The 70,652-nt window shown below is 47.1% G+C and overlaps 5 protein-coding genes across 5 annotated transcripts; 2 read left to right on the top strand and 3 right to left on the bottom strand.

The window, feature by feature from the left end:
• Positions 1–31,940: 31,940 nt before the first annotated feature.
• LOC127296635 (endo-1,4-beta-xylanase 5) lies at positions 31,941–35,905 on the top strand. The gene is made up of 6 exons (XM_051326804.2): positions 31,941–32,639; positions 32,789–32,884; positions 33,043–33,089; positions 33,934–34,159; positions 34,242–34,408; positions 34,487–35,905. Exons 2-6 carry the CDS (start codon positions 32,833–32,835, stop codon positions 35,708–35,710), a joined length of 1,716 nt encoding a protein of 571 aa, XP_051182764.1. The 5' UTR covers positions 31,941–32,639; positions 32,789–32,832; the 3' UTR covers positions 35,711–35,905.
• Positions 35,906–36,344: 439 nt separating this feature from the next.
• On the bottom strand, positions 36,345–38,807 carry LOC127296637 (uncharacterized). The gene is made up of 5 exons (XM_051326806.2): positions 38,571–38,807; positions 37,712–37,933; positions 37,171–37,346; positions 36,787–37,078; positions 36,345–36,654 (listed from the first exon to the last, which is right to left on the bottom strand). The coding sequence occupies exons 1-5, from the start codon at positions 38,645–38,647 to the stop codon at positions 36,597–36,599; spliced, it is 825 nt and encodes a 274-aa protein (XP_051182766.1). The 5' UTR covers positions 38,648–38,807; the 3' UTR covers positions 36,345–36,596.
• Positions 38,808–38,855: 48 nt separating this feature from the next.
• LOC127296636 (elongator complex protein 5) lies at positions 38,856–46,090 on the top strand. Its single transcript, XM_051326805.2, has 10 exons — positions 38,856–39,111; positions 39,215–39,307; positions 39,560–39,735; positions 39,829–39,875; positions 40,366–40,435; positions 40,828–41,054; positions 41,150–41,233; positions 41,337–41,412; positions 41,555–41,805; positions 45,719–46,090. Exons 1-9 carry the CDS (start codon positions 38,942–38,944, stop codon positions 41,758–41,760), a joined length of 1,149 nt encoding a protein of 382 aa, XP_051182765.1. The 5' UTR covers positions 38,856–38,941; the 3' UTR covers positions 41,761–41,805; positions 45,719–46,090.
• LOC127296634 (endo-1,4-beta-xylanase 4) lies at positions 42,095–45,579 on the bottom strand. The gene is made up of 6 exons (XM_051326803.2): positions 45,283–45,579; positions 44,791–44,882; positions 44,307–44,484; positions 44,024–44,190; positions 43,820–43,915; positions 42,095–43,710 (listed from the first exon to the last, which is right to left on the bottom strand). The coding sequence occupies exons 1-6, from the start codon at positions 45,338–45,340 to the stop codon at positions 42,586–42,588; spliced, it is 1,716 nt and encodes a 571-aa protein (XP_051182763.1). The 5' UTR covers positions 45,341–45,579; the 3' UTR covers positions 42,095–42,585.
• A 226-nt stretch (positions 46,091–46,316) lies between the features above and the next one.
• LOC127296633 (endo-1,4-beta-xylanase 5-like) lies at positions 46,317–50,466 on the bottom strand. The gene is made up of 5 exons (XM_051326802.2): positions 50,279–50,466; positions 50,099–50,148; positions 48,101–48,326; positions 47,861–48,024; positions 46,317–47,764 (listed from the first exon to the last, which is right to left on the bottom strand). The coding sequence occupies exons 1-5, from the start codon at positions 50,340–50,342 to the stop codon at positions 46,529–46,531; spliced, it is 1,740 nt and encodes a 579-aa protein (XP_051182762.1). The 5' UTR covers positions 50,343–50,466; the 3' UTR covers positions 46,317–46,528.
• Positions 50,467–70,652: the final 20,186 nt, after the last annotated feature.

Here is a 70,652-nt window from a genome sequence, read left to right as displayed (position 1 = left end):
CTTTAGTGACTACCGCTTTTACACTGAATAGAGCATCATCATGATCCATAGAAATGACACCATACGAGTTATGGCTTGGGTATAAACCCTAATAGTCCTTTCTTTAAATTTTGGTCTAAAAGTTAAACAACCAAAATCGATGAATGTCTTTGTTGGTTATCCCAGAGAATTGATTGGGAATTCTTCCCACTATGGAGACAAAGACAAAAGTGTTTGTCAATGTTTCTTATTTCCAAGAAATTGTTTCTAGTGAAGTATTTGAGTGGGAGGACAATATAATTTGATAAGGTTTATGAACCTGGGCATAATGATCAGAGTAGCGCAGCATCGGAATTGGTTTCGGAAGCGGCCACGACGATCATGGCTCCCATGACTACAAAGTGTTTTAGCCATGGAGATCGAAGTACATATTGAACCTTGTAGGTATGGTTTACTTTGTGATCAAATAAATGATTTGTGGACAAAGGATTGATTTTGAACGATGATAAACCAACTACAAACAAAGAAGTTATGATGGGCCCTGACTCCGTTAAAATGGCCATACACCATGAAATCCATAATAGATGAATATTTTTTGAAAGTAAATGGATCTATAGACTTGTATGAAATATCCTTAAAGAAGCTCGACTTGTCGAAAAATTGTTTACGACAAAGTTCAAAAAGTTGACTACGATAAGATTAGATCTTCCGTAGCAATGCTTATAGTCTATGTGGATTATTCTAGTAATCACTACATATTTCTTTTATGAGATATGCTAGTAGGATGGCAAAATACACTACTTAACAGAAGTATGTATACAAGATACAATGAATTGTTTTGCTAGTCCGTAGAATACTAGATAGGTATACGAACTTCAATTGGATGAAGTGAGTATTACGGAGTTGGAATCTTCACCAGATGAAATAGTCAAAGAGTTTTTGATTTCATCAGGAATGATGAAGAGGCTTGCATTTGCAAGAAATTAAGTGGGAGCGCTGAGACATATTTATAATACTTTATGTAGATGACATATAGTTGGTTATAAATAATGTAATTATATACTTGATTAAAATGTTTCATTGAAAATTAACTTCAATGAAAGGATATGGACTAAAACATATTTAGTGTCAAGATCTATGAAGATAGATTGAAACACATAATAAGTTTAAAGTCAAAGTACATAGAATGGATATTGAAATAGTTCAATATAGAAATATTAAGAAAATGTTCTTGACATGTGAAGGTTTAACAAGACTTGAGTGTATCTGACAGTCGATGAGTAAAAACACATGAGTGATTTTAGATCACGAATAATATGTACAAAATCATATATCTTGTGCTCTAAAATGTTATGACCATATACCGGAATGATTCATGAGATGATCATTGGACGACAGTAAGAATATCCTTGAGTACTTTAGAAGAACCAAGGATATATATATAGTTTTGTATGGAGAAATGACAAACAAATCGCTGTAAGGTGATTACACCGATATTTGTTTTGTCACATATAAAAATAAAATTTCAATCTCAAATTAGACTAAGTGTTGTTTTAAAAAGTAGCACAATGAGCTAGAAGTTGTCTATGCTAGATTTAGAAGAGTTCTAAATATTGTGACGGATTCTACAAAAGAAGGCAGAATATGTCATTGTTTTGACAAATGACAAAGGATGTTAAAATCAAGAGGTTCTTTGAGAACTTGGTGTAGTTCCGACAGAGTCAGAATTTTGAAGCTATATTGTGTATGACAATATTGGTGACATATTTCAGACAGCGGAATTAAGGTTCCACCAGAAGATCAAAAATATTTAATGCCGACTCATTTGGAAATGAGTGATGCGTTGAGACGCAAATGAATTACAAAATACATACGTTTCTGAGCGTGTCAGATCCGTTGACTAAAAACCTCTCCCGTGAGCAATACATGATAAAGCACCGGAAGGCCAAGGTGTTATATCTTTACAAATGTAAACTAGATTATTGACTCTAGTGCAAGTGGGAGACTGAAGGAGATATGCTCTAGAGGCAATAATAAAGTGGTTATTATTTATATCTTTATGTTTATGATAAATATTTATATATCATGCTATAATTGTATTAACCGAAACATTAGTACATGTGTGATATGTAGACAACAAGAAGTCCCTAGTATTCCTCTTAAACTAGCTTGTTGATTAATGGATGATTAGTTTCATAATCATGAACATTGGATGTTATTAATAACAAGGTTATATCATTGGGATTTCTATTTTCGTGCCCTCGGGTCCTTAGTTGTGCTCAGTTTTCCCCAGCTCCTTAGTTTTTTCTCAGTTTTACCCAAGCGTTTGTCTGAAACCATCACACGTGATGTAACGGCCGGTTGCCCGACGGTTGACCGTTATCTTCTGACTAGTGGGGCCACGTAGAGCCTGCAAAGACACGTCAGACCATCCATGTTTGTTTGACCGTAAGCATCGCTGTATCCCTGACCAAAACGCGAACGAGTGGGGCTTCGCTATATCAAATGACAAGTGGGGCCATGACGCTGATACAAGGGGCAATACACGGGTAGGATTAGATTTTTAAACGGAGCTCTACAGCGATGGCACGGAGGAGGTGGCATGCGGGGTGCCGAGATGAGATCGACCTCCACAAAGAACTGCATGAGGCGAGACCAGACGCATTAGATAGATATGAACTAGACGCGTTTAACCATGCAAAGAAGAGAAGAAATGGTCGACGACATCGATGACCACCTCAAAACTTTGACTGACCGTGTCGGACACGAAAGCGAGCAATGTAGAGAAAACTAGTGTCTCTCCTTTCTGGCGTGTATAGGTGGGTGCTAGGAGAGTGTGGTGGCGAAGGGAAAGACCTCGCGGCGGTCTGTGGCGTCCAGCATAGCGGGTCGGCGTGGCCGTGCCCACAGCGGCGTGGCCGTGCCCACAGCGGCGTGCATGCATGTTCGGCATTGGCATCAGCATGTACGTTCGGCATTGGCCTCGGCGGTATCTCTGGTGTGTCAGTGATCGAATGAGGGGACGAGATTGAGGGTGCATCCCGACGTTGACCTAGCAGTGGTGGCGAGCATAGCCATTCTGACCATGCCGATATCGGCATCGGCATCGTTTGGAGGTTGTGGTGCTCGAATCAAGTTGGGATTTGTTTCTTGTAGGCCAAAATGAATTTGAAACAAGTTTCATGTTGAAGGCTAGGTAACGAAAGTTTGTAACTATCCCAAAATTATACTAGCGCCATGGTGAGGTTCTTTTTGATAGAGCTATACGGTTGGGCAAACTTTTTTGACACTTTTTAGATAGGGTTCCTTGTTGTTACACGTATGGCATCATGTATGGAAAATTTGGGGTAATTTGGAGATGTTCGAAAAAATCACTTTGCTTAAGCGCATGCCGTTTCGTCTCGCTGAAACCAGCTTTTCTAACAAGGTGATTATTTCTACCTTCTCTAAATAACCTCAAATTTCATACAACTGATCTTCTATACATAGATAGATAGATTGTTTCGTTTTTACATTTTTCGAACTTTTTATTTCCCTTTATAATACCCAATTGATTTTCAGGTCAAAACCTCGAAAAACAGCATCATGTATGGCATCATTTTCACCCTAAATTTCAAATTTTTTGAAACTTTCCCTTTTAGATATTCCTTGTTGTTATAGGTATGCCATCATGTATGCCAAACTTTTGTAACAAATTAGGTTTTTTCTGCCTTCTCTAAATGACCTCAAAAATCGTACGTGATAGGTTTATCATTCTATACAAAGATAGATGGTTTATGATTTTTTGCGTGAAAAGTAATGGCTACAACAAATTGTTGATGGTTTATCATTTTTTGCGTGAAAAGTAATGGCAACAACAAATCGATGATGGTTTATCATTTTTTGTGTGAAAAGTAATGGCAACAACAAATCGCTGATGGTTTATCATTTTTTTGCGTGAAAAGTAATGGCAACAACAAATCGGTGATGGTTTATCATTTTTTTTGAGTGAAAAGTAATGGCTACAACAAATTGTTGATGGTTTATGATTTTTTGCGTGAAAAGTAATGGCAACAACAAATCGGTGATGGTTTATTATTTTTTTGCGTGAAAAGTAATGGCAACAACAAATCGGTGATGGTTTATCATTTTTTTTGCGTGAAAAGTAATGGCTACAACAAATTGTTGATGGTTTATGATTTTTTGCGTGAAAAGTAATGGCTACAACAAATCGGTGATGGTTTATCATTTTTTTTGCGTGAAAAGTAATGGCAACAACAAATCGGTGATGGTTTATCATTTTTTGCGTGAAAAATAACGCCTAAAAGAGTTTATAATTTTTAGCGCGTGAAAAATAATACAGAAAACCGCCCTTCAGCATACTTAGAGGGTGGAAGCTAATTAACCGCCAACAGAGAGAGAGAGGGGTTATCCTGCCCGTTCCCTATATCATACGATCAACGGTCGGCGGGCACGATCCGCGTGATATGGGATAGACCAATCAGGGCGATGTTGCACGTCTGCGAGAATTTGTGAAGAGAGAGGGCAAAACTGAGTACTATCAAGAAACCAAGGGCACCTGAGTAGTAAATAGACTAAGGGATTCAAATATGAGATTTAAAAAATGGAAAATGCGTGTTTTGTACAATGAAACCCATCTTGGCCTACCTCAAACTATTTGCAATACCAATATACATCAGTGTGAGAATTGTGGCCTCATTTAGACAAAATATGATTTGGGGGAAGCTGTTTTGGGAAGGGCTTATTGTGGAAAACCATGCACCTTCATAGCTACTAGGTGATTTGAGAAGTGGCAATTTGTGGTAAAACTTGATTTATCTACGATTTATCTATGATTTGAGAAGTGGCAATTTGTGGTAAAGACTCCATGAGTAAGTGCCACTCTTTTTCGGATTTTTTTGCACATTAAATGACTCATTTAACTAGTTAATCCCATTTGTTGACTCTCTGTTGACCAGCCACTTGAGGGTAAAACTGAGTATATTGCACTAGCCAGTATTAGCACTCGAGGGGAAAATTGAGCACACAAAAAATGCTAGTATAAGACTCGAGGGTATACCTGAGTATATCTAAATTTCTAGGGTTAGACTCGAGGACACGTGCAATTGTTGACGCGTAGACGCGGGTCGCGGTGGAGAAGTCTAGACGTGCAATCGTGGACGCGTGTCGCATTGCAGAAGTCTAAGACGTGCAGACGTGCACCTGTGCACGCGTAGGACGCGGGTCGCATTAACCACCCCTCGCCTTTATAGACGCCTCCTCGCACTCTCTCTGTCACTCTCACTCGCTCACGCATCGCCAACTCTCTCACGTCCCATCATCTTCTCCAAAGCAAAAAACCCTCTCCCTCTTCCTCTTCCTCCGCCGGAGAGATGGACAAGGAGAATGCCAATCCCATCGTCGAGGTAGGCTCGAAGCGCGACGCCTCCATCTTCGGCGCCATCCCCTCTACGGACGTCGCCGCCGCCGGTGCATCGGAGGCTGCTGCCGCCGGTGGCAGTCAGATCCCGGCGGGATGGGACCCCTACGACCCCGTGCCGTACGTCCCGCCCCCGAACCCCTACGACACCTCCCTGGAGGACCCATGGAACGAGGTAACTACGGTTTGCTTCCTTTTTTGTTCCCCATTCCTTTTTGAACCCTATTTTTGCTGGTGTAGATGGATCTGTAGATGGATGAGTATTGGGCTAATATTTGCGCCGATTTTATTCCATTTTGTTTTGATCACTTCTTGATTTCGTTTAAGATTTGGGGTTCGGCTGTTCGGTTAATTTATGCAAGTAATATTGGATCTCAATCAGTTAATTTATGCAAGTAATCATGGGATCTCAATCAGTTATTTTATGCATTAATCAAAAGATATCAACCGTTTAATTTTGCAAATAATCTCGAATGTGTTCAAGTTCAGATCTAGTTCAGATCTAGAATCTGTTTCTTTGCCTATGATGAATGGTTGGGCACAAATTTTTACAGGGAGGGTTCAGCGAACCATTGCTGTGTACAAATCTATTGTGCATGAGCTTTAGTTCGCTTACACCTTCCCTGTAGATATATAATCATGTCCACTCTAACTGAGGCTGACTCTGTTTTTCTTAACTTTGTTATCATGTACGTTAGTCATCGTTGCAACTCATTCACTAGTTTCTGTTTGATATGGATCAGATGTTCGCAGCAGCGACGTCGGCAGCGACGAGGAGGAGGAGGACGTCAAGACTCGCCAGTCTTGCGGAGGCTGCAGGTCGGCCAAGACATCTCCTACTTCGCCAAGGAGGTCTACAGTGCCCCTTCGCACCACGAGACTCGGCGCCACGGACTTCAACTGCCTCGTCACGCATGCTGAGAACATCAGCACCACCTTCCCCAAGGTCGGCATGACGGTGAACGTCCACTCCTTCCGCGCCAAGCACAGGGCGCTCGGCATGCACCTCCGCAGCTTGCAGCGGGTGGAGATCTCCGCCGGGCGCATGCCTCCGCTCAAGCCCAAGGCTCCCAAGGGGAGCAAGAGCAACAAGTGGAGGCAGAGCCAGATGGGGTAGGCGGAGTCCTGGACGTGTGCTACTGCTGCTGCCTCCTAGTTTGTTGTTGGGATCCCTTTGTTGTTAGCTAGGGATCCCTTGTTGTTATGTTAGTATGATGGTGCTGTGAAGAACCTGTTACTATGTTGGCTGATGTGTATGCAGCTTATTATCTATCCATATTATCTAGGGATTATCTATCCCTAGTCTACTATATTTTGTTGGCCGTACTTAGTTTTCTTGATTTACTTTGACTGTGAATTTATCGTACATTATCCTGGAGATTTGCTTCTAGATTTAACTACATACATATGGACCAGAGGGAGTACTAGATTTGCTGCCATATTGGGCAAACAACGAGGGCCAAAAGGCACAAATAATTGAAGAAAGTCAGAAATGCAAGCTTCTCTAGATTTTATACTAATTTGGTGAAAAGGACAGAGAGAAAGTGGGGGAAAAGGTGCACTTAATAATGCCAATTTGGGGCCGAGAGAGACAGAACCCAGCTCCTGCTCACGTGCAACCAAACGCTTCTCGTCCTGTCCCACGCGGTCCCTTTCTACCAGCCCCACGCGACGCGGGCCCACACGACGCGGCCCCACACGACGCGGCCCCACACATGACAGAACGGTCAACTAAACGGGAATCCTGCCGTCTGAGCTGCTTCTGCGGGTTTCAAACAAGGGCTTGGGGAAAACTGAGGAAAAACTAAGGAGCTGGGGAAAACTGAGTACAACTAAGGACCTGAGGGCACGAAAATAGAAAGCCCTATATCATTATATGAATGATGTAATGGACACACCCAATTAAGCGTAGCATAAGATCTCGTCATTAAGTTATTTGCTATAAGCTTTCGATACATAGTTACCTAGTCCTTATGACCATGAGATCATATAAATCAATTATACCGGAAAGGTACTTTGATTACACCAAACGCCACTACGTAAATGGGTGGTTATAAAGGTGGGATTAAGTATCCGGAAAGTATGAGTTGAGGCATATGGATCAACAGTGGGATTTGTCCATCCCGATGACGGATAGATATACTCTGGGCCCTCTCGGTGGAATGTCGTCTAATGTCTTGCAAGCATATGAATAAGTTCATAAGAGACCACATACCACGGTACAAGTAAAGAGTACTTGTCAGGAGACGAGGTTGAACAAGGTATAGAGTGATACCGAAGATCAAACCTCGGACAAGTAAAATATCGCGTGACAAAGGGAATTGGTATCGTATGTGAATGGTTCATTCGATCACTGAAGTCATCGTTGAATATGTGGGAGTCATTATGGATCTCCAGATCCCGCTATTGGTTATTGGTCGGAGTGAGTACTCAACCATGTCCGCATAGTTCGCGAACCGTAGGGTGACACACTTAAGGTTTGATGTTGAAATGGTAGAACTTGAATATGGAATGAAGTTCGAATATTTGTTCGGAGTCCCGGATGAGATCCCGGACATCACGAGGAGTTCCGGAATGGTCCGGAGAATAAAATTCATATATAGGAAGTCATATTCCAAGTTTGGAAATGATCCGGTGCATTTATGGCAGGTTCTAGAAGGTTCTAGAAAAGTCCGGAAGAAACGCACTATGGAAGGTGGAGTCCCGGAAGGACTCCACAAGCTTGGCTAGCCAAACCCTAAAGGAGGAGTCCTAGGTGGGCTCCACCTAGAGGTGGCCGGCCACCAAGGAAATGTGGGAGTCCCACCTTGAGTGGGACTCCCTCCTTGAGTAGGTTTCCCACATATGGGAGGTTTTAGTGTTGGGGTCTTATTCGAAGACTTGGACTACAACTCTTGGGGCTTACACCTATATAATGAGGGGCATAGGAGAGGGGGCTGACCACTTCAAGCCTCAGCCTTGGCCGCACCCCTTAGAGGGCCGGCGCCCAACCCCCCTCTCTCCCCAAACCCTAGCGGTCTCTCTCCTCCACCACATCCCGCACGCTTAAGCGAAGCTCCGCCGGATTTCTCCACCACCACCGACACCACGCCGTCGTGCTATCAGATTCAAGAGGAGCTACTACTTCCGCTGCCCACTGGAACGGGGAGGTGGACGTCGTCTTCATCAACAACCGAACGTGTGACCGAGTACGGAGGTGCTGCCCATTCGTGGCGCCGGAAGCGATCGTGATCAAGATCTTCTACGCGCTTTTGCAAGCGGCAAGTGAACGTCTACCACAGCAACAAGAGCCTCATCTTGTAGGCTTTGGAATCTCTTCAAGGGTGAGACTCGATACCCCCTCGTTGCTACCGTCTTCTAGATTGCATCTTGGCTTGGATTGCGTGTTCGCGGTAGGAAATTTTTTGTTTTCTATGTAACGTTATCCTACATGCGGCCATGGTGGTGTTGTGGTGGCCGGCCAGCCCCTCTCCTCCCCTCTTTATATAGGTGGAAGCCCCAAGGTTTAGGTCAAAGTGTCCGAATAAGACCCCAACAAAAACCTTCCATGTGACCAAACCTAGGGGGAGTGGGACTCCCCCCTTTCCTTGGTGGGGTGGCCGGCCACCATGGTGGGGAGTCCACTTGGGACTCCTCCTCCCTTAGGCTGGCCGGCCGGCCAAGGTGGGTGGAGTCCCTTCCATCCTTATTTCTTCCGGACTCTTCTAGAACCTTCTAGAACCTTCCAGAGAAAATACCGGATCATTTTACAACCTAGAAAATGACTTTCTATATATGAATCTTATTCTCCGGACCATTCCGGAACTCCTCGTGATGTCCTGGATCCCATCCGAGACTCCGAACAAAACTTCGAACTCCATTCCATATTCCATATCTACTTAAACGACATCAAACCTTAAGTGTGTCACCCTACGGTTCGTGAACTATGTAGACATGGTTGAGACTTCTCTCCGACCAATAACCAATAGCGGGATCTGGAGATCCATAATGGCTCCCACATATTCAACGATGACTTAGTGATCGAATGAACCATTCACATACGATACCGATTCCCTTTGTCACGCGATATTTTACTTGTCCGAGGTTTGATCATCGGTATCACTCTATACCTTGTTCAACCTCGTCTCCTGACAAGTACTCTTTACTCGTACCGTGGTATGTGGTCTCTTATGAACTTATTCATATGCTTGCAAGACATTAGACGACATTCCACCGAGAGGGCCCAGAGTATATCTATCCGTCATCGGGATGGACAAATCCCACTGTTGATCCATATGCCTCAACTCATACTTTCCGGATACTTAATCCCACCTTTATAACCACCCATTTACGCAGTGGCGTTTGATGTAATCAAAGTACCTTTCCGGTATGAGTGATTTACATGATCTCATGGTCATAAGGACTAGGTAACTATGTATCGAAAGCTTATAGCAAATAACTTAATGACGTGATCTTATGCTACGCTTAATTGGGTGTGTCCATTACATCATTCATATAATGACTTAACCTTGTTATTAATAACATCCAATGTTCATGATCATGAAACCATGATCATCTATTAATCAACAAGCAAGTTATACAAGAGGCTTACTAGGGACTCCTTGTTGTTCACATAACACACATGTATCAATGTTTCGGTTAATACAATTATAGCATGGTATGTAAATATTATCATAAACACAAAGATATATAATAACCATTTATTATTGCCTCTTGGGCATATCTCCAACAGTCTCCCACTTGCACTAGAGTCAATAATCTAGATTACATTTGTAAAGATATACCACCTTGGCCTTCCGGTGTTTTATCATGTTTTGCTCACGGGAGATGTTTTAGTCAACGGATCTGACACGCTCAGAAACATATGTATTTTGTAATTCATTTGCGTCTTAACGCATCACTCATTTCCAAATGAGTCGGCATTAAATATGTTTGGTCTTCTGGTGGAACCTTAATTCCGCGGTCTGAAATATGTCACTAATATTGTCACACACAATATAGCTTCAAAGTTCTGACTCTGTCGGAACTACACCAAGTTCTTAAAGAATCTCTTGACTTAACATCCTTTGTTATTGTCAAAACAATGACATACTCTGCCTTCTTTTGTAGAATCCGTCACAATATTTAGAACTCTTCTAAATCTAGCATAGACAACTTCTAGCTCATTGTGCTACCTTTTAAACAACACTTAGTTTAATTTGAGACTGAAATTTTATTTTCATATGTGACAAAGCATATATCGGTGCAACACTTTACAGCGATTTGTTTGTCATTTCTCCATACAAAACTATATATATATCCTTGGTTCTTCTTAAGTACTTAAGAATATTCTTACTGTTTTTCAATGATCATCACATGAATCATTCTGGTACATGCTCATAACATTTTTAAGAGCACATGACATCTGATTGTGTACATATTATTTGTGATCTATAATCACTCATGTGTTTTTACTCATTGAGTGTCAGATACACTCAAGTCTTGTTAAAACTTCACATGACAAGAACATTTTCTTAATATTTCTATATTGAACTACTTCAATATCTATTCTATGTACTTTGACTTAAACTTATTATGTGTTTAAATCTATCTTCATAGATCTTGTCACTAAATTTGTTTCAGTCCATATCCTTTCATTGAAGTTAATTTCTCAATGAAACCTTTTTAATCAAGTATATAATTACATCATTTATAACCAACTATATGTCATCTACATAAAGTATTATAAATATGTCTCAGCGCTCCCACTTAATTTCTTGCAAATGCAAGCCTCTTCATCGTCTCTGATGAAATCAAAAACTCTTTGACTATTTCATCTGGTGAAGATTCCAATTCCGTGATACTTACTTCATCCAATTGAAGTTCGTATACCTATCTAGTATTCTATGGACTAGCAAAACTCTTGGTTGTATCTTGTATACACCTTTTAATACACACTTCTGATAAGTTATGTATTTTGCCATCCTACTAACATATCTCATAAAAGAAATATGTAATGAATACTAGAATAATCCACATAGACTATATGCATTGCTACGGAAGATCTAATCTTATCGTAGTCAACTCTTTGTGTCGTGGATGTAACCACGGCAGATGCTACAGGGGGTAGCACTTCATTGATGCGAGGGGAAGGGAACATTGCCATCTACGGGTCGAGGTGCAAGAGACGCAAGGGTTTTACCCAGGTTCAGCCCCTCCGGAGAGTAAAAGGCCTACGTCCTGCTAGATCTCTATTGCTCAGTGGAGAATTACAATGGGGGGGGTTTCGATGGGCTACGCCGAGAGCTTACAGGGGAGATTGGATCTCGAGTAAGGTGTCCTCTAGGGCCTAAGCTCGGGGTTTATATAAGCACCCCCGGCCTAGGGTTACATGGAGATAACTCCGAATCATATCGCTTGCTACTAACCCGGGATCCGCTATCCCTCTCGCAAGTAATCTTCTTGTCCAGCCGTGTGGACCTCCTCCTTGGGATCACGGCCTGGCCGCCTTAGGGCCTGGGCCGCTTAGGCGACTGGCGATCCACCCAAGCCTCTATCTTCATGGCGACTGGGACTGGCGACCCACCCCCTATGGGCATATCCCCATCAGTAGTCCCCAAGCGCGGTGGTGATGAAGCGCGGATCTGGAACAAGTCTTGGAGAGGCGCGGTGATGGATCAAGATGAGTCGCCGCCGGGCTTCCAAAGATAAAGTCGCGGGTGCGGTGGCAGTCTCAGTCGCCATAACTTGATCGCCGGGCGTGTGACAAGCCGGCTCTAGCCGCCGCCGTTTGCTGGCCGACGCGTAGTCACCATAGAGACACGTGGAGAGGCCAACGGCTAGATTTCACGTTGACCGAGGCGCACACCGTCTGCATGTTGTTGACCGTTGGGCTCGACGTGACCGCTAACGGCTAGTTTAACGGCTATTCAGCCGGTGACGGCGCAGATCTCGACCGTTGATTGCGGGGCGGCGATTCCGGGACAATTCAACGAACAGATCTCATCCTCAATCTGAGCGAGTGCGGGCGGTATAAAGGGTCGCCCCTAGGATTAGGGTTCAACACTCCTCCGCATTCATCCCCCATCTTCTCTTCATCTCATCTTCATTCCACACTCCACACGCATACATGGCGGCGAAGGGGTGGGGCAAGTCGAAGGTCACGCGGGAGTCTCTCCTCCCGTACGTCGCCTCCGGAGTCATCCCGGAGTTCAACCAGGAGCGATGGCGGGTTCCGCCGGCGAACGAGACGGAGCCCCTCCCACGGCCTGGGGAGTTCGTGATCTTCATGAGCTTCCTCGATCGCGGGTTCGCTCTCCCCACCTCCGATTTCCTCCGGCAGCTTGCTGGCCTTCTACAAGCATCAAGGTTTCCGACCTCGGGCCGCACAGCGTCCAGCAGATTTCTCTCGTTCGTGGCGCCGTGCGAATGCTACTTGGGCTGTCCGCCCTACTTCCCGCTGTGGGTGTCCATCTTCCACGGGCGGGCGACTCGGGCCAGCAAGAACAGCGAAGCACTCATCCCGAACGGGGGATCACCTTCCGTGTGAAGTCCGGGGAAAGCTTCATCGACATGGCGCTCCCCAAGAAGGCGCGATCGCTGTGGCGTCGTTTCTGGTTCTACGCCAAGGAGTACACTCCCCGGCGAGGTATGCATTCCCCAATACAGTCCCGAGCCGAGCGTCCCGCGGCGCCTCAATGTCCGGTTGCCGCCGCGCGAGCAGGAGAAGGTGGTGAAGGATATGCGCCAAGCGATCCAGGCGCTAAAAGATGACGGCCTGACGGCGGTCGACATGTACAACTGTTGGCTTGGCCGGCGGCTGATCCCCCTGCGGTGCCGAGCTCACCCCATGTGGGAGTACCGGGGACAGAACGACCGCACCCGGTCGACGGCGACCGAGTGGGCCGCGGGCGAGTACCGGAAGGCGCTCGCTAAGATCACCACTGCCACCTTTACTTCCTTCGAGGACGGCTTGCAGCCCTACACCGAAGACACCCCAGCGCCTCAGGTAATGCTTCGCATGGCGACTTCGCACGGCTTAGCCGCGCTTCTTCCTTTCTCGACTTGTTCCTTTGATTCGATTGCAGCGTTGGCGGAAGATCGCGGACCACCTCCCTCCTCTCGCCGGAAAGGAACCACCGGAGATGACCGAAGGCGAGGAGGAAGAGGTCGACGAGGAGGAGGAGCGCACCGAGTCGGACTCGGAGGCGCGGGACTTCATCAGACTCCCGCGCGGGTCGAAGAGGGGTGCCGAGTCCTCGTCCTGTGGCGCGGCCGAAGAGGAGGCGACCTCCCGTCCGGAGGACAAGGCGGAGCCCTCCAAGGAAGGGGCCGAGCCGCTATCGAAGCGATCGCGCCCACTCTCCGGAAGGGTCCATGAGGCTTCAGCGTCCCTTGAAGGACGCGATCGATGCGGGAGCTCGGGCCGGTCCGGCGTAAAAGCGATTCCCACGGTGAAGTAAGTATTTCTTGTCGAATTTATCCTTCCCGCGACCGGACCGAGTGTCGACTCACCTCGCCTCTCTGTAGGTCCAAGAAGAAGACCTTGGCGAAGCCGCCCGCGGCCGGGTGGCGGCCACGAGGGCGGCCGAGGCAAAGAAGAAAGCCGCGGAGAGGAAGGCGGCGCCGTCCGACCTTGGGGGTGCGGGGTCGGCTCCAGAAGAGCCCGCCGCCGGGAGTCAAGCGGAGAAGGAGAGCACTAGCCACGTCGAGCCCACCGCCAATGTTTTTCCTCTACCCAGCATGGCTCGCGGGGGCATGGCGAGTGCGGCGACGGGTCCGGACGTTGCTCCGCCTGTGGTGGAGGAGGAGTCGACCGACATTGGATCGACCGAGGGGCGTAAGGCACCCGGTTGAAGAGGACATCGTCGAGGAGGGCGGTCTGTCGGAGCCACCGAAAGAGCGCCGGTCCAAGGCCGCTGTGGACCGCGCCCCGCCCAAAGGACACCGACACGCGGACGGGCGAGGTTCCGTCGATCGAGGCGGTGATGCGAGCGGACGGGGCGACCGAGTCGCGTCATCCGCCGCCGTCTTCATTGACCTTCACCGAGCTCCACACGGCGCTTGGCGAGGCGCATGTGGTAAGTGTCGCTGAACACGTGGCCTAGTCACCCCCGGGCCCCCGAGGGTCGACTTGGTCCGAAAGGGCGAGTCGAGTCTCTATTTGCTTTTTGTTTGTTGACCTTGGCATTTTTGTTTGGTTTCCGTAGGCGGAGATTAAGCGGCTGACCGCGCTTGTGGAGGAGGCGGCGCAGAAGAACCGGAAGCTGATTGCCCCGGGGCGCAAGTCATGCCCACTCGCCGTCCTCATTCAAAGGTCACCGGCCCGGGCGTTCGTTCTCACCGTTTCCTTTTCTTGTAGCAGAGGCGCAGCAAAGGCTCTTGCCGAGGCTCGGGAAGGGTTCGTCAAGGAGTCCTTCTACCGTGAAGCCGAGTTCCGGCGCAGCAGCCGAAGAGGCCCGGAAAAGGGCGAAAGCGGAGGTGGCGGAATTGACGAAGGTCCTGGAGCGAAGGGCCGGGAGCTGGAGGACGTCATCACCGAATACAAGGTGAAGCCGGAGGCCGCGATCGATGCGCGGGACTCTGCACGTGGGGCTGCCGCGTCTCTGCGGGAGGAGGTGGCGGCCTTGAAGCAGCAGCACGCCAAAGAACTTGCCGCGGAGAAGGAGGCGTCCGAGGGCATCGTCCTGGCGGTGCACCGAGAAGACCAACTTCGAGGCTTTCGTCGTGGAGATGTCGCGGCAGATTCTTGGTAAGTTCTTGTTGTCGCACTTCTTGTTTTATTTGCCGGGGTTTGAGTATCCGAACACGGCGAGTCGGCCTCGGGGTCAGTCCCGAGCGTGGCGAGTTGGCCTCGGGGCCGGTCCTCGAGCGTGGCGAGTCGGTCTCGGGGGCCGCCCCCGAGCGTGGCGAGTCGGCCCTGGGGCCAGCCCGAGCGTGGCGAGTCGGCGTTGAAGGGGAAGTTCTCATTTTTCCCTTTTCCTTGTGTTGTTGACCGCAGGTACGTGCGACTTCGTGGAGACGGCGACTCCACGGGAATGCTCGTCGACCGCGACCGCGCGTATCATCGCCGCGCGGGGGAGATACTTGCCGCGCTCCAGCACTCGAGCCCGCGGGAGGTGATTCCGCGGGACACGCCATCCGTCTTCAAGGCCGTGTCCAACATTCCGGCTGTTGTTGACCGGCTTCGTCGCTCTTCCCGCCGCGTTGGCATTACCATGGCTCGAGCATGGTGCCGGCGCATTATTCGAAGGGTTCGACGTGGAGGAGGTCACCGCTGGCTTCCCCTGAGACCGGGAGTTCGATGTTGCCGAAGTGCTGCGGCTGATGGATGCGGTGCGCCCCTTCGCCGACCGAGTACTGGCGACCGCGGACTTGGAGACTCATATCCCCAGCCAAGCGGCCCCTGGTGACGCGGAGAAGGTGCCGGGCCCGGTGGTCTACCCCGCGGAGCGCCGCTGCCGGGCCGCTGCCGCCGGCTCGCTGTCTACATATCCGGTCGTGGTGTACACGCCGAAATTTCGTCACGGCGATGACGGCGTCGAGCCTGTCGTAGAGGGGGCTCCGGGTCGTCCTCGTAGTTTCCCGAGTACCCGTGTAAGAAGTAGCTAGATTTCGCGAGCGGGTGTTAGTTGTAAATAGAATGATGACTTTTGCTTAAATGTGATTCGGTGGTTGCTTTTGCATTATTTGAGACGGCGATGCATTGGAGTTGGTTCCGACTATCCATGGCCTTCGTGTCAGTCGCTTTGCGACTCCCAATGAAGGCTATCGACTTGATTGTTTTCCTTTTCGAGCTGGGCGTCCCTGGCCGCAGACGTAGTCATTATAGTACGCATCGCAGCCTCATGGGGGGCGGAGTGCTGAGGGGTATTGTGCGCTGTTCGGCTGTAGCGCGCCACTCGTCGTGGCTCGGTGAGCCAGCCGCTAGGCGACTCCAAAGGGGATCATTGCGGGCGTATTTTCCTTGGCGAGCCGCGGGTCCGTTTTGCGGGGTCCCTAGTCGAAGTACTTAGCCGCGCAATTCGCCAACCTAAGGTAGAGGAGGGCATTGGTGTGCTTTATAACGTAGCACAAGGCGGTCGCCGAGGCCCGTGGGGCTGGCCGAGCGTGCGGCCCTGCTGTGGGTTCCAGCCGTTTTCACCCGATGGCGTGAGAGATGGTGGGTGACCGGGCCTGGTGTTGCGCCTCGGTCACGCCGCCATCCCGTGTTAGCCCGGCTACTTGGCCGATCGTGGACTTCTCTCTTCCAGCAGCGGCGACCGGAGGTCTCTCGGTTCCTAGTCGCTTGTCGCGGCGACTAAGCCGGTATGTCCCGGGATGAGAGATGACGATATTTGGCGGGTGAAGGGGAGGTAGTCGGAGCTTGAGATCAAAAAATGGTCGGCGATTTTTATTACCCTCTGAATTTTCGGATTACATTTTTCCCTTAGGTATAGAACCGCCGGAGGAGGTTGATGTTCCAGGGGCGCTCCACCTCTTTAGTGAGCGGCTCGCCTTTGTCGTCCTTGCGGACGTCGATGAGGTAGTAGGAGTCGTTGCCGAGTACGCGGCCGACGGCGAATGGTCCTTCCTGTGGCGGGGACAGCTTGTGCATCCCTTTCTTGTCCTGGATTAGCCGGAGTACCAGATCGCCGACTTGGAAGGAGCGACTCGAACGCGGCGATCGTGGTAGCGACGGAGGTCCCGCTGGTAAATGGCGGTTCGGGAGAGTGCGAGGTCTCTCGGCCTCGTCGAGGAGATCGATGTCATCTTGGCGAGCTCGCTCGTTGTCTTCTTCGGCGTAATTGGCGACCCGAGGTGAGTCGTAGGCGATGTCCGTGGGCATGACGGCTTCGGCGCCATATACCAGGAAGAAAGGCGTGAAGCCGGTTGACCCGTTAGGCGTTGTGCGGATGCCCCATAGTACCGAAGAGAGCTCCTCTGCCCAGCAGCCGGCTGCGCGCTCTAGGGGCACGACCAGCGTGGTTTGAGTCCGTGCAGATGCTCTGGTTTGCCCTTTCTCGCTGGCCGTTCGACTCGGGGTGGGCGACTGAGGCGAGATCGAGTCGGATGCCCTTTTCTTCGCAAAAGTCAGCCATCTCCCCTTTGGCGAAGTTGGTGCCGTTGTCGGTTATGATACTGTGAGGGTAGCCGTACCGATAGATGAGCTCGCGTAGGAACTTTGTGGCCGTCTTCCCGTCGCACTTCTTTATGGGCTTTGCTTCTACCCATTTGGTGAACTTGTCCACCGCTACCAGGAGGTGAGTATATCCGCCGGGGCCGTTTTGAATTTTCCCACCATGTCCATGCCCCATACGGCGAAGGGCCAGGTGAGGTGGATGTTCTTCCATGCAGATCCGGGGCTGTGCGACGGGCTTGCATGCTTTTGGCACCCGGCGCATGAACGGACAAGGGCGATTGCGTCTTCGTGGGCTGTTGGCCAGTAGAAGCCGTGACGAAAGGCCTTGGCGACGATTGACCGCGCGCCTGCGTGGTGGCCGCAGTCCCCTGCGTGGATGTCGCGCAGAATGTTGCGCCCTTCCGCCGTGGTGACGCATCGTTGGAACACTCCCGAGACACTGCGCTTGTATAGCTCATTGTTGATGATGGTGAAGGACTTGCATCTGCGCACGATGGCGCGTGCTTTGGTTTCATCCATCGGCGTGCCTGGCTCTCGAGGTAGCTTATGTATGGCTCGGTCCAATCGGTGCTGTCGACGGCGAGTGCGACTAAGGCGGAGTCGGGAGCAGGTGGCTCGGCAATGTCCAGCTCGCGCGGTGCGCGCACCGAGGGGTGGCTGAGGATGTCCAGGACGACGCCCGGAGGAGGTTGAAGTCGCTTGGACCCGATTCTGGCTAGCGCGTCGGCTTCTTCGTTCTTGCGCCGTCAACCCACTCGACGACGTGACCGGCGAAGCTAGCGCCGGCTTGGTCGACGGCGCGTTTGTATGCGATCATGTTGGCGTCGTGGCGTCGCAGTGCCGGAAGTTTGGCTGGCGACTAGGTCGGAATCGCCGAGGCAGCGCAGCCGTGTTGCGCCCATCTCGTTAGCGACTCGCATGCCGTGCAGGAGCGCCTCGTACTCGGCCATGTTGTTGGTGCATGGCTCGAATCTGAGTTGCAGGACGTACTTCACTGTGTCGCCCTTTGGTGATGTGAGGACGACTCCCGCGCCTGCTCCTTCGAGGTTTTTAGAACCGTCGAAGTGCAACGTCCAATGTTTGAGGTCCGCGGGGGAGCTTGGCTGCTGGGCCTCTTCCCAGTCGGCGAGGAAGTCGGCGAGTGCTTGAGATTTGATGGCGTGGCGTGACTCGTAGGTGATGTTGTGGACGCCGAGCTCGACTGCCCACTTGGCGATCCGGCGCCAAGCGTCGCGGTTGCGGATGATGTCGGCGAGTGGTGTTGAGGCGACTACCTTGATGGGGTGCTCGTGGAAGTAAGGGGCCGCCGCCGCTGGGCCCCCGAGGACGGCGTACACCAGCTTCTGGTAGTGTGGATACCGTTGCTTGGATTCGATTAAGGCTTCGCCGATGTAGTAGACCGGGCGTTGTACCGCTTGCTCCCTTCCTTCCTCCTTCCGTTCGACGACCATGACTGCACTTATAGCGCGGTTCGACGCGGCGACGTATAGGAGCATGGTTTCTTTGGCAGCGGGGCCGCGAGGATAGGGGCATTCGAGAGGGCGTGCCGGAGTTCCTCTAGGGCCCGCTGCGCCTCGTCTGTCCACCGGAATGATTCCGACTTCTTGAGCAAGCGGTATAGTGGCATGGCCTTGTCTCCGAGCCGGGGTATGAAGCGGCGAGGGCGGCGACTCGACCGGCGAGTTTTTGCGCGTCGACTAGGCATGCTGGCTGCTTGGTGCGCATGACCGCCGATGTCTTCTCCGGTTAGGTTCGATGCCTCGCTTGGAGACGACGTAGCCTAGCAATGTCCCGATGGAACCCCGAAGGTGCACTTCAAAGGGTTGAGCTTGATCTTGTACCGCCGTAAGTTGGCGAATGTTTCGGCGAGGTCGCCGACGAGGTCGGTCTGTCGAGTCGATTTGACCACCACATCGTCGATGTAGACATGCACGTTGCGGCCGATCCGGCTTTCTAAGCAGCTGTTCATGCACCGCTGGTACGTTGCTCCGGCGTTCTTGAGGCCGAAGGTCATGGACGTGTAGCAAGAGGCGCCTAGGGGTGTGATGAATGCAGTCTTCTCTTGGTCTTCCTTGGCCATCTTTATTTGATTGTACCCGGAGTATGCATCAAGGAAGCATAGCGACTCGGACCCGGCGACCGCGTCGATAATCTGGTCGATTCGCGGTAGGACGAATGGGTCCTTGGGGCACGCGCTGTTGAGGCTTGTGTAATCGATACACATTCGCCACGTCTTGTTCTTCTTTAGCACTAGGACTGGGTTTGCCAGCCATTTCGGGTGCTTGATTTCTATGATGAAGCCGGCAGCGAGCAGCCGGTTTACTTCTTCGGCGATTGCGCGTCGCCGTTCTTCTCCCACAGGGCGCATTGCCTGCCTAACGGGTCGCGCGGTGGGATCGACATGTAATTTGTGCTCAGCAAGTTCTCTCGGGACACCCGGCATGTCGATGGTTTCCATGCAAAGATATCTCGATTCTCACGGAGGAACTTGATGAGCGCGCTTTCCTATTGGGCGGACAGGCCCGTCCCAATGGTAACTTGCCTACTTGGATCGTTTTCTACAAGATCTACTTGGCGGGTGCCTGCTGCGGCCTTGAAGGTTGCTGCGGACGAGTCGAGCTCGGTTGGCTTCTCCAGATGGCGGGGTCGTTGCGGTCGACCGGGTACTTGGCGAGCTCGGCGGAGTTGTCTTGTTCGTCGGCGATGACGGCGTCGGCGAGCTTGGCGCTGTCGTCCTCACATTCCAATGCCATCTCCGGGTCGCCATGGACGGTGATGACGCCTCGAGGCCCCGGCATCTTCATCATGTTGTACGCGTAGTGTGGGGTCGCCATGAAGCGGGCGAGCGCTTGTCCGCCGCGGACGCAAGGGTCAGCGCATTTGACGTTCCCCACCTCGAACGTTATCCGCTCGGTACGGTAGTTCCCGGGCGTGCCGAAGGTGAGGGGCCGCGTCAGCTTGCCGATCGTGAAGGCCTTCCGCCCGGGGACGATGCCGTGGAACGTGACCTTGGTGTTCTCAAGGCGTGAGTCCGGCAGGCCAAGCCGCCGGAAGGTGTCGTAGTACATGATGTTGATGGAGCTTCCCCGTCCATCGTGGTTTTGGTAGCCGCAGTCGGCGACCTTGGGCCCGACGACTAGCGCCACTCGCCCGGGGTACTCGATGCGGGGGCGTGATCTTCGCGGCTCCAGGTAATGCTTTGCTCGGACCAGTTGAGCCACCGGGGTACGTCGAAAAGTATGACTGCGTGTACCGCCACCGCCCTTGCGAGGACCTTCCCGTCCCGCCTGTCGCCGACCCCGGTGAAGGTGTGGAGCGAGCCGGCGCTGCGACCGAAGCCCTCTCCCTTGTGCTGGTCTTGGTCCTTGGCGCGCTCCTTGTGCTGGTTGCCGCCGTCGTTTTCCTTGGCGCGGCGAGCTCTTTCTATCTCGCTTCAGGGAGTAGCAATTTCCCGTCGTGTGGTTGGCGGGCTTGCCCTCCTTGCTGTGATAGATGCATGGTGCGTCTAGGAGGCTGCGGGCGTCGAAGCGCTTGGGCTGAGGCCGATCCTCCCGAGGTGGACGAGTGTCGCGCCGAAACGATTTTGGCTCGCGCTGCTCGTAATCGGTGGTAGCAACTAGCTCGTTGTGTCCTCCCTCTCGCGGCGCTTGCCGTTGTTGGACCGGCCGGCGAAACGGTAGTCGCCACGCCGAGGCTCCGTGTGCGCAGGGCGGCGATTGCGTCGTTGACCGTACTCGTCGTCCGAGTCGACGGTAGGGTCTTCATCGGCGTAGCGGGTGGCGATGTCGAAGAGCTCGGAGATTGAGATATTGTCCCTGCCGACGCGACGGAGCTTGGCGCTTAGTGGTTCGCACCGGCAGCAGCGTCGGAAGCGATGATTGCCGTGTCCGTGCCGATGCCGCCGGAGGTCGTCCACATGTCCCGCCAGCGCTGCACCCACCGGCGGTTCGACTCGCGCGGGCCTTGGACGCAGCGATCTAGGTCTTCTAGGGTTGTGGCACGGGTGTATGCGCTGGCGAAGTGCTGGATGAACGCGGCGCGGGCTTCTTCCCATGAGTCGATGCTGTTGACGGTGAGGGTGTTGAACCAATGGCGATTGACGCCGTCCATCATGAGGGGCAGGTATCGCGCTGCGAGTAACTCGGAGTGGCCCTGGATCCCCATTGCCATGGCGTACGAGTCGATCCGGCAGTGGGGTCAATGCTTGTATCGTACTTCGATGTCGCGGGGTCCTTTGAACCCCACAGGGTACGGCTCGCCTCTAATCATCGGCCCGAAGCAAGCGGGGCCGATTCGGGTGAACGCGCTCTGGCGCGGGGCTTCATCGGCGTGGCGGTCGTTCAATCGATTGCGCGCCCGCCATTCTTGGTCGTTGACGATGTGGGTTCGGGCGTCGACTGGCTGCCCGTTAGCGGCGACCATCACCCGCGCGGGGCGCGGCTCGACTCGGTTGTTAGACGAGTGGGCCGCGCGCGGTGCTGGCGGCGGGCCGTTGTTGGCGTTGACGATTGCGCGGTTTGCCGCGTCTGACGACGCCGCGCGACTGGCGGATGTGCGCGAATAGAGTCGCCCTGCGAGTCGGCTGCGGCGTGCTGCTGCTCCAATGCCTTGGCTACCAAAGCCTTGGCGTGCTGGACGAGGATCGCGCCGTCTCCCGTTTCGGGGATTCTTGCGAGGACGGCCTGCGCAGCTGCCACGTTGTCGGCTGGAGACGAGTGCAGTGGTAGGCCGTTGGCGTCGACCTCTGCCCGAGGAACTTCGGGTGGTGGTGGTGGGGGTGGCGGTGGTGCTCGCGCGCTGTTCTATCTGCAGCAGCCCGACTTCCTTCCGGGATGTCGTGGTTTTGGACTCGGGCGACCCGGATTTCTCCGTCCGGGTCGTCGGTTAAGGCGTGCGCTGGGAAAGTCGCTCGCGCGGGCGCGCTCCATGCGCCGGCGGTTTCGCTGCTGACGATAGTGGGACACGGCCCTTACTTCATCTTGCTCGAGGCGGAATTTCTGCCTTTCGGCGAGCTCCTTTTTCCTCTGCTCCTCGAGGGCCGCCCGGTGCGCCTCGATCTCGGTCGCGGTGGCGGTTGCGGGGAGGGGAGTGGTGAAGGCGTCGATCTCTCCTTCACCCCCTGCCATGAAGACTGCGGTCGGGTAGCGGTAACGCGGGGCCTCGACAGAGTCCGAGTCGTAATCGCTGCCGAAGAGGGAGAGGATGGAGTCGTCCTCGAAGCCACCTTCGAAGTCGCTCGGGTGGGAGACCAGGGAGATAGAGTCCTTGGTCGATGCTGTGGCGATGGAGCGGGCAGTCGGGGACGCAGCGGTGGATCCCGCAACCGACGTTGTAGCGATGATGTCGGTGAAGTCGGCGTCGATCGCAGCGATGATGGATTTGATGGCCGGGATGGTGTCGGCGGAATCGGCGACTGGAGCGGTGTCGGCGGAGTCGGTGGCTGCCGAGGCAACGGTGGAGTTAGCGGTCGGTGCCACGACCGCCGACTCGGCATCGTCTCCCAGGGCCGCCTCAGCCTCCGCGTATACCTCGCCGGTGACCGGGCGAGTAGCGGTGAGGAGCTGCCCGGGCGCGAAGGGATCGTGTGAGCGACGGGGCGAGGCTCGGAGGGATCGCTGACGCCGGCGAGCCCAACGAAGAGGTTGATGGAGCCGATCGGCACCATCCAGGCGTGTGTGAGAGGTGACGAGGCGGGCCGGTAGGTGCTTGGCTGGATGTGGAAGAAATTGCCGGTGGCGATCATCCTGCCGGAAGCAACCGGCCGCCGAACTGGCGAGTAGGGCCTCGCCGTAGCTCGAAGGCTTGATGTCCCATGCCCCACGGTGGGCGCCACTGTCGTGGATGTAACCACGGCAGATGCTACAGGGGGTAGCACTTCATTGATGCGAGGGGAAGGGAACATTGCCATCTACGGGTCGAGGTGCAAGAGACGCAAGGGTTTTACCCAGGTTCAGCCCCTCCGGAGAGTAAAAGGCCTACGTCCTGCTAGATCTCTATTGCTCAGTGGAGAATTACAATGGGGGGGCTCAGTCGGCGGCTACGCCGAGAGCTTACAGGGGGAGATTGGATCTCGAGTAAGGTGTCCTCTAGGGCCTAAGCTCGGGGGTTTATATAAGCACCCCCGGCCTAGGGTTACATGGAGATAACTCCGAATCATATCAGTTGCTACTAACCCGGGATCCGCTATCCCTCTCGCAAGTAATCTTCTTGTCCAGCCGTGTGGACCTCCTCCTTGGGATCACGGCCCGGCCGCTTAGGGCCTGGGCCGCTTAGGCGACTGGCGATCCACCCAAGCCTCTATCTTCATGGCGACTGGGACTGGCGACCCACCCCCTATGGGCATATCCCCATCACTTTGAACTTTGTCGTAAACAACTTTTCGATAAGTCGAGCTTCTTCAAGGATATTTCATCCAAGTCCATCAAATTTATAGATCCATTACTTTCAAAAAGTATTCATCTATCTTGGATTTCATGACGTATAGCCATTTTAACGGAGTTAGGGCCCATCATAACTTCTTTGTTTGTAGTTGGTTTATCATTGTTCAAAATCAATCATTTGTCCACAAATCATTTATTTGATCACAAAGTAAACCATACCTACAAGGTTCAATATGTACTTTGATCTCCATGACTAAAACACTTTGTAGTCATGGGAGCCATGATCGTCGTGGCCGCTTCCGGAACCAATTCCGATGCTGCGCTACTCTGATCATTATGCTCAGGTTCATAAACTTTATCAAGTTCTATTGTCCTCCCACTCAAAAACTTCGCTAGAAACAATTTCTTGGAAATAAGAAACATTGACAAACACTTTTGTCTTTGTCTCCATAGTGGGAAGAATTCCCAATCAATTCTCTGGGATAACCAACAAAGACATTCATCCGATTTTGGTTGTAAACTTATTTACTTATGCTATGCATACCAAAATTTAAGAAAGGACTATTAGGGTTCATACCCATGCCATAACTCGTATGGTGTCATTTCTACGGATCATGATGATGCTTTATTCAGTGTAAAAGCGGTAGTCTCTAAAGCATAATCCACAAAATTATGATGGCTTTATTTTATTTTATCTCATCATTAATCCAACAAAGTTTGGATACATCTCTTGGATACTTCATCATCACTATGATACTCCAAGTAACGTGAGTTGTAGAACAATTTCATAACTCTCTTAGATGTTTGCTAAAACTCGTAATTCAAATATTTCCACCATGATCCAATCATAGATATTTGACTTTTCTATTACGATGATTTCCACTTCATGCTAAAAATTATTTGAATCCATTCAAATGTTTCAAACTTCTTCCTTATCGAATATATCCACATATATATACTCAATTCATTGTTGGAAGTTTTCATGAAGTAGAAGAATCTCCCGCACACAACTATGCCCAGTGAACCACATACATCATCATGTATTTTTTTCACTAAGTTTGTTGCCCGTTCAACTCCTGGCCTATGAACGGTATTTTAATCATTCTCTTTAGAAAAGATTTGCAAGCGCCAAATGATTCAAAAATCAAATGACTCCAAAAATCCATTTGCATGGAGTTCTTTCATGCGTTCCTTTTTAACATGACCTAAATGGCGGTTCCACAAATAAGTGGAATTCAAATCATTTGCCTTATGGCATTTTAGCGTCAGTGTTATGTATGTGTGTTTCACCATTAAGATTTATAATAACTTATCCATCGTACATGGAGAAATGTCATAATTTGAACAACTCATTGTTTTTATTTGACCAGAGCAAAATAACAATTATTAAGTTCTTTATTATAAATTATAAGGGCTAGATAGAATGCCAACGACGAACATAATAACACTTTATTTTGTTCCAGACGTGCATTCCTATCATATTCCTTGTCAGTCACTTAGGCCATTGTATTCTTGTATTGCGTTGTTTTGTATGACACTTCATACCAACCAATATGGTACAAATACCCAAGAATTTCATTGTGTGACTAAACGAGGAATATATCCATAACATGTATATCATTTATATACACCTGAGCTAGACTTTCTAGTCTTTTCTTTCTTTCTGCTAATAATCTTTTGTAGTTTCTCTTTTAGCTTTCCTCATTATTCAGAAAAACACTTCAACATCAATAACTTCTAGGTTTGTTGGTCAAATACCAATAACCTTGAGGTTCTTACTTTGAAGTTGATCATCATATGACAAGTGTTCCGGAATTCACTATTAGTAACCTTGTAATATGATGAACAATTTCATTCATAATTTTATCCATTGTATCATGATGACTTTCTGAGACCATGTCTATACATGCTAGGCTCATAAAGTTTAACCTTAGTATTCGCATGTGCAAATCTGTCTTGCACCCGTTGTATGCACACGTAGATTCTATAACACCCGATCATCACGTGATGCTTCGAAACGACGAGTCTTAGCAACGGTGCATACTAAGGACGATTACTTCATGGATATGCGAATATCGTTAGTGCCCCAATAGTTGGAGGATTGGGACGCCTTGCATCTTCAACCTTCGTACATTCCCATAAAACTTATGAGTTTATGTAGTCTCACCAAATTATATTCTATCATCTTGCAATAAGGTCTTAGATATCACATATATCTCGTACCTTGATTATTTCCGAAAACTAAATTTTCAGCTCCTTACTTTTCAAACAGATTTGAACTTCAAGTTTCACGAAGACAAGATAACTTTAGGTACTAATTGAAACCATAGCTCTCTGAATCAACAAAGTGAGGTTTACTAAAAGTTTGCAATAGGACTTAATCATTTCTTGATTCATTAACAATACGGTACCAGTCCGTAAAGTTACTTGTCAGATTTAACAGTATTTCTATCTCAATTACAAGACTAGCGCATGGTAGAAAACGGATGCCAATTCTACAAATTAATTCAAATACTACTCAGACTATGTTTATGATAATTAGTTCATGTTTTAATCTAATTACTAATGAACTCCCACTTAATACAACATCCCTCATAGTTGTTAAGTGGTACACAATCCAAATCCACTACACCAAAACCGATCATCACGTGAGATGATGTAGCTTCAATGGTGAACATCAACATGTTGATCATATCATCCATATGACTCGTGTTCAACCTTTCGGTTTCCGTTGTCCCGAGGCCATGTCTGTACATGCTAGGCTCGTCAAGCAAACCCAAGTATTCCGCGTGTGCAACATGGCTTACACCCGTTGTATATGAACGTTGAATCTATCACATCCGATCATCACGAGATGCTTTGAAACGACGAACTTTGGCAACGGTGCATACGAGGGGAGAACACTTTATTATCTTGATATTAATGTGAGGGATCATCTTATAATGCTACCGTCGCGTTCTAAGCAAAATAAGATGCATAAAGGATTAACATCACATGCAATTCATATGTGATATGATATGGCCCTTTTGTCTTTGCGCCTTTGATCTTCATCTCCAAAGCACGGACATGATCTCCATCATTAACGAGCATGATCTCCATCATCGTCGGCGTAGCGTCAAGGTTCATGGCGCCGTCTTCATGGTTGTTCACCTCATGTAGCAACTATTACAACTACTTTGAAATACTACTCAACATGAAAATTAAAGACAACCATAAGGCTCCTGCCGGTTGCCACAATACAATAATGATCATCTCATACATATTCATCATCACATTATGGCCATATCATATCACCAAACCCTGCAAAAACAAGTTAGACGTCTCTAATTTGGTTTGCATATTTTACGTGGTTTAGGGATTTCGAGAGAGATCTAATCTACCTACGAACATGAACCACAACGGTGATACTAGTGTTGTCAATAGAAGAGTAAATTGAATCTTCACTATAGTAGGAGAGACAGACACCCGCAAAGCCTCTTATGCAATACAAGTTGCATGTCGAACGAGGAACAAGTCTCATGAACGCGGTCATGTAAAGTTAGTCCGGGCCGCTTCATCCCACTATGCCACAAAGATGCAAAGTACTCAAACTAAAGACAACAAGAGCATCAACGCCCACAAAACCATTGTGTTCTACTCGTGCAACCATCTATGCATAGACACGGCTCTGATACCACTGTAGGGATTCGTTGCATAGAAAACAAAAATTTTCCTACCGCGAGAACGCAATCCAAGCCAAGATGCCATCTAGAAGATGGGAGCAATGAGGGGATGAACGAGACTAACCCTTGAAGATTTCCAAAGCCTATAAGAGTAGGCTCTTATTGCTGCGGTAGACGATCACTTGCCGCTTGCAAAAGCGCGTAGAAGATCTTGATCACGGTGCCACGATCGGGCAGCACCTCCGTACTCGGTCACACGTTCGGTGTTGATGAAGACGACGTCCTTCTCCCCGTTCCAGCGGGCAGCGGAAGTAGTAGATCCTCCTCGGAATCCCGACAGCACGACGGCGTGGTGGCGGTGGTGGTGGAGATCTCCGACAGAGCTTCGCCTAAGCTATGTGGGAGAGAGAGGTAGGAGGGAACCGCTAGGGTTTGGGAGAGGGGGCGCCGGCTAGGGCAGCCTTGAGGGGTGCGGCCATGGTGGTGTTGTGGTGGCCGGCCAGCCCCTCTCCTCCCCTCTTTATATAGGTGGAAGCCCCAAGGTTTAGGTCAAAGTGTCCGAATAAGACCCCAACAAAAACCTTCCATGTGACCAAACCTAGGGGGAGTGGGACTCCCCCCTTTCCTTGGTGGGGTGGCCGGCCACCATGGTGGGGAGTCCACTTGGGACTCCTCCTCCCTTAGGCTGGCCGGCCAAGGTGGGTGGAGTCCCTCTGGGACTCCATCTTCCATCCTTATTTCTTCCGGACTCTTCTAGAACCTTCTAGAACCTTCCAGAGAAAATACCGGATCATTTTCAAACCTAGAAAATGACTTTCTATATATGAATCTTATTCTCCGGACCATTCCGGAACTCCTCGTGATGTCCTGGATCCCATCCGAGACTCCGAACAAAACTTCGAACTCCATTCCATATTCCATATCTACTTAAACGACATCAAACCTTAAGTGTGTTACCCTACGGTTCGTGAACTATGTAGACATGGTTGAGACTTCTCTCCGACCAATAACCAATAGCGGGATCTGGAGATCCATAATGGCTCCGACATATTCAACGATGACTTAGTGATCGAATGAACCATTCACATACGATACCAATTCCCTTTGTCACGCGATATTTTACTTGTCCGAGGTTTGATCATCGGTATCACTCTATACCTTGTTCAACCTCGTCTCCTGACAAGTACTCTTTACTCGTACCGTGGTATGTGGTCTCTTATGAACTTATTCATATGCTTGCAAGACATTAGACGACATTCCACCGAGAGGGCCCAGAGTATATCTATCCGTCATCGGGATGGACAAATCCCACTGTTGATCCATATGCCTCAACTCATATTTTCCGGATACTTAATCCCACCTTTATAACCACCCATTTACGCAATGGCGTTTGATGTAATCAAAGTACCTTTCCGGTATAAGTGATTTACATGATCTCATGGTCATAAGGACTAGGTAACTATGTATCGAAAGCTTATAGCAAATAACTTAATGACGTGATCTTATGCTACGCTTAATTGGGTGTGTCCATTACATCATTCATATAATGACATAACCTTGTTATTAATAACATCCAATGTTCATGATCATGAAACCATGATCATCTATTAATCAACAAGCTAGTTATACAAGAGGCTTACTAGGGACTCCTTGTTGTTCACATAACACACATGTATCAATGTTTCGGTTAATACAATTATAGCATGGTATGTAAACATTATCATAAACACAAAGATATATAATAACCATTTATTATTGCCTCTTGGGCATATCTCCAACACCATTTTCCCCCGCGCGCCGCCGCCGGAATCCGTCAGATCCGCGCCCCTCCGCCGTCCGCCGAGCCGCGCCGAGCTGCGTCGACGCCCGCCGCACCTCCGCCGCACCCCCGCCGAAGTTCCGCGTCCCTCCGCGCGCGCCGCCGCCCTCCCGCCGTGGTCTTCTCCGCCGTTTTTCGCCGGTGAGTATTCCGCCGCGTTCTTCTTCGTTGCCGCCGGTAAAATGGTCGGATTTGGGGCTGATGTATGGTATACCATGGTTGATGGCTTCGGAGGATGTGCACATGGCAGATTTGGACGCGACGTCGACCGATTGGTCCTCGTCGGATTCTGACGATTCGGAAATCGACGAGTTGCTCAACGACGACGAGACGGAGATGATGCTGCTCCTGTTCGGCTTGAAGCAAACGGAGGACCGCATGAAGCTGCTGGATCAGCGGAAAGGATCCGTGATGGGGCGTATGTGCATTCCGCGGAACCGCGCGCTCGGCCACGAACAGCTGATGCAAGATTATTCCGCCGAGGTACCGACCTATCCTCCCCGCTTCTTCCGTAGACGGTACCGAATGCGTAGGTCTTTGTTCGAGAGAATCGTCAAAGATTGCGAGGCAAATTGCGATTATTTCAAGCAAAGAAGAAATGCTGCCCAAGTCATGGGATTTAGCCCATATCAAAAAATTTCTGCCACCATGAGGTTTATTGCATACGGTATACCAGCAGATTATACCGATGAGTACCTTCGCATTGGTGTGCAAACAACCACGGATTGCGTGCGTATGTTTGCCAAGATGGTGATCAAGTTGTATGGAGAGAAGTATCTCCGAGCTCCAAATGAGGATGATACAAAAAGGCTCATGGAGATCAATGAAAAGAGGGGGTGGCCGGGGATGCTTGGTAGTTTGGATTGCATGCATTGGACATGGAAAAATTGTCCAAAAGCATGGCATGGAATGTATTGTGGCAAAATCCGTGATGCTACCATTGTTCTTGAAGCTGTGGCCTCTCAAGACTTATGGATTTGGCATGCTTTTTTTGGATTGCCGGGGACACTCAACGGCATCAACATCTTGAATAGATCCCCTTTGTTTGCAAGACTAGTTAAGGGTGAAGCTCCACCTTGTAACTACAAAGTTATGAACAATGAGTACACCATAGGGTACTATCTCACAGATGGTATTTACCCTAACTATGCAACCCTTGTCAAGTCCATAAAAGAGAAAAAGGACAGGGCTTTGACAAGAAAGAAAGCTTGCTTCACCAAAAATCAAGAGGCATGCCGCAAGGATATTGAGAGAGCTTTTGGTGTCTTGCAAGCAAGGTTTGCAATTGTCCGAGTCCTGCTAGGTTTTGGGACAACGAAACTTTTGTTGATGTCATGACATGTTGTGTGATTCTTCACAACATGATCATTGAAGATGAAAGAGGTTTGAACTTGCCATGTTTCTATGACAATGTTGGCACCCGAGTGCAGACCGAGAGGAACCCTGATCGGATTGAAGCTTTTCTTGCAGCTCATCGAGGCATTGAAAATGCCGAGACTCATCACCAGCTCACCCAAGATCTGATTGATCACCATTGGCAGTTGGATGGCCAATGATTTATTACATTCATTTCCCATTGTACTATGTGTGAAACATTCATTTCCTATTGTTGTATGTGTGAAATATTTGTTATTTGTTTAATTCTTCCATTAGAACATTTGTTGACATTTCCGAAAAACATTATTGTAATAATTATGACGATTATTGCGTGATGTAAACCATTTATTTTATGTGAATGTTGTGTTGGTTCTAATATGCAATTTGTCAAAAAAACCCTGTTTTGAGGGGTTGAAAACCCGGATATTCTGTTTTACGGGTTGGGGATACGGGGTCTGCTAGCTCGTTCGAGTTTTCGGCCGACGAAAAGTGAATACAGGGCCCTCTACTCGCGTTTTAAGGGGCGAAAAAATACGGGACCTATTAGACATGCTCTAATACAATACGAAGGGAAGAGATTCGAGGTGACGAATGTACATTGTTGAAAACAAAAAAGGGTTTCTGATAATAAGATACGAAGTCTATGCAAATAAAAACATAAGGTAGTGACTTTTGCATCCGTTCTATTTAGAATATCACGCCAGGTATATATGTTTATCCGAGCAAGGAAGGGCGAGGAGAGGAGAAAGTCACTGATCTGAGTTACAACTCCTTTGCCCTCGAAGGAAACGGTAAAACGATGTTGCGGCGGCGGGGCAGCTACCAATACCAAAGCACATTCATTTCTTCATCGGCGGTGTCTTGTGTATTCACATGGAGCCTGCCCTCTTGTGTGCCATGTTTCCCCTTTTGCGATGGTGTGCCCAGCCAACATTTCGATACTGAATCACGAGCAAGGGACTAGGCCGGGACGTGGTAAGCTGAAACCGACACGAGACGCTCACATGAGTCTGAAATTCCGAATGTGGGGGTCAACCTCGACTTGTGCATCTGCCGTCGTATACGCTGCCACAGTGTGCTTGTATAGGAACCAGAACTGCCTACTCAGATTTCCGTCTTGCCACCTGGAGCACGGGCGCTGAAAAGTTGTTTTTGTTTCGCCTCCACGTGAACCCCTCGGCTCCATAGCCGGCCGCAGACGCCAGTTCACATGCAGCGATCGACGACGACACGCCGGACGGACGCAGGACACGTCAGAGACTCACAAGCGTCCGTCCTCTCCAGCAAGAGCAAGTGCGCACACTCTGAGGTCTGAGCTCGATCCTTCTCCAGTTCACATCAATCTCTTCGTGAATCGCCCAATCAGTTCATCAATAGCAGCAGCAGATGCATCCAAGTACCCGTGCAGAAATGGCTTTGAATGCGACTGCCCGCAGGCCGCAGGTCACACTCTTCGCTAAGTTCGTCGTAGGCACTGGCGAAGCTAAAGAAAATACTACGTGGAAAAGGCAGGCCAAGTGTCTTGTGCGGGCGGGCGACGGATCGCCAGGCGGCGGAGACAAAACCATCCCCCAGCGAGCACGCTTGGTTGGCAAGCTCTCCTCTTCCTCCTCCCGTGCGGCGTAGGTGAGCGCGGCCAGCAAGCAAAGCGGCGCCGACGGATATCATATCATAATCTTTTCGCCCCCGTACGTCGCCGTCGCGGGAGGTGTTCCGTTGCCAGGTCCTCCGTCGCCTATAAATCCGGGGCAGGCTCACACAAAGATCGTTGCCTTGGACTGCATGCTGCGGATCGATGTGCAGCTCTCGAGTTCATAACAGAGCAGCAGCTAGCGTGGACTGCCCCCTCTTCTTCTTCTTCTACCTACAGACCCACTGCCCAAGTGCATTGGCCTCTCCACGGGTGGGTAATCTAACTATCTGCTGCCGCTGCTGCCTGAGCTCTGTTTCTCTCTACATTGCCATTGCCCTGAACATCTCTTTCTTCGTGCTCTGTTTCTTGATTGCCATTTCCCTGAATATTTCCTCCCTGTTTTCTTGGGGTTCATGCAGAGCACACAGTGCTGACGGACGGTGAAGGCTGATAGCCAGATTCGATGGAGAAATTACTGGTGTTCTTGCTCCTATGCGCAGCTGCTCTAATGGAAGGTAAGCAATGTGCATGAGCTAGTCAAGTTGCCGTACGTAGAAATGCACATCTAGCGCCTCTAAGAACAGCTCACTGATCATTAATTGAGCAGATCGCATTTCATGAGAATTTCGCAGCACTGATTGATGGCTTAACCATTTGCTTTACATTCATGCAGGTTTCATGGCCAAGTCTCTTCCTTACGATTATTCGGCAAGCGTCGAGGCAAGTCCACCCAATCTCAAACCACACATTACTCTCTTTTGCTCAACTCTTACGTTTTCATAGGTAGCCCATGCTCAAGGCCAGATATTTTCTTAGCACATCAATGGGACTGGATTTTTTTTTTGACAGAGAATAAATGGGATTGGATTAGTAGAGAGATTACCAGTGGAATGGGTTTAGCAGATCATTATTAGTTCCTCACGCAACGGGTTAATTTCCCGCGCAAGTTAGAACGGAATGGGGTTTTCCCGCGCAAGTTAAAATGGCATTTCCTGCTTGACTTTCTCTCCAACGTACTGTATGTGCTTTTCAGCACCATGCACGAAAGCGGCCGGTCTAGTGTGTGTGTCTAGTGTACAGACTTGTCACATAAGCTTAGCTCAGAACAAAAACTCCAACACCATATATCTATATATAATTTGGATTCATCTTGTACTAATATAGGCTTTGTTTTGTCCTGTCTTATGTTGTTCCAGCCGTAGTGGTTACAAACTTATAATACGGGGTACTATAGTGGAGACATACAAAACAAGCCAGAAAGTTTCTGAAATTAGTCCCTAGCATTTGATTATCTGCTGATCCATGTCATTAGGCAAACAAAGCATCTGTATATTGCCAAGATGAAAGCAACATATATCCATGGAATGGGATGCCTTCATTAAAGATGCCTAATAGATGAAACTTGTGTGCGGTGGTCATGTTGTAACTTCAGAATAACCACCTACTCAGCTAGGTGATTACGTTGGGCAGTGGGCTTGAACTGCCAACTTTTATTGACATATTCTTTGTCGTTAGGGCAATTATATTTTTTAATACGTACTGACTTGTGTGGGGGTGGATGCAGTGCTTGGCTGAGCCGCTGGAGCCTCACTACGGCGGCGGCGTCATCGTCAACCCGGACTTCAACTCCGGCCTTCAGGGCTGGTCGTCCTTCGGGTACGGCAGAGTCGCCGAGGGCGCGTCGGTGGCGACGGGGAACCGGTACGCCGCGGCGGTGAACCGGACGCGGCCGTACCATAGCGTCAGCCAGAAGGTGTACCTGCAGAACGACACGCACTACACTTTGTCAGGTTTGGCTAGTCACTCATGCTCTGTTTTTTTTTTTTTTTTTTGGCTTGCGATCTCGCTGAAAACATCTTCGTTTGCGTGCAGCCTGGTTTCAGGTGAGCAATGGCAGCGCCGCCGCCGTGCGGGCGGTCGTCAAGACCGCCGATGACTTCGTCCACGTCGGCGGGGTCGTGGCCAAGCCCGGGTGCTGGTCCATGCTCAAGGGCGGGCTCACCTCCGCCAAGGCCGGACGCGCCGAGCTCTACTTCGAGGTCTGAATTCACTGCAACTAATTAGTTCGTGAAAACGATCGAGTTGATTAACATGGATATAATGGTGCGTGCGCGCAGAGCAACGCGACGGTGGACATATGGGTGGACAGCGTGTCGCTGAAGCCGTTCAGCAAGGAGGAGTGGGCGGCGCACCGGACGGAGTCGACCCGCGCCACTCGCCGGAAGACGGTGAGGCTGCAGGCGTCGGACTCCGCGGGCAACCCGCTGCAGGGCGCGGAGGTGTCCGTGGAGAACGTGCGCACCAGCTTCCCGCTGGGCGCCGCCATGAGCGGCGAGATCCTGCACAACGCGGCGTACCAGCAGTGGTTCACGTCCCGGTTCACGGTGACCACCTTCGAGAACGAGATGAAGTGGTACAGCACGGAGCCGGCGCCGGGGCGGGAGGACTACACGGTGGCGGACGCGATGCTGGCGCTGGCGAAGCAGCACGGCATCGGGGTGCGCGGCCACAACGTGTTCTGGGACGACCCCAAGCAGCAGCCGCGGTGGGTGCAGTCGCTGCCCTACACGGAGCTGCTGGCGGCGGCGTCGCGCCGGATCCGGTCCTTCGTGTCGCGGTACGCCGGGCAGCTCATCGCGTGGGACGTGGTGAACGAGAACCTGCACTTCTCCTTCTTCGAGCGGCAGTTCGGGTGGGACGCCTCCACGGCATTCTACGCGGCGGCGCGGCTGCTGGACGCCGGGTCGTCGCTCATGTTCATGAACGACTTCAACACGCTGGAGCAGCCCGGGGACATGGCGGCGGTGCCGGGCAGGTACGTCGACCGGCTGAAGCAGATCATCGCGTCGTACCCGGAGAACGGCGCCGGCATGGCCATCGGGCTGGAGGGCCACTTCACCACGCCCAACATCCCCTACATGCGCGCCGCGCTCGACTCCATGTCGACGGTGGGCATCCCCGTGTGGCTGACGGAGGTGGACGTCGCCGGCGGGCCGATGCAGGCGCAGCACCTGGAGGAGGTGCTGCGGGAGGCGTACGCGCACCCGGCGGTGCAGGGGGTGATCCTCTGGTCGGCGTGGCACGCCCAGGGTTGCTACGTCATGTGCCTCACCGACAACAACTTCAAGAACCTGCCTCAGGGGGACGTCGTGGACCGGCTGCTCGCCGAGTGGCGGACGGCGGCGCAGACCGGCACCACCGACGAGCAGGGGTACTTCCAGGCCGAGGTCGCGCACGGCGAGTACAAGGTCACCGTCAGCCACCCGTCGCTCAACACGTCTGTCTCGCAGAGCGTCACGGTCGAGCTGGGCTCCGGGAATCACTTCTTCATCCAGGCCTAAGCTACAATCAATCACAGTGCTTTGCTAGCCTCCCATGACCCTTGCTAGGTGCTATATGGAGAGAGATTTTAGAGCATCATACTACTATTCAGAATGAAAATATGTAGACCACCACCACACAGATTAGCCATTCACGTACCAATTTTACACTGTAAAAGAAAAGGAAAATGGCAATATATGTTCTACTTTAGAAGATGGGTTCTCAGGTGAAATGTTCAATGTCTCAGCTTTTCAGCTAGTTTTGGCTTCAGGTCAGGATTAGCTGCGGCGGCGACGGCGGCCACTTTGGTACTTGTTCTCTTCTAACACAAAGTTCCTTTCCGGAAAATTCTTTTCCCATTCCTTGACATGACATTTTCTCATGATCAGAGTTTCCATTATCTTACTCCAACCGGATACAAACGAACTGAAATCACGAGCGAGACACAGACAAAGGAAAAAAAGGGCCCCCTGTTCTTCGTGCGTAGAACACCACATCCAAAGGTTCAGACTAAACCGCATCGGTTTCACATTCCACACATCACATTTGTACTATGTTGTTCAACTGCAGACATCGCATCAGCACAATATGTCCTGAATTAGTTAACCTTGTCTTTGTACAAAATCTATCTCAATCAAACTTAAACAGGTTGCATAGGTATGACATCTACTATATATCTGAATGACCTGTACCAAATGAATGTTACATTACACTGTAAGCCCGTGGCGGCATTGACGTGGACTTAATTGGCATACAACAAACTGATGCTTCAACCAAAAAGCTCAAAAGAGGGAAGAGTAAATCACACAGAACATCCTATACTCAGCCGCAACCTAATTAAACAGAAAATGAGATGATCAACAAGTGAACTCTGATCCTACCAACACTACGAATGTACCTGAGCTGTCATGAAGCTTCAACAAAGCCAAACTTGCCAAGCACAGCCGTTGTTTCCTCCCTTGAACTGCAAAAAATGTATTTGGTGTCAAAGACTCAAGTCCATTTGAACATTGTATATCAAAAAAAGCTTATCTCCAAAATGTATCTGAGAAATTTAAACAGAGCTTTGAATAACTGATTACTATGTCGCACTCACCTTCCATCTCTCAATATCTTGTAGACTCCTGGTGTTATCAGGTCAACAATTGTTGAACCAGCACGCCCAGAAGGAAGTACTCCACCATCAAACACATATGAACAATGTGGCCATAGATCTCCAAAGTCTTTTACGCTGACGCTACTAGGTCGACCGCTTAAGTTGGCGCTTGTAAGTGCAAGTGCACTCCCAGCACCACGAGCAATGGATCGTATGAAGTCCAGATTTGGCACACGTACACCAATGCTGTCCAGACCAGGATTAAGTGATCTCTCCAATATACTGTTTTCACCTATGCGTAACAAATAGAGAGTATATTCAACACCTTGTGCAGCTTAATAAAGAAGCTCGACAAAACAATGAAAGATAGTGTGGTATCCTCACCTCGTTTCAAAACAACAGTGACAGGCCCAGGAAGTAGACTATGAAGTAACCCATCTGGCAAATGATCCACCACGGCAAACCGCGATATGTCTGGGACATCAGCAACACAGATTGCCAGAGGGCGTGTATGGATGCGTCCTTTGATCTCATATATCCGATTTACTGCTTCCGCAGAACTGTCATGAAGAGCAAATGTATGGACGCAATAAGCTGAAAGTCACTAAGAGGAATTCCAAAGTGGAAGTTTTAGCTTAAATAGATGTGATGGTTCTTCTAACTCCAGATGAAAGCAAGGGTTCTGAAATTTATTCTGGATGTTTACATCGCATGCCTAATTTAGATATGGGTACAGGACTAAAGATTCAGCATCACTTGATTCCAGAGTAATCATGAAAGACATTTCAGACTTTCCGTTCTTTACAATCACATTGCGTCACTGCAGTAAGTGCTAATTTGGAATTCTTCACGAAAACAATATTTATTAGAATACAGGAAACAAACTTAAACTCCTAGCACCAAAAGAGAATTTAAGAAAACTAACCAGGCATCACAAGAAAATCCGTATATTGTATCAGTGGGCACCGCGATCACCTGCCCCCCATTGATTGCGTCGATTGCTTTCGCCACATGATCTTTCGATGCTGGAAAAATGTGTTCTGTGCTGGCTTCTATTCGGTGTGAAATGTTTTCTGACACATTCACTGAGCAGGACACAACACACTTTGTCTCATGCTGAGAATATAATTTTCCGACCTTCAGAAAGCTAAAAGAAATAACAAGTATGCGATTGGTATTCAGAATGACGATTTCACAACATCTCAGTAAAATAAACAAATAGTTTTTCTAAAAAGGAATTTAACTGAACAACATCTCAATATTAGAAAGGATTCCACTAACAACGGATGATTTACATAGCAAATCCCAGCAAACATGTACAATTCAATTATTATTTTTATTGCAGCAAAAAATACAAAAAAATACTGTGGAGATATAATTGATGGTAGCAATACAAACTCAGTGCCATTGGAACAATATAAGCTGTCAAGCTCAATTAGTAATAAAGGAATCTTATTGGTAGTTTGGTACATCGTAGAGTTCATACTGTTAACCCAATGAAGGGTACGCACCCGATAATGTTTCACTTGATAGAGAGAACACGATAATTTTTAGTTGATAGGGAGACAAGCAGCTATATGAGCAAGCAGACCATGAAAAGAAGTCAAGATAACATCATCGTGACAATCAGCTCATTAACCCAAGAACAAGAACTTAAATTACGACGGCAGGCCAAACGTAAACCTAACGAACTATTTATCCTACATGCTCCCGGACCCAGAAATTTCTTGGGCAATCAATTATCCGAGCAAACGAACAGGAATCGCAGGAACGAAGAGAGATACCTCTGAGCCAGCGGTTGTCTGGCGGGGGCACGAACCAGAGGGAGCCTCTCCCCTGCCGCCCTAGCACACGCCTTCATCTTCCGCCGCCGCCGCCGCCGCCGCGCCGGAAACGAACCGCGGAACAGGAGAAAACAGGGCTGCCTAGTAGTAGTAGTCAAACGTATCCGACATGGGAAGGGGAAGACAATCCGAGTCTCTCTGACAGGTGGGGCCCGCGCTGCTCCTGGCTTCCGGGAGCTCTGGGAGGGGCTATTGTGCGAGGAGCAGGAAGAGGGAGGGGCTATTGTGCAAAATCTGCATTCCCTCGCGCTAGGGTTTATTTAAGCTTTTGGGTCGGGAAGCGCCGCCGGCGACGAGGAGGGGCTGCTGGGATGGCGGACGCGGCCGTGAGGTGCCTCCGGGACGGACGCCTCGACGGGGAGCACGCGCCGGCGCTGGCCGTGCAGGGCTCCCTCCAGTGCTGCCCGCTCGCCGCGCGCGCCATGCTCCACCTCGCGGCCGCCGTCGCCTCCAACGCGGCCGCCGGGAAGGCGCAGGCCAGGTATTGGTGCTGGGTTCCCCCTGTAGTATGCTGCTTTAGCTTGGCCTCGTCCGGATAATGATGCGAGTTGTTGTTGCTTGGTTGGCAAATTTTGGTGGTGCAGGGGACTTGTGGTTGTGGCGTTTGACCGGAGCCCGGAAGTTTACCTGGATTTCATGCGGCGGAGCGGCCTGGATTCAAACGCTTTGGGTCGATGGTATGATGTGGCAGAGCAATTTTCATTTTCATTTAGGAAAAATACCAGATATTTAGCATAGCCGACAATTTAGTACTAGAATTGGCATTTTTTAAGTTTGAGCTGGGCTGTGAAATCAGAGACTGTTTTCTGATAAATGTTCTGTCGCGAACCGTACATAGCATATCCTTAATGCAGGCCATAGTTAAAATGTTCATGATGAAAGAATTTACATGGATGTTTGTTTTATAATTTTTTGCATTGTTCCAACAGTGTTCGGATATTGGATTGCTATTCAGACCCGCTTGGTTGGAAGCAGATTATTCGAAGCCAGTCGCACCAAGAGGACAGTGGAACACCTTGCTCAACAAACGAAGGCAACATCACAATTTTCAGAAGCGTGAACGATGTTGATAAGTTGCTGTGCTCCATGATTGATCTTGGAAGAGGTAAATCCATCATATCATCTTTTTAACTTGTTGCTAAGTTTTCCTTATTTATGATCATGGAGCTAATGGTACACTAAATGTGATGGATATCAGGATTTGAAGGAGAGGGCAAGACCTATTTTTCCGTTGCTGTCGATTCAGTATGTACCTCGATGGAATCATTTGCATTCTGTAGAAACCATAAAGCTTACTTGGGGCAGATTTAATACAATGAAACTGGGTCTGTATGTGTTAACTGCATCTATGGCAAACGTTGCATCACATATTACTATATATGTTCTTCTGTTATAATTTAGTATTGTCGGCGTTTATAGAACTTTCTGCATTAATTTGGAAATTCCAGAAGTTGGTGCCAAAATTGAAGGGTATAGCCTTGTAGTTAGCAGCTTGTGTATTGAAGTTCAGTAGGTTTGTGTATCTTTTGGAAACATTTTACTCCCAACTGAATAACATCAACCTGTCATCCACATGCACTCTACAATTTGTATTTTACGATTATAAGTTGTTATTATCGATGTATTGTTTAAAGCAAACCAATATTTGCATTCTTTGTTATCAATAGCTCATTGCGCTTTCACAATATTACTTTTTTTTCAATGCTTAACAGAAAAATCCTTGATGATATTTCAGATAAGCTCTATGTTAAGGCATGCTTCAGTGCAATCAATTTCAGCCCTTCTTAGTAATCTTCGAAGCCATGGTATTATTTCTTATACTATTTGTATTATGGTGTGGTGCTTTCATGGTAGACACTGGACACACTAAAATATCCATCATTAACATCTGATATATATCATACATTGTATAAAACATATGTTGTATATGTCTCGTAATGTTAGCGGATACATGTTACTCCCTCTGTTCATAATTCTTGTTGTGAACTAAAAGTCTAAAACCACGACAAGAATTATAAAACAGAGGGTGTACGTATTAACTCAAAGGCCACACTTGAACACACCTCCAGCAGCAATGCCAGCATATGCCTAAATTGATTGTAATATTAGTAGGATGCATTCTTGTGGTCCAAGAGGTTGATAGACCATTCTTCCTGCGATGCTTACAGCATTAATGTGGGTTATCCTCGTATTGCAGATCAGATATCATCAATCCTCTGGTTAATCCATTCAGACCTCCACGAACCCAAGTTTTCCCGAGCTTTTGAATGTCTTTCTACCATGGTTGCTTGTGTAGAGCCAGAAGGTGTCGATTCGGTATATGGAGAAGAGCATATGGGGAACATATCTTTCCTTGAGCATAACTATTCTAGAGCAAAGTTCAATGTGCGCCTGAAACGAAGGAATGGGCGAGTAAAACATCTGGTAAGGCTCTTGGTTCTTTGGCATTCAAAACTTTCAACGTATTCTAAATACCACACACTGAAGAATTTGGGTTGCAACTATATCTGCCTATGCAGTATGAAGAGTTACATGTGGAGGGGTATGATGTAAAATTTCTTTCTTCTTTAAGTATGCAAGTGAACCAGAGTCTGCTGCCTAAGGTTAGTTGATACAACCCAACTTCTATAGCCCACACTTATCTTATTACTTGTTTGGTTTCTGTAACAAGCATTGGTTATGAATTGTGATATGTTGGCTCAACAGGTCCAGTTCAATCTTGAGCTGTCAGATAAGGAACGAAGTGACAGGGCAAATGTTGTTCTTCCCTTCGAACATCAAGGTACTCTTACTCTCATAATCTCATGTTATTTACCAAAAGTTAGTATATCGGTTAGAAGTTTTATGTGACACACTTGAACTTCCTGAGATGCATTGATGATGAATCAGTGACTGATTGTCCCTTGTTCTCACTTATATCTCAGGAAAAGGCGAGCCTATTCGTATATATGACGGTCGGCGATCTCTCCTAGAGGCTCAGCAAGATTCAGACTTAACTAAAACAGCTCTCCTAGATGAAACAAAAGCTCCTAAATCTGCAACCGCAAAAGGTGAAATTCATTACATTCGCGATTCTGACGATGAGCGACCTGACTCGGATGAAGACCCAGATGATGATTTGGATATTTAGCCACAATATGAGCTCAGATTAGCTTAGTTGGCTATCAAATTGAAGGTAACACTTAGCCCCACTGAGAACTGCAATATTATGTCAGTCGGCTTTTCCGTTTCAGTATTATTTATCTGATCACAGACCAGTAGGGTTGACGGAGTATGTCTTCTGTTGTTGTTTACAAAGGAAAGTACTACTTCCACTGGTCTGGAATTTCAAAAAAATACTACCCACTCCCACTGTTCTGAATTGTGAGTAAAATGTGTGCATCTAGTTCCTTCTCTAAAAGAATAAAACACCGAAATGTTGTTCAATCAATACAAGTTGACATCTGACTACTGACATGTTCAAATGACATAGTAAAACTAATTTAGACGTACAGTCACTTGATTATATCCAGAGATCATCTTGCGCAGACCAATCTCATTACAACTCTAATTTAGTTCCTTCTCTAAAAGAGTAAAACACCGAAATGTTGTTCAATCAATACAAGTTGACATCTGACTACTGACATGTTCAAATGACACAGTGAAGCTAATTTAGATGTACAGTCACTTGATTATATCCAGAGATCGTCTTGCGCAGACCAATCTCATTACCGCTCTATTGATTCTACACAGAGCACTTTCAAAATGCAGGCGCCATATCAGTGGATCAATAATTGCATATGCCTCTCAAAAATGTTACCTGTCCCCAAGCAACATGAGCAATGCCAAGCTCCAACACTAAAACACCTTACTGGACATGGATGTCTTATTGCAACACCACAAGATAGGTAACATAAAAGCTATATTGGCAGAAAAGCATAGCAAAATGTTACCTCTAGCTAGGCCAGTCAGTGAGTTACTCCTTAGCCTTGATGGTGACCTCTGACTTCGAGTCAAGATTCACTGTGTGCACAATGGGGTCCTTGAGTGACTTGTGCTTCACGGTAACATTGTATTCACCGTGGAAGAGCTCAGCCTCGAATACACCCTTATCATCGGTCTTGGCGTCCTTGGGCACGGCCTTCCACTCGGCGATGAGCTTGTCAACGATGTCCCCAACAGGAAGGTTCTTGAAGTTCTTATCCGTGAGGCACATGACATAGCACTCTTTAGCATGCCAAGCACCCCACAGCACTATGCCCTTCACCCCTGGGTGCGCAAACCCCTCCCTCATCACCTCCTCCAGGTACTCCACTTGCTTGGGCCCCTTCTTTACGTCGATCTCAGTGAGCCAGATGGGGACCTTGGCCATCGCAAGGGTGTCGAGTGAGCTCCTCACATAGGGGATGTTGGGGGTGTCGAAGTGGCTCTCCAAGCCGATGCCGTACTTGAGCTTACTGTTGCCCGGGTATGACTGAATCTGCTTGAGCTTGGCAAGGTACTTGGTAGGCAGCGGCGCTGCATCGTTGGGCTCCTCGATGGTGTTATACTCGTTCATGAAGAGGATGGGCTTGTCGTCAAGCTTGGCCACCTCCTTGAAGACCTCGGCAGAGGCATCCTTACCGAGCTTGTCCTCGAAGAAGCTGTAGTGGAGGTTCTCATTGAGCACGTCCCAGTGGATGAGCTTACCGGCATAGCGAGACACCACATTCTTCAGCCGTTTCGCCATCGCCTTCTTGAGCTGTGGCACGCTCAGCTTGCTCACCCAATCCATCTGTTTGCTCTGGTCGTCCCAGAACACGTTGTGCCCACGCACCGAGATGTTGTACTTTTCTGCCAGAGCCAACATCTTGTCCGGGATCTCGTACAACTCTTGATTCTGGTCGTATTCTGTGCTGTACCACTTCATCTCGTTTTCCATCGTTGCCACCGTGAACCGTGATGTGAACCACTTCTCATACTCTGGGATGTCCAAGATCTCCTTCGTCATTGCGTTGCCAAGGGGGAAACCCTTGGCCACCCGCTCCAGGGACAGCTCTGCGTCCGGCAGCACATTGCCGTCGGAGTCGTGGACGGTGATCTTTACTTTCTTCTTGCGCTCCTGCATTCATTTCAGAGTCAGTTGCGGAGCCGTAGTGTATTTATGTTTCTCTAACATTAATTAGTTTAGCTAGTGTCAGTTGTATGTAAATCAAATGGGAATTGTCAACCTTGGCAATAGATTCATCGCGATGAGACTGCCATTCTTCGAAGCTGAAGGGCTGCAGCGCCATGCTATCCACCATCAACTCTGCGGTTACGTTGGTCTGCATTGTTGTGTGTACAGTACTCAGTATAGTGTTACACATCCACATGCTGTGATGCAGTCTCGTTGATGCATCATGCGTGGTTATCTAACTAGCTACATTACATACCTCAAAGAAGAGCTCACCCTTGCCTGCAGCGACAGAGGTGGCGCCACCCTTGAGCATGGTCCAGCAGCCGGACTGGACCACTATCATGCCTGCGGTGTTGAAGTTACCGTCGGGTGTCACCAGGATGGCCCTCACGTCACCGGTGCTCTTGGAAAGCTGCAGCCAAGCTGACGTCAAGCATAAATGTTTGGTTAGTAGCAGCAACACCTAGCTTGGCATCCTCAAGTCAATTGACCAACTTGATTCCTGCTGCATGATCAAACATGATGGAGAAATCGATTACCAGAGAGGGCATAGTGAGTATCCTTTTCGAGCTCGACCTTGAGTGTGGAGCCCTTTGCTGGGGCGCTCTTGCTCTTTGCCATTAGGAGCTTCTTGCCACCAGCCGACACAGTGGCCGGCGCCTCAGCACTGGTCAGGATGCCGCCACCGTACAATGGTTTTGGCGGCTCCTTCTCGCACTGCATGCATCCCATCAGCCAACATCACAGCTGAACCTATCAGTCCTTGATCTCAAGGTAAATGTATACTGTATGTACGTATTGAAAACGTGTATGCAGACATTTACAAAATGCATTATGCACAGAGCCCAAAATTGTGCAAATTTGCATGGACTTATATCATGACTAAATGAATGAAAAACCACTTTTAACTTGTTTTTGATCTGTCTCAGATTGAAGGGAAGAATTTCTCGATTTTCTTAGAAAAAAGCCTAAGCGATATGTATATATGATTGGTGCATGCAGACAGAAAGGCAATGTGCTTGCCTCAATGTTTGCTGAATAGTCATATGTAACTGATTTATCCGACTTCTCCGATTTCTCCGACTTATCTGATTTGTAAGATTTTGCCAAGCATCCTGCATTGAGGGTAGACCGGGAGAGACAGTTATGTATTAGCACCCTGATTTGTATGTCCACAAACACCCGTCAGTTATAGATATAGTACAAGACTAACTGAATATTATTTTTCTCCAATCATACACCCGCAAATTTCTTCTATTGGATTACTTAAGTTCCCAAATCTAAATTGAAATATTCTGCATGGAAACTGAAATTTCATAGCTACCAGTCATGTATATATAGCATCTGCAAATCAGCGTATGGTAGTTTATACCTTGTCACCATTTACTACAAAATTGAGAAAATATTTATCAATATATGTTTTCTTATGGATACATAAACTTTAATTTGCACATTAACAAATCCATAGTGTTTGCATTCGGAAATCCAAATTGGAACTAACTGGGAACAACTAACCTTCAAAGAGGAGGACAACAAACAAGAGGAGGACGAACTTTCCTGTGCAGTCCTTCATATTTCCTATACCACTAGGAGCAACTGATCTCTGTGCTATAACTTAACTTTGATTCTATAAACTTGGGAGGAGAGAACTTCGGAGAGCAACAAGGTACTACGTTGAGTTTAGCATTTATATCAAGAAATGGCTGTCATAGAAGGAGATAAAAATAGTAGGAAGTCAGTTTCACATGTGTGGAGGTAATTAACCCATTGCATTTAGTGATTCACATGCTCATTAGATGCATGCCTGGCAGTTCTCAGTTGTCCGTTGACGTTTCAACGAGGTCTCCAGTTTATTTTATTTTTTCCTATATACTCCTATGAAAATGTAGAACATATTTGCTTTGATGGGTGCTCAAGTAATAAGAATCATTTGTTTTTCTTGCCTCGTCAGGTGCATCAGGTGTTCGCAAAAAAAGGCTAGGAGGTGATTCACTTTGCTTGGGTGTCTGATTGAGTGCAAACTTGTGATTGATCAATTTAAGCATCTGTAGCTTTGTCAGCATCGGAGGGAAACCTTTGTCCAAGGGTTTGAATGCTGAAGAATAGATCTGTTAGAAAGAATTTGTCACCTCGATTTTTCACCTTTTGGTGACGTGATGGCTAGTGTGGCACCATAACTGAAATGGGTTCATGACAAGAGAACTTGATGATTGAAGCGTATACAATAGTGTGTAATTGAGTATATGTTGACTGATGATTCAATAACAGTCTGATGAGTAAACAAACTGTCTGACCGGATTTTTGTAGCTTCTGGTGATGTGAATGTGCGATGGCTAGTGTGGCATAACGGCTGAAATGTGTTATAAGGTATAAAATGGTGTGTAACTGCGTGTATGTTGGCTCGATGCTTCATATGTAGATTAATAAACACATGAAATTTTGTGCCATAAGTTTTGATAGCTGGGAACTGATTTGTCTGGCCTTGCGCAAATCTCGATTGTAACCAATGTTAATCTCATCATATGTTTGTTGCAAGATCTAGGCTGACAGAAACGAAATGCAAACTTGTATATATAGAGATATAAAGAAGATCAAATAGAACTTCTTTTTGTTTAATATACTATATAGTATAATGAACATATGATCCATCGCCTCTCCAGGAATGAGAATTCATCAATCTCATGGGCGGGAACAAACAATGCTCTAAACCAACAATCAATGCTATGGCACACGTATCGAATCATCGCACAAGCTACTAGTACTAGACGTGTATGGTGTACTCGTTGTCGGACTCCTTATCCACGCTGAGGCTCTGCACGACGGCGGCGTTCGCCGCCGCCTCCGGGTGGGCGACGGTGACCTTGTAGTCCCCGTGGAACAGCTCCGTCTCGTAGTAGCCGTCGGCGTCCGCCACGCCGACGTGCGAGCTCGTCCTCCACTCCCCGATGAGCCTGTCGACGACGTCCCCGACGGGGAGGTTCTTGAAGTTGTTGTCGGTGAGGCACATGACGTAGCAGCCCTTGGCGTGCCACGCCGTCCAGAGGATGATGCCGTGCACGGCGGGGTGCGAGTACACCTCCCTCATCACCTGCTCCAGGTGGTGCGCGTGGTCGGGGCCCGGCGCCACGTCGATCTCCGTGAGCCAGATGGGCACGCCGGCCTGCGACATGGTGTCCAGCGCCGCCCGGACGTAGGGGATGTTGGGCGTGGCGCCGAAGTGGCCCTCGAGGCCGATGGCCATCCGCGCGCCGTTGCCGTTGCCGGGGAAGGCGCCCTTGATCTGCCACAGCTTGCGGAGGTACTTGCTGGGCTGGCCGTTGGGGTCCCCGGGCTGCTCCAGCGTGTTGAAGTCGTTCATGGACATGAGCGCGCCGCCGTCCATGCCGTGCGCCTTCCGGTAGAACGCCGCCGACGCGCCGGAGCCGAACTTGTCCTCGAAGAAGTCGTAGTGCAGGTTCTCGTTCACCACGTCCCACGCGATCACCTTGCCGGCGTAGCGCGACATGACGGACTTGATCCTCTTGGCGGTGGCGCGGCGGAGCTGGTCGGGGCTGAGCGCCTTCACCCACCCCATCTGCGTGCTCGGGTCGTCCCAGAAGATGTTGTGCCCGCGCACGGCGATGCCGTGGCTCTGCGCGAACCGGAGCATGGCGTCAGGCACGGAGTAGTCCTCCCGCCCCGGCACCACCTCCGTGCTGTACCACTTCATCTCGTTCTCGAAGGTGGTCACCGTGAACCGCTGGGTGAACCACTGCTGGTACCTCTGGTTGTGCAGGATCTCACTGCTCATTGCCGACCCCAGCGGGAAGCCGCTCCGGACGTGCTCCACGCTTATCCGCGCCCCCGGCACCGGGTTGCCGGCCGTGTCGCGGGCGCGCAGCCGCACCGTCTTCTTCCGGGCCTTCTTGATGGCCGCGCCGCGGTGGGCGTCCCACTCCTCCCTCGAGAACGGCTGCAGCGACACGTTGTCCACCCACATGTCCACCGTCGAGTTGCTCTGTACGTAGTAACCAGAGCACGTACGCGAATGAACAAATCTATCTTTTCACCGACGATCAAGGTGTTCCAGGAGAATTAAGAGAGCTGTGTTTACCTCGAAGTAGAGCTCTGCCGGGCCGGAGGCGGCGGTGGTGAGGCCGCCTTTGAGAACGGACCAGCAGCCGGACCTGGCGTCGACGCCCCCGGCGTGGACGAAGCCGTCGGCCGTCTTCACGACGGCTACTACGTCGGCGCTTCCGTCGCTAACCTGCAACCAAGCTGCACATTGCAAATTCCTCCATGAGCGACCATGCTGACAAACTCTGAAGAAAGAGAAGGTGCTATGGATTCAGACCTGAGAGGGTGTAGTGCGTGTCGTTCTGCAGGTACACCTTCTGGCTGACGCTCTGGTACGAACGCGTCCGGTTCGTGGCAACGGCGTACCGGTTGCCCGTCGCCGCCGAGGAGGCCTCGGCGACGCTGCTGTACCCGAAGACCGACCAGCCCTTGAGACCGTCGTCGAAGTTCGGGTTGACGATGACGCCGCCGCCGTAGTGAGGCTCCAGGGGCTCAGCCAGGCACTGCAAGCGCATTCGCGTATGTCAGCGTTAACTCAGCAAATGTTAGCAACAGTAAAATATCAGTAACGGTAGATTTCTACCATGACTGATTAAGTCGAGTGGTACGGTTAATCTAGATTTGACTCGTGCCTAACGGCCAAAACTGCCAACCGACGGACCTCGTCAAGTGTCAACGTCTCGGTAAAAGTCACCAAAAAGGTCGTTACCGTTCGGAACAAACTGATAGTAACCGTCGCCAAACTACAAGAGATTCAGACTGTTCAGACAAGTACGCGCGTGCCAGATTATTTAAGAGAGCACTGGTTGTACCAGATTTTTTGTTTGGTAAAGTATCACTCGACTACTAGGATTTTCGTCTTCCATGCAACTGTTTGACGACGGGCTAGAGGTAGTAGCACTAGAGGAATATTGTTTGACTTTACCTGCAGAAGTCCAAGTGATCGCATATTTAATGGCGCCTAACATGAGACTAGCAAAATGAAAGTTCAGAAAAAAGGCACAATTTCCCCAGATGTTCATTGTGTTTGCGAAAACAAGGGTTAAAACATGCATGCAGTTGCTGCTTTGGTTGGGCCCTTGTTGACTCTGAACTCCTGTAATGGGACACTCGACACACACTGACAACTGGAGAACTAATCACAGTATCTTCACCAACCAACCGAAGGAAAAAAGCTAAGTGCCCGGGTAAGCGCATGATTAGCACGCATTTGGGTGCCCTAAAACTGAGTGGAACGAGTGCGTGCATTGCAGTTTGCGGTGTGTGGCGGACACTGGGGTACACACGCCCTCCCCTGTGTGGTCTTGCCCAAAAAAGCTTAGCCGCCATTACCATGTATCCCAGCTCTGAATCACAAAGTTGCGTTCACAAATCACTGGCATGATCAAAGTGTATTTGCATGTCACACCGCATGTAGCTTCTATGTTTGGTGCTGCGTGTGATCTGTGCCAATTTCTTAGACCGGCGCCCACATTGGGGTTTAGGTAGAGAGGCTTGGTGTTGTATTCGAAATGGGAGATGATTTACTGGTAGAATGTTAGGCTGGAAACGGAGCGGCAGACTGGAATAACGCCACAAGGGTCAAATTGGCGTGTTGGATTCGGGGGCATTTTTGTATGTGGCGCGCGATTGGTCCGATAAATTTGGCATGGCTCTGCACAGACTTTCCATCTCTACCTGTTCTTGGCGTCACGTCATCGTCATGCTTCTTTCCACACGGCCGGCCTTAACACCGAGTTAATTCTTCCTGTTTGTTCGGTTCGCTTCCACCAGTGGTGTGCTCAATAAGGATTACTAAATGAAAGAGAGAATGGCGATCGATGGAGCAGAGCCATCTGTAAGCACGCATTAGATATCGATCACCAGCGAGCTAGTTGTGCAAAATCTAGCTAGCTAGGTACCAACGCATGTATGCATACATGTCTCGATCGATCGTGCGCCGTCACCGGCGGTGAGTGGACTCGGGCCGGCCGGCGGGCAAAGATCACACGGTGGAGACTAGTGCCGTGCGCCGCCACCCATGCGCACGGCGGCCCCTCCCGCGCGCGCGTGCATGTAACTGGCTAGCTGATAGCTTGTCAATGACGACATCGATAATCAATCGATCGCCAACAGAAACATCTTGGTCAAGAACCGAAGAAGAAAAGGAGTTTTTTTTATTGTTGTTATTGTTGAACTCGAAAAGGAGTTGGCTGCAAAAGGCGCCAAGCTCACACGGGGCGCGCGCGGTGGCGCAACAGAAAAAAAAACCCGGATATTATCCTTTTGTACGTACCTCGGAGCTGGACGAGTAGTCGTAAGGAACTGACTGCGCCATGAGAGCAGCTGCTTGACGAGAGGAAGAGTAGTTAGTTAGCATCGCGACTGATCAGTAAGCTTCTTCAACCAAGCGCTAATTAAGCTAGTAGGTGTAGTCAACCAAGAAGATCAATTGAAGGCTCAGTTAAGTTTTTACCGTTCACCAGGGCGGCGGCCCACACCAGGAAGAACACGGCTGACCTCTCCATCGAGCCTCGCATGTCGATCTCTACCGAGGAATTGGCTCGAAGATGAGCGAGGGAGAGGGAGAGGGAGAGATATATAATGGAGAGGGATCGCTCGCTCGGTGGCCAAGCTAATTGCAGTTGCACCTATGCTGCATGCATGCCGTGGCCTGGGTGTGTGGGCACCGATGGCTACTTATATAGCCGAGCCATCGTCTCGAGAGAGTTTACTGTTAGAGCGAGCTAGCAGCCTAGCACACATGTTCCCGCGTCGTTGCTTGCGTTCAAACGGCGGACATGGACCCTACCTCTACCTATCTCAGTTAGCTCGCCGTGCATTGGCCGGCGGGACTGTGCCGCGCGCGCGCATGTGGTGATAAACTAATTCGCTACGGCTACCATGCATGCGTCGTTAAAACTCTGGCGCCCTACGCACTAATCCTAACTCGTTTGCGTTGTTTGGCCCCTTTGTTGACCTGGTTCGTCTATGTACGTACGTGGTGTCTCCACTGATATGGCTAGCTATTTCTCACCACAGTCGTACTTCCAGGCGACAGAGTCTGGTTAAGTCAGAACGTTTGATTTGGAGAACGTGCCTTTGCTTGATTTGTTTAGTCCAGCTTAGATTAGAAATGGAGGATCGCATAATCAAATACACAAATAGCTTCCTCCTCTCCCAAAAAATACAGCAATATTTTCTTCTTCGATAAAAGACGTCAGCAGCTAACAGTATATTTTCATTTTGTGAACTTAAGCTCGCTCTGCTTATTATTAATTAATAGGCAACTTTTCTTTTGACATAAAAAAAGACTGCTATTTGACGGAACGCAACATGGGCTCTATAACTTGCTGTTTTCTATAGCGGTGTGACAAATTCTTAGTGAACGAGAAGGCATTTTTCCAAGTTGCAATCTTACTTGCAACTGGAAAAAAAATCCCCGATGAAAGAATAACTGGATTGCATCCAAGAGATTGGGCGAGGAGTAGGCCACTCTTCAATGTGTAAGCTTCAGTTGTCGATACATCTTGTACAAAATCAAATTTGTACTTGTTTTCCGCTACAAACTTACCAGAAGAATCATGAATTACTGCTCCTGTTGTACCCCTCAAGGAGTCCGCGTCAAATGAAGCATCAACACTAACCTTCACACGACTCGGGGGCGGTCTAAACCAACCTCCACTCTTCTTCTTCGGCTTGGTTGAGTGAGCATTAATAAAGTTCATTGTCAAGGTTGTTATTGCGGTCGCTGACCTTCCAAAGGACTGCACATATATTTTCTCCCTGAACATGATGTTTCCTTTCCCACAAAAAATACCAACATGAGACATCAATGATTTCAGTCATGTTTCATTGATCAAGCACAGACGATGGCACCCCCGAATCACATATCAATGTCCCAAGTACTGACTGACCTGCTCGGTCCACCTCACAAGCCTCATGAGTTTGAAATCCAGACCAAGGTCTCTCCATACCAGCTTTGCTCGAGGGCATAGAAACAACATATGATTCACATCTTCAGCGTCGCCCTCACACACCAGGCTTTTAGGATTAACTCTGACATGTCATATCCTGCATAGTATGCCAAAGAAAAATCCTCACTTTGGTGGGTACCTTTAACTTCCAAATCTTCTCCGACATAGGGTGTGGATTGATAGAGCCCACACTTAGGTCATTACCAATTTTATGTCCAAATTGAGATTCCCACTCATCATGATAGGCCGTACGAACAGAGAATGTACCCGTTTTTGTCAAGCTCCACGCAGCAAAATTCCCCATCTCATATAATTGTCAGTTGGGAATCCTTAGCATAGAAGATTGTATGAGAGCTCTAAGGGCATATACAATACAAGGTGCTTGAAAGAGGTGCTTATAGAAAATAAACCTTTTTTTACTTGAGCACCAATGCTTAAGTATATAGGACTAGTGCTTCATAATGCACCTCCTCTATAGAAATGAATATTCATGCGTAAGGAAGACCAGTTTTATAGCATAAAAAGGGAAACCGGTTTATTTGGAGATCATCACATTTTTGTGTAAAACCGACAACCAAAACCATTTTCCATGTTTTTCTTTATCATCGCTCATTCGAATTTTATTGTATTTGTTTCTGAAAGCTAAGTGTATGTATTTATTTTATTTTTAGAATAAATATCTCGTTCCGGCTAGGTAGTCAGTCAATTAATAGAACAGTATGTCCTTAATTAACCCAAAATGTTGCAATTTTCAGATAGGTAGTTAGTCAATTACTAATTCTCGGTCGAATGAGAACTAACCAAATTCTCAGCCAAGTTATGTCCTTGAATTTTTGCAACTCATGATATAAATTCTAAAAGACATTGTTTTAAAGAACCATTACATAGTTCTAGAAAAAAAAAACCTACAGATGCAAGTGGGTCAAAGTTAGGGTGCCATCTACCCTTTTTAAGTTTAAAAAATGAACTAAACTTTCTGTTAGCATCATCATTCTGCAAAAGTTATTTCAAAATTTTACACTAAATATGATGGACGGTACCGAAAATTTGACTCGCTTGCATTAGTAAAAAAACCTGTTGGATAGTAGTAGTACTGTAGTAGAATGATTAGCCCATGCAGCTAGCATGGCAAGAAAATTTGGCTCGTCCCGTTTTCCAGAGGTTAGGCACGGAAACTTTCGTCTTCGATTTATGGTGGCTAGTAACAAACGAGTCGAGACTATGCGGTCATGCATGCATGAACACGGCTCGCCGCAAGTTGCGCGCGCGCGACGGTTGCTGACGGGATGCATGAGAGTAAGCGTGTACGCTACACCACAACACCAGGTACGCGCGCGCGCGCACGCCCGCCGCCACACCACAGGTGACAGGTCCCGTGGCGTGCCGCCGATCGAGCTAGCCAGCGGCCTGCGCCCGTGGGTGTGCGGTGCCAGCGGCGGCGATCTAGCTGACGAGCTCCACGGGCAGACGTGCACTCTTCTCTTGCGCGCACTCCCGATCACAATCAATCAACAAGTCAGTTCAGGTTCAGCCGCACGTATGGTGCAGCTGCAATCAAGCAATGTGCGCATGCATGCACTTGTCCCGGTTAAGCAATGTGGGGCTCGAGCGGCACGCGCCTTGATCCTGACATTACCTTGCCTTCCGATTCCGTAAACATGGTCATTATCCACGAGCAGCATGGTCGTTTGCTATGGATCAGAGAAAGGTAGGAGCATACGTACGTATTGTACCGTCAGGTTGGGCGGAATTAATGTGATCCATTGACCTTGAGAGGTGCGAGCGGCGGCGGCGGCGCTGGGAATGGGAGGACATCTAGGGCGCGCGGTAGGGAGACCCGCCGGCCGGCCGCCGAAACCATCCATCCTAATCATGCATGACGACGGCGAGGGTGGGGCTGCAGGGGCCGGGCACCTGAATGTGCGTGGTGCAACCGTCCTTCAGTTCAGTTGGGCAGCGTCGACGTCTGATCCTCTGTTTCTTTTTCTCAACAGGAGATCCTCCGTCCCGTGCATGCCGCAGCCGTTCTGCCGAACCTCCCAAGTCCCAAAGAGCAAGGAGAAAAACTGCATTTTCCTTTATCTTATCCTCTGACGATCTGCTTTCGGAAAGTCGCCTCATAACTGTGGAACCAACTATGCAGACCAGGAGCTGCAAAAATAAGTGTCGTGACGTGAGCTAGCTCCGAGGGGAACTGGCTAGTGAGACAAAGTTTGGCTTAGCCCACCTGGTTTTGAGTTCTCCCACCTTCTGTCTTAGGACCTCTCTAGTTCATATCCTACAAGTATAGAAAATACAAAATAATACATGATCGCAATGGCATGCCTACTTTTTGGATTTATCGTAACATTTCTTTTGTTGGACCATAGTAAAACAGGCGATTACTCAAAGCCGTTTGATGACACGATACTACGTCCCACCGATATTGGTTTTATGAGGGTCTACGTCTATACTGTGTTGCAAAAAAAAAAAAAACCTCCCAATTGTTAATGCATGTAGATACCAGAACATACCCCAGGGCTTGATCTGCCTAGTTTTAGAGTTTTGGTTTTTGGTTCTCATTTTCGTTTCCTTCTTCTGACCTCTTTTTGAGGTCATCATGTAATTTTTTTTTTTGAGCAAAAGGTCATCATGTAAATGATTTGCTTCCTTCCAATCCAATGGAAGAGTGGCTACTTCTTTAGCCTTATATACAAAGAAGATAAATTTGGCATGGGTATGGGCAGCCCACCCCAATAATCAGGTTGGGCTTGAGCTCCCTTTTTAGAAACCTACCATGAAACTCTGAAATACTTAAAGATACTCCCTCCAATTTATATTACTTTATCATTAGTGTGGATGTATCTAGAACTAAAATGTGTCTAGATACTTTCACTCACACAACATCTACTCAAGATTGGAATCATGGAGTATTGATATTAACGAATCACTACTGAAAGGATAATTTGCCTTGGTGTGAAAAAAATAGCTTTAACCTAGGACCTGATCGACCTTGAAAAAAAAACTATACTTTGATATGTGATCAATCGGGTTATCACCTCGATTGACAACCCGAGCTATGCTAGGTTTACCGCATCTTTCAAGCGATATATGCTTGCTTTATCTGTATGTTCTCCACACACACACAAAAAATTACCAAATTATATTGCAATGCACACAAATGGAAGCATTTTATAAAAAAATCATAGATATATGGTGAATTGTTTTACTCTCTCCGGTCTATTTTACTCATCGCTAAGATGGATGTATCTGGAGCTAAAATGTGTCTAGTTAAACCTATATAAGTGACAAGTAATATGAATCTGAGGGGGTAGGAGTTTTCTGAATTTTAGATACAATGCCTTCCAAAAGAAAGAGTTTATTGGGAGCCAAAAGTCATCTCGAGGAAATTAATTGAAGCTGATGCATATATACTCTCTCTCTCTCTATGTATCACAAATAGATGAGGTTTTAGACATGCAATTTGTCTAGTCAAACTTCTAAACTTTGCCACAAATATAACTTAAGTTATTCATATTGGAATTTTTGAAAATCATATGTATAGATTTTTCTCACGAGGTATTTCTAGATTCTTAAATTTTCTTGATTTTTATACATTAACCTACTATAGAAACCATTGATAAAATTCTACATCTGACAAACTTTATCAATGTGTCGACAGCGATGCGCCTGTGGTGACTTCGTAAATTTCAAGATCCAATCCGCCAGCTCAGTCTTTCGGAGGTGCTCATAGAGGTAGAATGTGCGTGTGTACGTTCATACGGGTGAGTGTATGCGCGTGTATGTGAACGTCTACGTCTGTACTGTGTTTCTTAAAAAAGAAATTTGAACAAGAAACAGAAAGGATAAGTATGCACACATGCAGCTCACAGAATGATGTATGTTGCGCGCCAAAGCAATTTTGATTAGAAGAGACACATAAACTTGTCGTATACACTACTTGTTGCATGCTGTCTGATTGATTTGCCTCTTCCGTGGCGTATCCATGCGGCAGAGGTAGCGAGGGAGTTCTTCAAATCGGGCCAGCCCCGCATCAATGCGTCATTACCCTCCCGTGCCGTTGTCAAATCTTGGACGATGTCGTACCGTTTTTCCAACTGCCGCAAGCTTCTTTGATCCATATTCATTTCCTACAGGGAAGACCGTTAAGTTCGGTACATGGCGTTGGAGGAGAGCAACGGCAAGGAAAACTTCAAAGAGGGGTCCAAGACTTCCAGCCCAGCCGAGGCGCCGGATGTGGAAACGCATGCATACGTGTGGTTGCTATCACCGGCACGCATTGCCAACATGTACCGCACGTCTAATGTCAAGCGATAAATAAAACGTGAAAGAAGACAAAGATGAGCAGCCACTGTTTATATTAATAACAAATGGACCTAACATGGTTGTATAGTTAGTCATCGAGCGGCATGCTCTTGATGATCAACCACAACCAACTAACAATAGTTACCGGTAAATGACTTCTAAGGAGTACTTCGACTCAAAATTTGCATGCTCAACGTTATGTTACTTCATGCCCATGGTTTTTTGAAATCCCTAAGTAGGAGCAATGACCTTCATCTCTCCTTTTTCTTGTGAAAGATCACAATCCCTCTATTAATCTAGCTCAGCTCTCCCTTACCATATGCCTATGGTTGTTACTTGTTGTATTGGTTACTTGCTCTAAACACGTGTCTTACTAGCACCACGGCAACCATATGCCACCGTTATCGGTAGCTCGCATCGAAATTAATTTCATGCTTAATGTCCACATCAGACTTAGCTAATTGTTTTGGTAAGCAGGAGTAATAACCTTATCCTCTCCGTCGCGTGAAAGATCCCATTTCTCTATCTCTACTCTTCTCAATTAGCGCATGTACAATGAAGTGACGTCTGCCTTCCCTTTCCATGTAGGAATTTGCTCAGTAGGAGGAGAGAGGATTAAGAAAGAGATTGTTGTCTTCTCTTAACTAAGGGATCATAATAAGAGATAATGCATTGACAACTTGTATCTATTGCTTTTCTAAATGGTGTGGGTGGTTAAGGGAAGACAGGTCGCCTCTACCATTGTACATGCCCTTAGTCTAGCTTCCTTTCTCATTTCTCTTTTGTTTTGTGGGTGCTCATGCATTTGTTGTTCACTACTACAAGCTTCCCTCTAAACCTTTGGCTTCCTAGCGCCGCTTGAGCCACCCTCATTAGTATGCTTGCATTGTCCTCTAGAGATCCAGTTCAGTATTGTCATCGCCATTACACTATACATTTTTTACTTTGGGAATAATGTTATATGTACCAGAGGGGGGCCACGAGGCCTGGACGAGCACAGGTGGTGTGGGACCCACCCTAGGCCGCGCCACCATGTCTCGTTCCCTCCTCGAGTGTCCGCAACAATTCGTTTTGATCTCAAACTGACGGGTTTGACTTAAAAACCACTAAACCGAGGCTAAACCTGCAAAGATTGGAGGGGAAAACGATGTCAAAGCCATCCCCGGTTGCATCTCCACCCTCTCCAACATCATCAACACCACCAACATGATGAATAGGGAGTAGTCCACCTCTGGACTATGGGTTTGTCTTGATCTATCCCTTTCTTGTGCTATGTTGTTTAGATGTCATATGAGTTTCCTATCGTGATTATGGCTACATTTGTAATTCCTATGTGGTGGATCTTTTGTTTTATTCGATGATCTATGAGATATGAATATTTATTGTGTTCTTGAGGTATTAATAGATGCATATTGTTACCGTGTTCTTTATTACTTGTTCTGATCAAACTTGTATGTAAGAGCATGTGTGGGGGACGGTGTGTATTTGATTGAGTAACATGGTGGTAGTAATGAGTTGTGACAGCAAGCCTCATATCTAGTATGGTCGTTACCATTTCTTTTGTTACGTCACTAGGGATAAAGTGAATGCTATATAATCATTAGTGATAGCTAAGAAGTCTTGTTTAACCTATGGATCATATGTTTGATCTATTGTGATAAGTGTAATTCAAGGTAGCATATTTGTTGTTTCAACATCATGTCAAAGTACCTAAAGCTATGCTCTATTAATTCTTAAATGTAGATTGCTTGGAGTGTACCCCTTTCCAATATTTACTTATCTATCGTCTTCTTAATGCCACCACACCTTTATGAGAGAGTAGGCAAGTGAACTCATGAACCCCGGTCCACTTTTTATTATAAGAAACAATGTTTACTTGCTTTTATTTGCCTTTACATTTTAGCATAAACTAATTTCAAAAATATAGAAATGTCTTTACTTCTTGCAACTACAACCAAATCCCAAAAACATCTTTAGTTTACTTTCGAATATTTTATTTTATTATTATTTTACTTTACTAATACCAGAGCCTTGTACTTGACAACCACACGGTGGAGTTGGGGCACAAGACAAAGATTTTTATTTGCAGGTGGCTAGATGAGGTTGGAAGAAGCTTTGCCTTTGTTCCCCGAGAATTCGATATGAACCCCGAGCCACCCTTGTGGGAAAAATTTCTCTCACTGCATCACTGATACGTCCTAAACGTATCTAGTTTTTCGAACACTTTTGTTGTTTTTTCCCTCTAATTTGTGTGTTTTTGAATACAACTAACGCAGACTAACACTGTTTTCAGTAGAATTGCTCTAGTGTCTCATTTTTGTGCAGAAATCCAACTTTCAGAAAAATTCCCGGAAAATATCGCAAAGTCCCTATTTTACCCGAAGACTCGCGGAGCCAGAAGACGAGACAGAGAAGAGCCAGGGGGGCCACACCATGCCTAGGCGCGGGCCAGCCCTGGCCGCGCCTAGGGGTGGTGTGGCCGCCTCGGGCACCCCCTCGACCTCTCATCCTAGCTATATTAAGCCTCTGACCTAAAAAAACAGGGGGGATGGTTCGACGTTTTTCCAGAAAGAGTTCTGCTGCTCTGCCGCCACCAGAAACCCCAATCCAGGAACCAGAATATCCGTTCTGGCACCCTGCAGGGACGGGGAATTGGAGGAGATCATCTCTATCATCATCACCTACGCCTCTCCATCAATCATCCATGATTCCCCCATCCATGTGTGAGTAATTTCCCCACTGTAGGCTGTAGGGGATGGTAGGGATTGGATGAGATCATTCATGTAATAGCTATAAGATTGTTAGGGGCATGGTGCCTAGTATCCGTTATTAGTACTTTTGACATTGTTGCAACTTGTTGTGCTTAATGCTTGTCACTTTGGGCCCGAGTGTCATGATCTCAGATCTGAACATGTTATTGATTCATGAGGATAATTATTGTTTTTGATCTTACCTGCAAGTTGTGTACACATATCGTTGTCCGGAACCTGAGGCCCCAAAGTGACAGCAATTAGGATAACCAGAGGGGATGGCTGTGATGTGAGGATCACTGTGTTTTCACAGAGTGTTAATGCTTTGCTCTGGTGCTCTATTAAAAGGAGTACCTTAATTACCAGTAGATTCCCTTGAGGCCCCGCTGCAAACGGGCTGGTAGGACAAACGATGTCGTGCAAGTTTCTCCTTGCGAGCATGTACACTAAATAGGAACACGCGCCTATGGTTACTTAGTACTTGGATGTTTTTATCATTGTTACTTGCAAATTCCCATGTCTTGCTTATTATATGAATTATCTTCTCCATGCAGCGTCCGCTCATCCATTCTTATGTCTACATTATTTTAATCTTGTTGTCTACTGAAATCACTGATGCTGCTATTTTTATTTCATTACTGATGTTACTTCACTACTGCTACTGCTATAAAACTGTTACTACAGATAAACTATTGCGAGCAAGTTTATTTCCAGGTGCAGCTGAACTGACAACTCATCTGTCAAGGCTTATAAATATTCTTTGGCTCCCCTTGTGTCGAATCAATAAATTTAGGTTTTACTTCCCTCGAAGACTGTTGCGATCCCCTATACTTGTGGGTCATCAATCACTCTGCACTTCGAGTCCCAACTAATTGACACACTTGATATAGTGTCATCAGCATCGCTGGAGCCTTAAGAGTGTTACCCTACGGCTCGGGAACACTAAAGACATAATCGGGACGCCTCTCCGATCAGTGTTCTTCAGCGGGACCTAGATGCCCATAATTACCCCTGTGTATTCCACAAATATATATGTTATTGAACCATAAACGTTGAGTCATATTCCCTTTGTTACGTCGATACTAGTCTTGTCCGGATGTAATCGTCGGTATCACTATACCTAGTTCTATCTCGTTACCGACAAGCCTAATCAACTTGTTCCTGTGATATTCCATCCTCATGACCTATTCATATGTTGCGCAGCTTCATGGATGTAATCTCACCGAGTGGGCCTGATACGTCTCCAACGTATCTATAATTTCCGATGTTCCATGCTTGTTTTATGACAATACCAACATATTTTGTTCACACTTTATATCATTTTTATGCGTTTTCCGGAACTAACCTATTGACGAGATGCCGAGAGGCCAGTTGCTATTTTCTGCTGTTTTTGGTTTCAGAAATCCTAGTAAGGAAATATTTTCGGAATCGGACGAAATCAACACCGAAAGTCTTACAAATACGCGAAGCTTCCAGAGCACCGGAGAAAGGCCAGAGGGGTGCCAGGGGGGCCCCACACCCTAGGGCGGCGCGGCCCAAGGGGGGGGCGCGCCCCCCTATGGTTTGGGCAGCCTGTGGCCCCTCCGACTCCAACTCTTCGCCTATTTAAGCCGTCGTGACCTAAAACTTCGATACCGATTGACGAAACTCCAGAAAGACTCCAGGGACGCCGCCACATCGTGAAACTCCAATTCGGGGGACAGAAGTCTCTGTTCCGGCACCCTGCCGGGATGGGGAATTGCCCCCGGAGCCATCTCCACCGCCGTCTCCACCGCCATCTTCACCGCCATCGCTGCCCCCATGATGAGGAGGGAGTAATCTACCCCCGAGGCTGAGGGCTTCGCCGTAGCTATGTGGTTCATCTCTCTCCCATGTACCTCAATACAATAATCTCATGAGCTGCTTTACATGATTGAGATTCATATGAGTTTTGTATCACAATTCATCTATGTGCTACTCTAGTGATGTTATTAAAGTATTCTATTCCTCCTGCATGGTGTAAAGGTGACTAGTGTGTGCCCCATGTGGTTCTTGTCGTAGGCTATGATCATGATCTCTTGTGGATTGTGAAGTTAACTATTACTATGATGGTATTGATGTGATCTATTTGGTTATGTTGATCTATCTTACACTATAAGGTTACTAAAATATGAACATTAATTGTGGAGCTTGTTAACTCCGGCATTGAGGGTTCGTGTAATCCTACGCAATGTGTTCATCATCCAACAAGAGTGTAGAGTATGCATTTATCTATTCTGTTATGTGATCAATGTTGAGAGTGTCCACTAGTGAAAGTGTAATCCCTAGGCCTTATTCCTAAATACTGCTATCGCTGCTTGTTTACTGTTTTACTGCGTTACTACTGCTGCAATACTACCACCATCAACTACACGCCAGCAAGCTATTTTCTGGCACCGTTGCTACTGCTCATATATATTCATACCACCTGTATTTCACTATCTCTTCGCCGAACTAGTGCACCTATTAGGTGTGTTGGGGACACAAGAGACTTCTTGCTTTGTGGTTGCAGGGTTGCATGAGAGGGATATCTTTGACCTCTTCCTCCCTGAGTTCGATAAACCTTGGGTGATCCACTTAAGGGAAACTTGCTGCTGTTCTACAAACCTCTGCTCTTGGAGGCCCAACACTGTCTACAGGAAAAGGAGGGGGAAGTAGACATCAAGCTATTTTCTGGCGCCGTTGCCGGGGAGGAAAGGTAAAAAGGTACTCACACTCCGGACCTCGGCTACTAAGCTATTTTCGCCGTTGTAAGTACTCGAAGCTATTTCCTTTAGATCCTGCAATTGCATCTTTTTGTTTCTTGTTTACACTAGTTAGGCATAATGGAAAACAACAAAAACATTGGTGAGCTTTTTAGTCTTTTTCCTGATTTAGAATTGTTTGATGCGAAAATTAAAAAACCTATGGAACCTTATTTGCATGCTAGTAGCGATGTTATTAGTATGAATGCAATTACTGCTAATGCTATGAAGAAGTCTAAGCTTGGGGAAGCTAGTTTTTGTGATCTTTTTAGCTTCCCATCTTTAGGGGAGAAAATTTGTTCTGATAATGCTTTATCTCCCATATGCGATAACTCTAATGATGCTTCTGATATTTTAAATCCACCTGCCGAAAGTATTCCGTATAAAATACCTATGCAAATTATTGAACGTGTTATGGACAATCACTATAAAGGGGATGGAACTGTCCATCCTAGAGATCATTTACTGTTTTTGCACGAATTATGCGGGTTATTCAAGTGTGCAGGTATCTCTATGGATGAAGTGAAGAAGAAGCTATTCTCCGTTTATTTGTGCGGTAAAGCGGCGCATTGGTATAAATTGTTGGAGAATAGGCATTCTCTTGGTTGGGAGGAAATTGCATCTCTCTTTTATTCTAAATTTTATCCTCCGCATGAAGTGCATATTGATAGGAATTATATTTATAACTTTTATCCTCGTGATGGAGAGAGTATTTCTCAAGCGTGGGGGAGATTGAAATCACTAATGCTCAAATGTCCCATTCATGAGCTCCCCCGTAATGTTATTGTTAACAATTTTTATGCGAGGCTTTCAGGACAACACAAGGACTATCTGGACGCGTGTTCGGAGGGATCTTTCACAAGCAAGGAGGTTGAAGCTAGGTGGGACCTTCTTGATCGGATTGAGGACAACGCTGAAGGATGGGAGAACGACAAAGGTAAAGATTCAGGTATAAATTATGATTATGAATGCATTGAAGCTTTTATGGATACCGATAAGTTTCGAAATATGAGTGCTACTTATGGTCTTGACTCTCAAGTTGCTGCAAATCTTTATAAAGCCTTTGCTTCTCATTTTGAATTGCCTAGGAGGAATTTTGATAAGTATCATGAACCTTTTAAAGAGGCTTGCATGAAGAATGAAATTGTTGTTAATTATTGCCATAAGCATGCTCAAACTCCTAAGAATGTTATTTCCTATAAGCATGTTAATTTTTGTGGAATGCATAGACCTTGTGGAATTAATCAAGTCAAAGATGAATATTGCATCCATCATATTAATGAAAAAACTAGAAAGTGGCTTAGGGCTCTAGATGATCTTGGTAAAAAAGTTTGTGCCCTCTATCCTTTTATTTGTGAAGTTTGCCATGAAGTGGGTCATTTTAATTTTCAATGCTCCTCCAATGATAATTTGAACCCAATGAGTGCTGCAAATTTGTATTGTGATGATGAAATTACTCCTAATCAGCATGATGAACTTACTTTATTTTTGGGGTGTGAAGAACTGTCGAGAAAAATCTCTTTGTTACATATGAGTGATCTTGATATTGATGATGTCCTGCATGGGTGTTTTTCTTATTGCATTGATAATAGCCATACAAATACTTACATACAAAATATTTTAGAAGATGACACCTTGCCAAAATATGATAGGACCGCCATGTGTTTTGAACTAATTAATGAAAAGGAGGAATCCTCCCAAGTTTCTTCTATTGTTTCTGAAAGTAAATCAGGTTATGCGGACAAGCCACCCTTCAAGCCTCTTCCTCCTAAAGAAAGGAACGAGGAGAAGGAAGAGAAGAAGAAGAAGAAGGGAACGAAGAAGAAGAAGAAGAAGAAGAAGAAGAAGAAGGAGAATAAAAAGAAAGAGGTAACGGCGTATCCCCGCGTGAATGAGATAACGCTAGGTAACCGTAAGTATGTTGCTCCTAATGATTATTGTGATAATGAATCTGAATACGATGATCTTCCTATGCCCTTTACATACATTAGCGATCATGATTTGAATGAGCACACTACTTTTGATATCACAAATCTCTGGGAAACTAATTCTGAAGATGATAATAATTGCCATAGTGTCAGTGCTATCCATGCTTCCTCCCATAATGATATAGAAAGCTCTAAGCTTGGGGAAGAGGTGTTTGAAAATCCTTTTGCTACTGGTCATTATGTTCTTGATACATCTCCTTCTAATAACAATGATGGTATGGTTATGGATAAACCGATTGTGAAAGATAACTATTCTATTTCTTATGATGACACTGTGCCTCCGATCTTTGATGATTATTATAAAGAATGCTATGATATAGGTTATAACTATCCTGATGAAACTTGTCATAGTCATGATTGGATTACCAAAAACAATTCCCTTAATATGCAACTTGTTTACCATGTTCAAATTCTTGATAATAATCTTGCTCCAATTACTATTGATGAGAAGAACTCTTCTTATGCCAAAATTAATGATACTTCTATGCATATGAACCATGATAAGAATGTTTTAAGTGATGGGTATATTGTGGATTTCATCAATGATGCTACTGAAAGTTATTATGAGAGAGGGAAATATGGTTGTATGCATCTTAATAATATTAAGTTTCCCCTCTTTATGTTGAGAATCTTGAAGTTACTCGTGTTTTATCCTCTTATGCTTGTCACTTTGTTCTTCATGAATTCATTTGTGTATAAGATTCTTCTTCATAGGAAGCATGTTAGGCTTAAATGTGTTTTGAATTTGCCTCTTGAAGCTCTCTTTTGCTTCAAATACTATTTCTTGCGGGTGCATCACCAAAACTGCTGAGCCCATCTTAATGGCTATAAAGAAAGAACTTCTTGGGAGATAACCCATGTGTTATTTTGCTACAGTACTTTGTTTTATATTTGTGTCTTGGAAGTTGTTTACTACTGTAGCAACCTCTCCTTATCTTAGTTTTGTGTTTTGTTGTGCCAAGTGAAGCCTCTAATCGAAGGTTGATACTAGATTTGGATTTCTGCGCAGAAACAGATTTCTATCTATCACGAATCTGGGCTGTTTTCTCTGTAGAAAAATCAGAAAAATATGCCAATTTACGTGCGTGTTCCTCAGATATGTACGCAACTTTCATTAGTTTTGAGTTTTCTGATCTGAGCAACGGAAGTATTTATTAGAAATTCGTCTTTACGGACTGTTCTGTTTTGACAGATTCTGCCTTTTATTTCGCATTGCTTCTTTCGCTGTGTTGGGTGGATTTCTTTGTTCCATTACCTTCCAGTAGCTTTGAGCAATGTCCAGAAGTGTTAAGAATGATTGTGTCACCTCTGAACATGTGAGTTTTTGATTATGTACTAACCCCTCTAATGAAGTTTATGAGAAGTTTGGTGTGAAGGAAGTTTTCAAGGGTCAAGAGAGGAGGATGATATACTATGATCAAGAAGAGTGAAAGCTCTAAGCTTGGGGATGCCCCGGTGGTTCACCCCTGCATATTTCAAGAAGACTCAAGCATCTAAGCTTGGGGATGCCCAAGGCATCCCCTTCTTCATCGACAAATTATCAGGTTCCTTCTCTTGAAACTATATTTTTATTCGGTCACATCTTATGTACTTTACTTGGAGCGTCTTTATGTTTCTTGTTTTTGTTCTTGTTTGAATAAATGCTTGTGTGGGAGAGAGACACGCTCCGCTGGTTCGTATGAACACATGTGTTCTTAGCTTTTAATGTTCATGGCGAAGGTTGAAACTGCTTCGTTAATTGTTATATGGTTGGAAACAGAAAATGCTACATGTAGTAATTGGTATGATGTCTTGAATAACTTGATACTTGGCAATTGTTGTGCTCCTGTTTAAGCTCTTGCATCATATACTTTGCACCTATTAGTGAAGAAATACATAGAGCTTGTTAAAATTTGGTTTGCATGAGTGGTTTCTCTAGAGTCTAGATATTTTCTAGTAAGATGTTTGAACAACAAGGAAGACGATGTATAGTCTTATAATGCTTGTAATATGTCTTTTATGTAAGTTTTGATGTACTAGTTTATGCTTGTGTTTGCTTCAAACAACCTTGCTAGCCTAAGCCTTGTATCGAGAGGGAATACTTCTCATGCATCCAAAATACTTGAGCCAACCACTATGCCATTCGAGTCCACCATACCTACCTACTACATGGTATTTCTCCGCCATTCCAAAGTAAATTGCTTGAAGTGCTACCTTTAAATTTCTATCCTCTACCTTTACAATATATAGCTCATGGGACAAATAGCCTAAAAACTATTGTGGTATTGAATATGTACTTATGCACTTTATCTCTTATTAAGTTGCTTGTTGTGCGATAACCATGTTCCTGGGGACGCCATCAACTACTCTTTGTTGAATATCATGTGAGTTGCTATGCATGTTCGTCTTGTCTGAAGTAAGGGCGATCTACCACCTTATGGTTAGAGCGTGCATATTGTTAGAGAAGAACATTGGGCCGCTAACTAAAGCCATGATCCATGGTGGAAGTTTCAGTTTTGGACATATATCCTCAATCTCATATGAGAAAATTAATTGTTGCTACATGCTTATGCATAAAAGAGAAGTCCATTATCTATTGTCTATGTTGTCCCGGTATGGATGTCTAAGTTGAGAATAATCAATAGCGAGAAATCCAATGCGAGCTTTCTCCTTAGACCTTTGTACAAAGTGACATAGAGGTACCCCTTTGTGACACTTGGTTAAAACATGTGCATTGCGATAATTCCGGTAGTCCAAGCTAATTAGGACAAGGTGTGGGCACTATTAGTATACTATGCATGAGGCTTGCAACTTGTAAGATATAATTTACATGATACATATGCTTTATTACTACCGTTGACAAAATTGTTTCTTGTTTTCAAAATAAAAGCTCTAGCACAAATATAGCAATCAATGCTTCCCTCTGCGAAGGGCCTTTCTTCTACTATTATGTTGAGTCAGTTTACCCATTTCTCTCTATCTTAGAAGCAAACACTTGTATTAACTGTGCATTGATTCTTACATACTTGCTTATTGCACTTGTTATACCGCTTTGCATTGACAACTATCCATGAGATATACATGTTACAAGTTGAAAGCAACCGCTGAAACTTAATCTTCCATTATGTTGCTTCAATACCTTTACTAAGAATTTATTGCTTTATGAGTAACTCTTATGCAAGACTTGTTGATGCTTGTCTTGAAAGTACTATTCATGAAAAGTCTTTGCTATATGATTCAATTGTTTACTCATTGCATTTACATTGTTTCGAATCGCTGCATTCATCTCATATGATTTACAATAGTATGATCAAGATTATGTTGGTAGCATGTCACTTCAGAAATTATCTTTTTATCGTTTACCTACTCGAGGACGAGTAGGAACTAAGCTTGGGGATGCTGATACGTCTCCAACGTATCTATAATTTCCGATGTTCCATGCTTGTTTTATGACAATACCAACATGTTTTGTTCACACTTTATATCATTTTTATGCGTTTTCCGGAACTAACCTATTGACGAGATGCCGAGAGGCCAGTTGCTGTTTTCTGCTGTTTTTGGTTTCAGAAATCCTAGTAAGGAAATATTTTCGGAATCGGACGAAATCAACACCGAAAGTCTTAGAAATACGCGAAGCTTCCAGAGCACCGGAGAAAGGCCAGAGGGGTGCCAGGGGGGCCCCACACCCTAGGGCGGCGCGGCCCAAGGGGGGGCGCGCCCCCCTATGGTTTGGGCAGCCCGTGGCCCCCCCGACTCCAACTCTTCGCCTATTTAAGCCGTCGTGACCTAAAACTTCGATACCGATTGACGAAACTCCAGAAAGACTCCAGGGACGCCGCCACATCGCGAAACTCCAATTCGGGGGACAGAAGTCTCTGTTCCGGCACCCTGCCGGGACGGGGAATTGCCCCCGGAGCCATCTCCACCGCCGTCTCCACCGCCATCTTCACCGCCATCGCTGCCCCCATGATGAGGAGGGAGTAATCTACCCCCGAGGCTGAGGGCTTCGCCGTAGCTATGTGGTTCATCTCTCTCCCATGTACCTCAATACAATAATCTCATGAGCTGCTTTACATGATTGAGATTCATATGAGTTTTGTATCATAATTCATCTATGTGCTACTCTAGTGATGTTATTAAAGTATTCTATTCCTCCTGCATGGTGTAAAGGTGACTAGTGTGTGCCCCATGTGGTTCTTGTCGTAGGCTATGATCATGATCTCTTGTGGATTGTGAAGTTAACTATTACTATGATGGTATTGATGTGATCTATTTGGTTATGTTGATCTATCTTACACTATAAGGTTACTAAAATATGAACATTAATTGTGGAGCTTGTTAACTCCGGCATTGAGGGTTCGTGTAATCCTACGCAATGTGTTCATCATCCAACAAGAGTGTAGAGTATGCATTTATCTATTCTGTTATGTGATCAATGTTGAGAGTGTCCACTAGTGAAAGTGTAATCCCTAGGCCTTGTTCCTAAATACTGCTATCGCTGCTTGTTTACTGTTTTACTGCGTTACTACTGCTGCAATACTACCACCATCAACTACACGCCAGCAAGCTATTTTACGCACCGTTGCTCTTGCTCATATATATTCATACCACCTGTATTTCACTATCTCTTCGCCGAACTAGTGCACCTATTAGGTGTGTTGGGGACACAAGAGACTTCTTGCTTTGTGGTTGCAGGGTTGCATGAGAGGGATATCTTTGACCTCTTCCTCCCTGAGTTCGATAAACCTTGGGTGATCCACTTAAGGAAAACTTGCTGCTGTTCTACAAACCTCTGCTCTTGGAGGCCCAACACTGTCTACAGGAAAAGGAGGGGGAAGTAGACATCAGGGCCCAGAGTATCTTTCCATCACGCGAATGAACAAATCCCGACCTTGATACATATGCCTCAACATACCCCTTTGAAATACATGAGAAGCACCTTTATGATCACCATATTACAGCGTGACAGTTGATGCGGTCAAGGCAGCCTCCGATGATAGTGATCGATTACATATGATCACACGGTCTAAGGAGTAGGTTACTACGTTTTCATAATTATCGGAACAATGTAAAATATATCATTCACCTAATGATATGATCTCATTTTCAATTGACATAAATGTCCATGACTGGGAAACCTCGGTCATCGGATAACCAATGAGTTTGTTCGCACATAGGCTCACTAGAGACTATGGTTTATTTACATACCACGCGTGTACCAATGTTTTTGATTGATACAGTTATAGCATGGCATGCAACTTATTATGACCTATTGAGATATAATAATAAACACTCTTTATTGCCTCAGGGTGCTATCGGATGACCAATGAGTTTGTTCGCACATAGGCTTGTTGGAGATATGCCCAAGAGACAATAATAAAGTGGTTATTAAAATACCTTTGTGTTTATGATAAATGTTTGCATATCATGCTATAATTGTATTAACCGAAACATTGATACATGTGTGTTATGTAAACAACAAGGAGTCCCTAGAACGCCTCTTGTATAACTAGCTTGTTGATTAATGGATGATCATGGTTTCGTGATCATGAACATTGGATGTTATTAATAACAAGGTTATGTCATTAGTTGAATGATATAATGGACACACACCCAAATGAGCGTAGCATAAGATCAAGTCATTAAGTTCAGTTTGCTATAAGCTTTCGATACATAGTTGTCTAAGTCCTTCGACCATGAGATCATGTAAATCACTTACACCGGAAGGGTACTTTGATTACATCAAACGCCATTGCATAAATGGGTGGTTATAAAAATGGGATTAAGTATTTGGAAAGTGTGAGTTGAGGCATATGGATCAATAGTGGAATTTGTCCATCCTGATGACGGATAGATATACTCTGGGCCCTCTCGGTGGAATGTCGTCTGATTAGCTTGCAAGCATGTGATTGGATCACAAGAGATGACATACCACGGTACGAGTAAAGAGTACTTGTCGGTAACGAGGTTGAACAAGGTATGGAGATACCGATGATCGAACCTCGGACAAGTAAAATATCGCGTGACAAAGGGAATCGGCATCGTATGTAAATGGTTCAATCGATCACTAAGTCATCGTTGAATATGTGGGAGCCATTATGGATCACCAGATCCCGCTATTGGTTATTGCTCGGAGAGGAGTCTCGGCCATGTCTGTGTAGTTCGCGAACCGTAGGGTGACGCGCTTAAGGTTCGATGTCGCATAGGTAGATTTGAATATGGTATGGAGACGAAGTTTGTTCGGAGTCTCGGGTGGGATCCAGGATGTCACGAGGAGGTCCGGAATAGTCCGGAGAATAAGATTCATATAAGGGAAGTTGATTTCTAGGTTTCGGAAAAGTTCGGGATTTTTCCGGTGGATGACCGGGAAGGTTCTAGAAGGTTCCGAGGGTCCCACCAGTGGGCCCACGACCCTAGGAGGCCTAGCATGGGCCGAGGGGGTGCTCCCTAGCCTAATGAGCCAGGGGCACATGCCCCTCAAGGCCCAGCCGGCCAAACCCCTAGGGTTTCCCCAAAACCCTAGGGGGATCAACTTGGGGGGGAAGAAATCTCTCTTCCCCCCACTTGGCCGCCGCCCCCTAACCCTAGATGGGAAAGGGGGCCACCCCACCAGCCTGGCCCCCTATATAAAGAGGGGAGGGGGTGGCCGGCCACCATCCCATCCATTGTCCCCTCCTCTGGCCGCCTCTCTCCTCCACCATACGCTGCTCCGGCTTAGGCGAAGCCCTGCAGCTTTTCTTCCTCCACCACCACCACCACACCGTCGTGCTTCTGGAACTTGCAGGAGATCTACCACACCTCCGCTTCCCGCTGGAACGGGGAGAGGAAGGGCTTCATCGACACCGTACGCGCGACCGAGTATGGAAGTGCTGCCGGATTGCAGCACCGGGGACGATCGTCTACACCAACAACGAGATTAATCTCGTAGGCTTTGGAATCTTCGAGGGTTAGTCTCATCTCCATCTCATTGCTCCGATCTTGTAGATTAGATCTTGGATTTATTCGTCTTTGCGGTAGGAAATTTTTTGTTTTCTATGCAACGAACCCATCAGTGGTATCAGAGCCATATCCATGCATAGATCTGTTGCA

Source organism: Lolium perenne, chromosome 4 (assembly GCF_019359855.2).
Source record: "Lolium perenne isolate Kyuss_39 chromosome 4, Kyuss_2.0, whole genome shotgun sequence".
NCBI classification, from domain to species: domain Eukaryota; kingdom Viridiplantae; phylum Streptophyta; class Magnoliopsida; order Poales; family Poaceae; genus Lolium; species Lolium perenne.
The sequence above is the reverse complement of the archived record's forward strand: the minus strand, read 5'-3'. Positions and strand labels throughout refer to the sequence as shown.

Coding starts and splice junctions, on each gene's coding strand:
- LOC127296637 (XM_051326806.2), bottom strand. CDS start 38,647: ATGAAGGCGTGTGCTAGGGCGGCAGGGGAGAGGCTCCCTCTGGTTCGT. Junction 37,347..37,711: donor GGATTTTCTTGTGATGCCTG/GTTAGTTTTCTT, acceptor TCTTCATGACAG/TTCTGCGGAAGCAGTAAATC. Junction 37,079..37,170: donor CACTGTTGTTTTGAAACGAG/GTGAGGATACCA, acceptor TGTTACGCATAG/GTGAAAACAGTATATTGGAG.
- LOC127296634 (XM_051326803.2), bottom strand. CDS start 45,340: ATGAAGGACTGCACAGGAAAGTTCGTCCTCCTCTTGTTTGTTGTCCTC. Junction 44,883..45,282: donor TGTTGTCCTCCTCTTTGAAG/GTTAGTTGTTCC, acceptor CCCTCAATGCAG/GATGCTTGGCAAAATCTTAC. Junction 43,916..44,023: donor AGGGTGAGCTCTTCTTTGAG/GTATGTAATGTA, acceptor ACAACAATGCAG/ACCAACGTAACCGCAGAGTT.
- LOC127296635 (XM_051326804.2), top strand. CDS start 32,833: ATGGAGAAATTACTGGTGTTCTTGCTCCTATGCGCAGCTGCTCTAATG. Junction 34,160..34,241: donor CACGCACTACACTTTGTCAG/GTTTGGCTAGTC, acceptor GTTTGCGTGCAG/CCTGGTTTCAGGTGAGCAAT. Junction 34,409..34,486: donor GCGCCGAGCTCTACTTCGAG/GTCTGAATTCAC, acceptor GCGTGCGCGCAG/AGCAACGCGACGGTGGACAT.
- LOC127296633 (XM_051326802.2), bottom strand. CDS start 50,342: ATGCGAGGCTCGATGGAGAGGTCAGCCGTGTTCTTCCTGGTGTGGGCC. Junction 50,149..50,278: donor GGCCGCCGCCCTGGTGAACG/GTAAAAACTTAA, acceptor CTCGTCAAGCAG/CTGCTCTCATGGCGCAGTCA. Junction 48,327..50,098: donor ACTACTCGTCCAGCTCCGAG/GTACGTACAAAA, acceptor ATGCGCTTGCAG/TGCCTGGCTGAGCCCCTGGA.
- LOC127296636 (XM_051326805.2), top strand. CDS start 38,942: ATGGCGGACGCGGCCGTGAGGTGCCTCCGGGACGGACGCCTCGACGGG. Junction 39,112..39,214: donor GCCGGGAAGGCGCAGGCCAG/GTATTGGTGCTG, acceptor TTGGTGGTGCAG/GGGACTTGTGGTTGTGGCGT. Junction 39,876..40,365: donor TTTCCGTTGCTGTCGATTCA/GTATGTACCTCG, acceptor ATGATATTTCAG/ATAAGCTCTATGTTAAGGCA.